The sequence below is a fragment of the Ornithorhynchus anatinus genome, chromosome 1 (assembly GCF_004115215.2).
Source record: "Ornithorhynchus anatinus isolate Pmale09 chromosome 1, mOrnAna1.pri.v4, whole genome shotgun sequence".
NCBI lineage: Eukaryota > Metazoa > Chordata > Mammalia > Monotremata > Ornithorhynchidae > Ornithorhynchus > Ornithorhynchus anatinus.
In genome coordinates this window covers 97,553,454-97,614,401 of record NC_041728.1, presented here as the reverse complement: position 1 = coordinate 97,614,401, position 60,948 = coordinate 97,553,454, and the positions used below count along the sequence as shown (strand labels likewise).

Below are 60,948 nucleotides of genomic sequence, written 5' to 3'. Positions count from 1 at the left end.
ATACTCATCTTTGTAGATACCGGACCCTCCCCCCCGGCCCCGCCAAAGAGAAGATGGTTTACAAAGTTGATTTTGAAATCGTATTTGCTGGAGGAAATTAATCAGAATTTTAACAGTGAATTTCTAGACAATTTCATCGACGAGCAAGAGTACGTTAAAATGTAATCCGGGCTTTTTTATGAGTAGTTATGGTCGCTTGATGCAGATTTCATTTTATTTATACCTCCTAAGCCAAATTGCACGGACCCGTTTTGTAGCGGCTATTCACTATTCAACTTGCTATTACATAAAACCCCACTGTGTTGCGAATCCAGTTTAATTTTTATTTTTAAGGCTCCTCTCTCTCGTGCTTTTGAAAAATACACTTCCCGCTTTGTTGTGAGAGACCCTTTGGGGGAGAGGAATTTTCTTTCTTGGGGAAAGCACCGAAGCTACTTGTTTGAAACCCTGATTCCGAGTAACACATTTTTTTCCCCATATATAAAAAGTAAAAATTGAGCTTTTTATCTACCTCCCCCAAGAGGTTCAATCTACCCACTTCGGAAAGGCATTTGAATAAAACGAACGGCAAAAATTAATTTGCATCTGAATTTGAAGGTTTAAAACCTCAAATACTGAAAAGGTGATCGATCTCTGTTGGGGTTAAAACCCATAATTTGTTTGATAATTTATAATCACACATTGTTCATGTTATTCCTTTTTATTTTCATTAATTAAATAACACGGTTATTTTTTTTTAAAAAAAACTTTCTTTGAATATATTTACTCCAGTAATGACTTCTTTAAATCCTTTTATAAGTCGAGCTCCCGTGGCAAACATCTATACATGCTAGTGTAAAAAAAATTCCCCCAAATATACAGAAGAAAACAGAAATAATAAACACTTGACTTCTTAGATCAAAGTATTTCAAGTTCTCTGAGGTTCTATTTAAAAAGCAAATGGAAGCGAAATGAACAGAAATCGGTATATTAAAGGGTAAGTACGGTTTTTGTTCAATAAACCAGAGCGGCGATACCGGTGAGCTGCCCCTACTAATTTTTAAAAGCATTAGAAACCTCTGAGATTTATCATGATTTATATTCCGATCACAAATGGAGAAGCAAAGCACTTCATTCTAATCATCTATTCTTCCTGGATTTGTTTCTCAAAATAAACTAGATTGGCGGGCCGATATCGCCTTTTTGAATTTTGACTGAACCGCCATAATTTTGAAAGGATGAATCCTACTTATCAGGGTATTCGAATCCAGAAAAATCCTACACCTCGGAAAGGAGAAAAATCAGCAGTGTTTCTGCCAAGTATCTGTTTCGCTCTGTCTGATTTCAGCAGATCAGTATTACCTTCATCCACAAAAGCAATTTACGCTCTTTCTCGGTCAACCCTCTAGGAGAGGTTTTTTTTGTTTTTTGTTTTTTTGTTTTTTGTCAGGAAACACATCGGGATTTACTAAATAATCCTAAAAAAAGTTTTGTGGTTCAATCCGAGCCTCGAAGTTCAAAAGCTACTCGGTGAAAATATCATCAACAGGTACGACCAGTCTTTCCACAATGTTATTGTTGATTCTCGTCGCTTCTCCATTGCCCAAATGGAAATAACTCCTCTCAGACGACGTCGTCCGCCTCATCGACCTTGAGTCACAATTCAATTTACTTTCAATCAACTAATAATGAAATTGCACTTAAGGGGCACCCTTATAAAATTAATTCTTCCGCGATAAGTTGCACTTCAAAAGGTGTATTGTTCAAGCTCGATCGGGCTTAAAGACAGATGCGCCGTCCGAAGAGGTTTTCGGGCTACCCTAAGCCTTCTGCTCCGGGATTGTCCGTGCTGCGGCCAGTCGATGGGGATCCCCTGGAATCTGGTTGCTTTGGGGAGCGTCTTTTCCCTCCAAGGGACGAACGGATCAACGGAGTCGGCAGGCCGTGGTATCAAGCAGTCACCCCGATGATTAAATCGTCCCGTTCCTCGGAGTTGGCGGTCTTTGATTCCTCGGAGCCACGAAGTTGGGAGTATCCCTGGCTCTCCCCGCCAGGTCTCCTCCGTTGTGTGTGTGTGTGTGTTTGTGGGGTTGTGTATGGGGGGGTGTAAGGGGGTGCACGGGGGGGGGGTCTCCTCGTGCTTCATGCAGTCGGGGGGCCGAGGGCGTCCACTGAACGACCCCCACCGTCTCGGCTGTAGCTTCTGTTCAACCGGTGCCCGGTCGGTTTATCCTCCAGTCGCCCCCCAAAAAGTGGGGGGATGGAGGGAGGCTAGGAGAGAGGGAGGGGACGATGAGGGGACAAGGAGGGGACAAGGAGGGTCCGCCCGGGCGCCCAGGAAGGACCGCTCAACAGGTGAAGAGCCGGGCCGGGACCCCCAAAGGAGGGTGGGCCGGGACCCCCAGAAGGAGGCGGGTCGCGACCCCCTAAAGGAGGCGGGTCGGGACCCCCAAAGGAGGCGGGCCGGGACCCCCAGAAGGAGGCGGGCTGGGATCCCTACAAGGAGGGTGGGCCGGGACCCCCAGAAGAAGGAGGCAGGCCGGGACCCCCAAAAGATGGGCCAGGATCCCCAAGAGGAGGCGGGCCGGGACCCCTAAAAGAGGCGGGCCGGGACCCCCAGAAGGAGGCGGGCCGGGACCCCCAAAAGGAGGCGGGCCGGGACCCCTAAGAGAGGCGGGCCGGGACCCCCAAAAGGAGGCGGGCCGGGACCCCTAAGAGAGGCGGGCCGGGACCCCTAAAAGGAGACGGGCCGGGACCCCCAGGAGGAGGCGGTCCGAGCCCCCCCGAAGGAGGCCAGGCGTCGTCGTTACCACGTCCTGCCATAGAGCAGGTTGGGGTTGCCCAGGCCGCCGCTGTAGTCGACGGCGGCGGCGGCGTCCATCTGGGCCAGGCCGGCGACTTGTCCGTGCAGGGCCGGGGGGCTGCTGGCGGGCAGCTCGTCCAGCTGGGTGGGGTGCTGATGGACAGCGCCGCCGGCCGCCGACACGCTGGGGGGCCGCGGGGCCGGGGGGCCGGGGGTCGGCGGGCACGGCTTCCCGTCCTTCACCAGCACGGGCACCGCCACCCGGCGCGGAGACGGAGGCTGCGGCGGCGGCGGCGGCGGCGGCGGCGGCGGAGGAGGAGGAGGAGGAGGAGCAGCAGCAGCAGCAGCAGGAGCAGCAGGCTGGGCCGCCGCCGCCGCCGCCGCCGGGCACGGGCCCCCGCCGTCCTGCTGCAGCTGCTGGGTGACCTTGTCCTTGGCCTGCCGCTTCATCTTGTAGCGGTGGTTCTGGAACCAGATCTTCACCTGCGTGGGCGTGAGGTGGATGAGGCCGGCCAGGTGCTCCCTCTCGGGCGCCGACAGGTACCGCTGCTGCTTGAACCGGCGCTCCAGCTCGTAGACCTGCGCCTGGCTGAACAGCACCCGCCGCTTCCTCCGCGGCGCCGCCTGCAAGGGCCCCAGCGACTTGGCCGCCTCCGCCATGCCCGTCAGGGGGCCCACGGCCGGCATGTTGAGGCCCGGGGACGGGCCCATGAACCTGGAGACTGAGGGAGCGGGGCACGGGGGGGGAGTGAGAGGGACGGGGACCCCCCACCCCACCCCACCCCACCCCACCCCACCCCATCCCGGACGCCGACACACACCGACGTCGCCACGGGGCCCGTTTCGCCGCCCCCGTGCCCTCGGGGCCTCAGCGGGCGCGCGCAAGGCCTTTCCCGCCAAATCTCGACGGCCTCGCGCGGCCGCCCGCGCCCTCCTCCTCCCTCGCGCCACCGCCCCCCCGACGGGCGCGCGGATGGGCGGCCGCGCAGGCGCCCTCCTCCTCCACCTCGGCCCGCGCGCTGCCGCCCGAAGGACGGGCGCGCGGACTGGCGGCCGCGCAGGCGCCCTCCTCCATGGCCCGCGCGCCGCCGCCCCCCCCCGACGGGCGCGCGGACGGGCGGCGGCGCAGGCGCCCTCTTCCTCCTCTTCGGCCCGCGCGCCGCCGCCCGACGGACGGGCGCGCGGACGGGCGGCCGCGCAGGCGCCCTCCTCCTCCTTTGCCCGCGCGCCGCCGCCCTCCCCCCCCGACGGGCGCGCGGACGGGCGGCCGCGCAGGCGCCCTCCTCCTCCTCCTGGGTCCGCGCGCCGCCGCCCTCCCCCCGACGGGCGCGCGGACGGGCGGGCATGCGGACGGGCGGCCGCGCAGGCGCCCTCCTCCTCCTCGGCCCGCGCGCCGCCGCCCGCGTTCGCGCGCCCCGCCCGCGGCCGCGCGCCCCGGGCCGCTCACTTGTGGAGTAGCGGGGGTCGGCGTTGGCCCCGTACCAGCCGGGGGCGGCGGCCGCGCCGGTCCTGACGCCGTCCGGGTAGGCGGGCAGGTCGCCGACGTTGCCGAGCCCCCCGTTGCAGTAGCCGCCCACGGGGCCCGGCGGGAACTGCGAGACGCCCGGCGGCATGTGGTAGCTGGCGGCCGCCGCCGCCGCCGCCGCCGCCACCACCGCGCTGTGGCCCGCCATGACGTGAGGCGGCTGCATCCCCGCCGCCGGCGACGAGCCCGCGGGCGGCGGGGGCCGGTAGGCCGCCCCCAGGGGGGAGCCGAGCCCGGGCGGCGCGCCGTCCATGGCGCCGAACTTCTTGAAGCTCTCCTCGATGGGGCTGAGGATGTCGGACACGGAGAAGGGCGTCGTGTGCTTGGGGCTCAACGACATGGCGCGGCGGGCGGGCGGGCGGGCAGGTAAAGGGGACGGCGGGGCGGGGGGTGGGGGGTGGGGAGGGGAGAGGGAGGGAGGGAGGGAGGGAGGGAGGGGGCGGCCGGAAGGGGAGATGCGCGCGCCGGGGGGAGGGGGAGGGGGGACGGAGGGGAGCAAGCCCTGTGCGCGAGGCGCCTGTGCGCGAGGCGCCTGTGCGCGAGGCGCCTGTGCGCGAGGCGCCTGTGCGCGAGGCGCCTGTGCGCGAGGGCGCCCCTCCGACGGGCGCGAGGGCGGCCGGGGCGCGAGGCCGGGCGCGAGGGCGAGGCGGGGCGCGCGGACGGGGCGCGAGGGAGGGGAGGGGCGCCGCGCGCGCGGGCCCGCGCGCTCGCCCGCCCGCCCGCCCGCGCGCGCGCCAGGACCGGCCGCCGCTGCCCCGCTGATGGTCCGCGGCGGCGCTTCCCCCCTCCGGCTCTCTGATCTCCAGTCGACTTCAGCCCTGGCGCCGGGTTTACGACAGACGCGGGGGGGCGGAGCAACATCCGAAAGGAGCCAACAATGGTCACATCGGCATCCTTCTTTTTTTTTTTTTTTTTCTTCTTCTCTCCCATAATGGAAGCAAAAAAAAAAAAAGGGGGGGGCAGTTTGGTTTTCCCTGATTTCCCCGTCCCCCTCCACACTGGCACACCCCGCCCACCTCCCGGCTCCGTTGGTTCTTCCGCCGGCCGCGGGGTCCTCCGACCTCCCCCCCCCCCCCCCCCAGGGTGGCACCCGCCCCGCACAAGCCCCCCGTGGGATCGTCCTCCGCCCTGCTACAGCTGGAGGATTTATGCGCCTCTAGACCCTTAAGCATCCTTTCGGGGGGGGGACCCAAACGGGCCCTTCCAAATTAGCTCCAAGGATCAAAATCCAGAGAGGAGCGAGTACACACTCCGGCACACACACACTCTGAACCCAGACACACTCAGAACCCATTTATGCGCCTCTAGACCCTTAAGCATCCTTTCCGGGGGGCCCAAACGGGCCCTTCCAAATTAGCTCCGAGGATCAAAATCTAGAGAGGAGCGAGTACACACACCGGCACACACAGGCGCACACACACTCTGAACCCAGACACACTCAGAACCCATGAATGCGCCTCTAGACCCTTAAGCATCCTTTCGGCGGGGGGGGACCCAAACGGGCCCTTCCAAATAAGCTCCGAGGATCAAAATCCAAGAGAGGAGCGAGTACACACACCGGCACACACGCACTCAGAACCCAGACACACACACACACTCTGAACCCATTTATGCGCCTCTAGACCCTTAAGCATCCTTTTGGGGGGACCCAAACGGGGACTTCCAAATTTGCTCCAAGGATCAAAATCCAAGAGAGGAACGAGTACACACACAGGCGCACACACACTCTGAACCCAGCCACACTCAGAACTCATGTATGCTCCTCTAGACCCTTAAGCATCCTTTCCGGGGGACCCAAACGGGCACTTCCAAATTAGCTCCAAGGATCAAAATCCAGAGAGGAGCGAGTACACACACCGGCACACACACACACTGAACCCAGGCACACACACACTCTGAACCCTTACACACTCAGAACCCAATTTGTAACTATTCCGCTCTGACTTTGCAGCGGCGTGGGGGAGAGAATATCCATATTTAATATCCATATTTACGTAAACGTTTCCACTTTCTTACACTCCGGAGTCTTGCCGTGCGGGACGGATTTTACATCGCTCTCGGTGGTGGTGGTACTTTTTTTTTTTAGTATTATACATCACTTGCGGACGAGCAAATGCAGCATGCCCAAGAGGAAAAAAAAAATCCAACAAACGCGAAGTACTACAAAGTTGAAATGCCTTCTAAATCTTTAGGTTCGGGTCTCGGAAAAGTGAGATCAAAGTGTGAGAGGATGGGGGCGGGGGGAGGGAAGAGGAAAACTGCTTACCTCGGAAAACAGAAAAGCCCGGAAAAACTATTGACAATTCTTCCAGGACATTGGTGTGTGCCTCATCCGCTCAGAAGGAATTTACAGCCTGCGGACTCTGGGAACCTGACTCACACAGCTCAAGACTGTAGAAAGAGTAAGGCAGAAGAAGTGTGCTACAGAGTACTGAAAATATTTGAAACATCTTCAGGTTCTAAAATAATGACGGTGCTTAGGAAAATATTTCTCGTAGAGTTGTGATGCTGAAGATAATGCGGGAGAATGCCACTTTTAGGAAAAGACTGGGGGAAAAGGAAAGAGAGAGGAGACATGCAAATCTAAAGGAGAAACTTTCTCGGAAAAGGGAGAAGGGGCGAAGTGAAAGTTGGCTGTTTTGTTTAACCCGGCCGGGCGAATCCAGAAGGCGTCGAGTTTCACCTATGCCTAAACCGATTATATTCCCAGCCCCCTGGAATAAAATGAATTGAGAAGGCTGTCCTTGATGCTCTCATCGGAATTTTTCCTTTACAGTTAAGCAACTCACATCTTTTCACGTGCCACTCAAAGGTCGCTCCCAGAGAGAGAGAGAGAAGGTGTCGTGCCTTGAAAAAGCCAATACGGTAGCACGGTCTTTTAAGAGGAAGAAACCCCAAGCCGTCAAATATGTGTACATTTAAGTTATTTGCGTAGGAAAGCGCAACTTGTTGCTACGGTTTTAATATTTTGCTCCTTTTCCAGGGCTTCCGGAACCTCAGAGCGGTGTCTTCTTTAGCTGCATCGCCCTGCCTAACTGCTTCTCTGCTTCCACACAAAGAAGGTGCAGAGTTCCTACTTGGGTCTCTCTGAACTAGTCTGCGTCTTATTAGTCTTCGATCTGAATCGCGTTTCAAGACACTAGGTTTCTTTTTTTTCCTTTTCAAGCGTTTGCAGTTAACCCTTTGGCGCCCCAAACTTACCCGCAAACTCCAGCTTCCAAAGTAGCGACCATTGTACGGTATTGTAAAATCTAGAGAAATAAAAAATCACCGGCAAGCAGTCTCATTATTTTTCTCTTCTCAAGTATCTTTCTCGGGCATAAAAGCCCCGGGTACGCCTTCACCTTTCAAGTTCTAGGCGCGTAGATCCTCCTCCAGAGGAAAACAAGGCAGTGATTTCGGTGATCTTACCTCGCGTAGTGCGTGGGGTTAGCATCCATTGAAATCAGCAGAGCGGTTTAAAGCGAATTCTGACCGCATACAGTTGTGCTGAGTCCTTAGATTTTGCGTATCGCTGAAATTGAGAAATCACGGAGGCGGCGTCGCCAGGCTTGTTTATGACCTCTTTCTGAATAAAGAGACGAAAAAGAAGAATGCTTGAGTTTTAACTCGTGCTCGAATAAGAATGAAATACCAGCTGTCTAGTTAATTAGGGATCGATATGCTGGCCCTGCTGCGAAAGCCCATTCGCATCTAGCAGGCTTCATCCACAACTGCACTTTATCCTTCCCGTTGCCCTTCGAATTGAAAGTACACTTTCGGTCTGCTTATAAACTTGGTGCTCTTAACAGCTCTCCCCTTCAAGTTGTATTTGGTATTTTAATAGTTACCACAAGATGAGCAATTTTTTTTGGGGGGGGGGGGGAGTTACTCGGAACTGGATGGACTTCAGTCACCATTCCCTCCATCCTCAGACTCATTGTGGGTTTTAATTATTAGAATATTTCCGATTTCCTTCTGGGTGAATCTCGGAGATGGAGCTGATAAGGGTATTAGGTTTAGGCTATGTATCTGTATATATAGCTATACGTTCAATTTTAGGGTTATCGTGGAACACCGCGCATCTGAGTTAGTACACACCGAGGAGTGGCGTATACACTCGGAGTAGTACGTACATTCCATATATAGTACATGGCCAAGCACTCTCCGTTCCCATTGACGTTAAAGGAATCGTATTAGTGCAACTTTTATTCTTTAAAACTTATTCTTGGGTGGCTGCTGCCCCAAAGCCCTTCCTAGGTCATGCCCAGGAGGAAAAAAAAAAAGAAAAACCTTAAGGTTTTTCGAAGCTGCCCACGAGGCCCTACGACAAACAGTTTAAAGCCTATTCGTCGCCTTCGATTTTAATGGACAGCCGCGTCCGAAGGGCTTGGGCGCATTTGAAATCTTTTCGCCTCCTTTGATCCTTGATGTTAAACGGGAAGCTTTTCTCACGGGTTAATTGTTGGATGATCATTCAGCTCCCACAAAGACTTCATTTCCCCGGGCTTGTTGACCGAGAGGAGCCTAGGTCCCCGGGGGTTGGGACTCTGAATGGCGTTTGCGGCCGGAGGCAAAGGCCCGCCACCGGACAAGAGCCCCGCAACCTCCCTGCCGTCTGTCTCGTCTGGAGGGGCGACCGAGGAATCTGCTCTCGGATTTGAAGTGGCAACCTTCTCCTCCCTCAAGGCCCTGTTTGCAAAGGACGCGTCTATAAACCTGCCGGCAGAGACGGGCTTCCACCCTCCAGATGCGGTTTGCCACAAGCTGCGGCGCAGCTCGGCCGACGCGCTCGGGTCCTCGTGTTGTAGAAAATGCCTTTAAAAGATCGGCCAAGGAATGAATGGGTGCGCCTCCCGAAATCTTACCTGCGAAAGAGAGATAGTCAGGGGCCTGGGATTTTAGAGCACCACGACTCCCTCCCTTAGGCAGTGTGCCAAGGTCAGCTCTGGGCTCGAGGGTGCCACGCCCAACTGAAGAAGTCCATAAAATTGGGAATGGTCACCGCCTTTCAGTTTCCAGTATTCCAACGACTCCTGAAATCTGGTTCTCTCGCTTCCTTTTGGAAACTTCTGGTTGTTTCCCCCCTTCCGATGAGCAGTTTTTGAGTTGCTGCCGGATGAATCTTCCGTGATTTATTACCCCCCCTATGTATGCCCAGTTTTCTGATTGTTCTGGTCTAAAAGGAATCCCTTTTTGGTGAATTGATATGACTGATTTGCAAAATGTGGCTCTAGTACAAGCGCAGAAAACAGGGTAATCAAATAAAAACGCCTTAAAAGATCGGTCTCTTCCTTTTCCTATTCTCGGATGGAATTCTTTTATTATTTCCATATTCATTCTAATAGAAGGGACCGTAGAATCTATTCGATACGCACCAACAGCTAAAAATGCAGGCTCTCTATAATCGCATTAAAGCTATGAGCTCGTCTCTAGACTGTGAGCTCGTTATGGGCAGGGAATGTGTTCGATGTTACAGTGTACTCTCCCGAGCGCTTAGTACAGTGCTTTGCGCACAGTCAGCGCTCAATAAATACGATCAATAATCAGAATTAATAATAAAGCGGTTCTAGGTTATAAAGCTGGTTTTCCAATCAGATTCATCAATCTGAAAATCATATATGTATGTCCATGTGTATATGGGCATGTATATACGCACGTGTGTCATTGTTCATAAATAGCGCATCATTGCCAAAGGTACACAAAGGTCCTTGTCGCTTCCCCTGTGATGCCTCCTCCTCCTCCTCCCTCCAGGTCCATCAAGTTTTTACGCTTGCTCTGATGATACGATTGGTTTTACAGACCTGAAAGGGCAAGGAGAAACACCTCCCCAGAATCAGACCACAGAACTGACCACAGAGACAAAATGGAAGGACAATTAACCTGAGTCTGGAAATGAACGGGAACAAGAAAGTCATTTAAAAAAACACAAAACACCCACCCACACACAACCTCTTCAAAAGTGAACCATAGAAAGATAATTCTGGGAAAACGATGCCAATGTTCAAATGTAATTTCAATTCCTAAAAAGAATGCATTTAATAAAATTCTGCTGTTTACAAGAAAGAGTTTTCTTGGAATGTCATGGAAATTGATTTGATAGTTTATTGAGGTTGCCCAAATGATGCTTTTTAAGGAAAAAAATTAAATGGTCTTAGTGCAAAAGCAGACTGAATCGATCATTCTGGTATCAAGAAAAACTTATTAATTTTTAAAGCAAAACTCTTGATCCTCATCCTAACCCCAAGTTTCTACTAATCTAAGGCATTTCAGCAAATTCATTTTTTTTTAAAAAAAAAAACCTGTCCATTTTCTTCAAATGTCCCAATAACATACTTTGCGTGGTAGGAAACAAATATTGTTAAATATTTATTTTTATATAACTTTAGATTTGCAAAATGCTTAATTATTGATTTACCATCACAACTTTTCCATGAGTGTGGATCACCAATACTCAATCAATCAATCAATGTTATTCACTGAGCACTTACTTGGTGCAGAACACTGTACTAAGCGCTTGGGAGAGTGCAATTAAATAGTGATTGGTAGAAATGTTCCCTACCCACATGAGAGTTTCATAAATCATTTCATTAAGTAAATGGATGATTGGGTGGGATTGTTCATCAAATGAAAAACAGACACATTTTACACAAAATCACAATTCTATTAATAATCAATTTTGTCAATTTATTTAGTTTCTTTAATTACTTGATCTAATGAAAACTAGATTTGTAGGGTGAAAAACATGGTATTTCATTGATTTAGGTTAGTCTTTTGACAGATGATGATTCTCTCTAAATGGGTACTAAAAGTTTCAAACAGGTGCCAGCATTTGAAACACAGTAAAGCAGCGCCTTAAAACATGAAAAACCATCTGTCCAATATCATTTCATTTCATAAATCCTCTACATTATAGATTGAATTCATCAAGTAGATGTGTCCTTGGCCAATTTTAAACAGTTTTTCACTAATTCCATTGTTTGTCAGAAAAACAGCTTAGGTTGAGATTCATGTTTATTAATGAACTCTCTTTCCTTAGAGTGGTCAAGTCCATTAAAACAAACAAGCAGAATATAAACAAACTAATGGGATCAGAACTGGAATTCAAAATCAAATGGGAGATTCAGTAATAAAATAAAGAAGACTTGGAACACCTTTCATTCAGTACAGTCTTAAACCACAGAAACCTGTGAAGTAGAGTACAATAGAAAATTGTGAGTTTTCTTGAAAGAAAAAATGACGTGACTATAGTCTACATTGAAATCCGCTTGCTCTGAAAAGCCGGTTGATGATATTTGAATGTAAAAGCACTTAGATTTTGTCACAAGTATGGGATTCTGCTCAAAGAGTGATTGAAACAAGTACTTGAACATACTTGAAAATGTTGAAATAAAGAGATTGGAAAGTTCATTAAAAACTTCAGTATTTATACATTTAATGAGTTATTGCACCTTCTTGGATTCAAAATTAGCAAAATATTTTGTACTTCAGAATGTAGGACTGGGAGTCCCCAGTAGGAAAAATCCTTTTTACTTCTGGAAAAAAAAAAAAAAAGAAACAAAAAACAAAATATTAACTGGTACTTTAGAATGCTTATTTTATGGAACAGTGAAACAGAAACAAGCAAGTTTGAGAAGTAATTGCTTGAGAAATTATGGTTTTTATTTAATTATGAAATCATGTTGCTCAGCTTCTTTTAAATTGTCTTTAAAACATGTTTTTGAAGAGATCTCGATTATTTATAAAAACAGAAATGAAGGATAACAGTGGAAGAATCTAGCATCTGTCTAGATACGTTTTCACCAGTATCAGTGTTTACTCAAGAAAATATATTCGTTGTAAATTTTGTTCTTTATTTTCATAAATTTTGGGGGGTCGGGGGGAAGTTGTGTTGATGTGTGAGAAGAAATGATACGTTTTTGAGTCAATAGTTGAAGACAATAAAAAAGAAACACAAGATAACAGAGGTCGATTATTTGCCCCTGAGCTAAACTGGGAAGTCACATTTCAGTTACTTGTTTTTTTAAATACTTGTTCAATATATCTTAGGGGAAATCCTAAATGGAGATCATTACTAGAGTAAAAACATTGCTCCCTAGGTCAGTCCAGTCTCTGGATAATGGAAGAACTATTTTTGTGTGCACACGGGTAATATCAGTATATTTCAATGTTTTATATGCTTAACACAGTAAATATATTGATACATTGAAAGATGTTAGTGATACCAAAAAAAAAGCGAGTCTGATACTGAATTTTGCTTTTCTCGGTCTATTCTAGTACAACATATATGATCGTTTCTGAGGCAATGCTCTTAAATGCAATAGCTCATCTTGAATAATCAGTGATGGTGTGTATATGATTACCTGAGTTACCACTGTGAACACCATTGATGGGATTCAGCTCTTAGGAACAATTTTCAGAGATTAAAAGGGTATTGGAAATGGAACCTTAGGAATTGCTTTCTAAAGTCAGTGGAGGATTGAAAAGAAATCTGGGGTTCCCAGTGCTCTCTGAAATCATTTGCTCATAAAATCTAGGTTTAGTCATTGCAAGTGTTGTTTAAGGGCCTTGCTCATGGGCAAAAAAATAAAAATAAAAAAATGTGGCATCTAGAAATTTGTCATGGATCTTTAATGTATGAGTCCGGGTGCCAATTGCGTGCCCATTTCAAAAGAAAATGCAGAAGTTGGAAAAAATGCATTTCCTCATGTGGACGATATTTTGATGAATGAATCTTTGCTCACTGAAATCAAATACTGCATTCAAGCCTCTTTTATGCCTAGGAAAGAACTGATGACAAGTTCACAAATGGGGCTTCCTGGACATCTTTCATAACTTGGCTGCATTTCCATTTTTTTTTGTAGGTTGGAAGCATTTCACCGTAGCAACCTCTTCCTTGATTTTTTCCCCCATTAGAAAGAATAAAACATTTTAGATATTACAGAAAAATATATAAAAATAATTTTATTATGAAATAAGGATTCAAATAGGCTTCTAGTTGTGAAACAGCATTGTCTAGGAAAAAGAGGACATATTTGGAAGTCAGGAAACCTATTTCTAGGCTAGACTCTACCACTGGCCTCTGGTGCGACCATCAACCAATCAATCAATGGTATTTATGGAGTGCTTATTGTGTGCAGAACACTGCACTAAATGCTTCTGAGAGTACAATACAACACAATTGGTGGACACATTCCCAGCCCACAAGCAGCTTGAAGTCTAGAAAGGGAGACCTAGATTAAAATAAATTACAGATATATAAGTAAGTGCCGTGGGGCTGAGGGAGGGGTGAAGGGGAACAGTTCCAAGAGCATAGGTGATGAGGAAGGGAGAGGGAGTAGGGAAAATGAGGATTTAGTCAGGGAAGGGCCTCTTGGAGATGTGATTTTAGTAAAACAAGGCCCAACTTCTCTGGAACTCAGTTTTTTTTAATCTGTAAAATGGGGTTAATGAAAGCTGCCTCCTCTCCACCTCGCAGAGTTGTTACAAGGTTAAAATTAGATAACTAATGTGAAAGCACTGGAAAAATTGTTAAATCCTTTTCTAACTCAATGTGAGTGAGACTCTGATTTCATAAAATCAAACCGCAAAAAGTTGAGGGCAAAATGCAGTGTATTTAGTTGCCTAAAATCCAGTCGATTTAACCTAAGTGGAAAGTTAAATGGTCTTTCACTAATTTTACAATAGTATTGAAGGTCAATCCAGTAATTCCAATTAAAAACAAACCTCCTCATCTTTTAAAATGCCACTACTTTTGATCATAAATTCGAATGCTATTAGCCTCCCCATTTCCTAATAAGCCGCACCTCTCCCTATGTCCTGCTTCATGCTGTCTGCTTCTGCTAAACACCCCTCCCTGCCATCCCTTCTATTCGCTTTACCTAATCCCACATCTGATCTATCGATCAATCAAACTTTGGCATTTATTGAGTGCTTGCAGATTCGTCAAGTGGAATGCCACCCATCTGGAATGCACCTGTTTTCATCAAAATTATATCCCGTTCTTTTTTTTACAGTTGCTTAAAACTCATTTCCAGAAAACTTTCCTGAACCTCACCCAGTTCGAGTCACAGCAATCACTCTCTGGCCCATTGAATTTGAATTGAATTCAGATCACTGGTACCGTATATTGAATTGAAATGAAAAAGTTTAATCTGAGGAATGAAGAAAAGATAAAATCCTCAGTAATTGTTTAAGGCCTGTGTATTTTCAAGTCTGACAGTAAGCATTTGTCAAATGTTTTCAAAATGTTCTATTGTTATTAAAGAGCCTATGTCTATAGTCCTAAAATGACTAAGGTATTTTGGCAGTTATCTGCATGATTTTGAACATTTTTATGACCTCTCTGAGGGCACTTTGTATATTCTTTATAGGAGCTGTGTTGAATGCAGAAATGATGTGACTGGTTTCAAGTAGCTGCAAGAGGCAGTCACAGAGAAAGTGTCATTGGTAAAATTGCTCCCGCTTTGAAAATCATCTCACTCCCTAAAAATGATGAGCTGAATCTAAAGGCTAGTTATGAGATGTAGAACATTAAATCTGGCTCACTGGCAGAGGTAAAACCTGTTTATGAACATGCTTATTTGAACTTGTTTGAAATGGGTTACTGATCTCAGTTCAGTCTTTATTAAACATGGGTTCATATTGGAAATTCTTAACTGCATAACCCCATTCAATCTCCATCCTTGTATCCATCTGTGAACAACAACAAAAAATAGATTGTACAATTTTTTACACCAGCTCACATGCTTCATGCTTCTCAAGTTAACCGATCGCTGTACCCTCTTCTCAGCTCTTCTCATTGTCATCTTCTTGCTCATAATAACAATAATAATAATGTTGGTATTTGTTAAGTGCTTACTATATGCCAAGCACTGTTCATTCAATAGTATTTATTGAGCGCTTACTATGTGCGGAGCACTGTACTAAGCACTTGGAATGTACTATTCAGCAACAGTTAGAGACAATCCCTGCCCAATGACGGGCTCACAGTCTAAATGACTCGCTGTTCTAAGTGCTGGGGTAGATACAGGGTAATCATGTTGTCCCACGTGAGGCTCACAGTCTTAATCCCCATTTTACAGATGAGGTAACTGAGGCATCGAGAAGCGAATTGACTTGCCCAAAGTCACACAGCTGACAGGTGGTGGAGCTGGGATTAGAACCCATGACCCCTGACTCCTATGCCCGTAGTCTTTCCACTGAGCCACACTGCTCATGCCCTCCCTTTTGCCTGGATGGAACTCACTCTCTCTTCACATCCAGCAGACCACTGCTCTCCCTATCTTCAAAATCACTACTCCTCCAGGAGGCCTTCCCTGATTAACTTTTCATTTCCCCACCGTATCTTTCCAACCGCCACTTCAGCACTTCTGCATCATCTAATCACTTGGGTACTTCCCCCATCCCCATTTATACTCTACTGCTTCCCTTTAGCAGTAATTTATTTTAGTGACTGTCTCCCCTGCTAAAGTGTAAATTTCTTGAGAACAAGGATTATGTCTACTAATTCTATTGTACTCTCCCAAGCATACGGCAGATGCTCAATAAATGTTATTGATTGATTGAACTTTCCTATATTGCATGTTGTGATTTATTATTTTTTTCTACTTCAGGACCATTTGCCTTGGATTTTTCACTAAAAAACTATTAAGCTAGATTCTTCCATTGTAGTAGTTATTCCCTGGGAGTAAGTTTGACCTCTAGATTACAAGCTCACCCTCAAATAATAATAATAATGTTGGTATTTGTTAAGCACTTACTATGTGCCGAGCACTGTTCTAAGCGCTGGGGTAGATACAGAGTAATCAAGTTGTCCCACGTGAGGCTCACAGTTAATCCCCATTTGACAGATGAGGTAACTGAGGCACAGAGAAGTGAAGTGACTTGCCCAGAGTCACACAGCTGACAAGTGGCAGAGCCAGGAGTCCAACTCATGACCTCTGACTCCGAAGCCCAGGCTCTTTCCACTGAGCCACGCTGCTTCTGTGACCCTCTAGATCGTAAGCTTGTTGTGGGCAGGGAATGTGTATGCTTACTGTGATATTGTACTCTCCCTAGCATTTAGCACAGTGCTCTGCACACAGTAAGCGATCAATAAATACAACTGAATGAATGACCATTCTTGATGAAGCATTAACTTTTGTGGATCACTGCGATGAAATTTAATGTTCTCTTTAGGATTACTAAGACTTCAGTTTAGAATCCAGATGAATAATGGCGTTATATGACACAGTGACAACATATCATTATCAATGTGGTAACATTGCTTACATCATTATTCTCCTACCACTCCACATTGTCTCTTTAAGACATGGTATCTGGAGCCAAATGGTAAGGGAGGAGGTAGTCAGTCATTCATTCATTCAATCCTATTTATTGAGTGCTTACTGTGCACCGAACACTGTACTAACTGCTTGAGAGAGTACAATATTACAATAAACAGACACATTCCCTGCCCACAACAAGCTCACAGTCTCAGAATACTTAACCACCATTCTCCCTAGCTTCAAAGCCCTCCTAAATCCACACCTCTTCTAAGAGACTTTCCCTAAGCCTTCATTTCCCCTATTCACTCTTTCTTCTGAGTCGTTTAGGAACTTGGATCAATCAGGACCCCTTAAACACCCCATCCCCAGCTCCACAGTACTTATGTACACATCCTCATACTCTCCCATTTTCCCTACCTTACTTTATTTTGTCTCTCTCTTTGACTAGGCTGTAAACTCACTATGGTCAGTAGTCATAGTAGGAGGAGGAGGGGGAGGAAGTACTCTCCCAAGCACTAGTATAGTGTTCTGCACACAGTAAGTGCTCAATAAATGTGATTGATTGAATGATTAATTGTTGTAGTAGTAGTTATAGTAATAATATTTATTAAATGCTCACTGGGTGCAGAACACTGTACTGTGCTCTGGGAGAAAATAGAAAGGTGGGAATTTTCCACAACCCTCACAATCTTGGGTCTGTCAATTCTGTTGCATTTTACTCTCCCAAGGTTTACGTTCAGTACTCTGCACACAGTGAGCATTGATTGTTCGATTGAATGACTGCTGTGTTCTTGGGAGCTGTGGATTCTGCTGCAACTTCTGGTAGTGTCCCAAATTGGAATTATGGGTATTAGGAAACCTAGATTTGGGCTCTCATAGTCTAACAACATTTCCTTCAAGGTTGTAACTGGTACCCTAGTTCTTAGAGTGTTCTCAAGCAACAGCTGGCTTAGGAGTTTTCTTATAATTGAGGCTGTTTCTAGCAACCCCCCAAGAGTTGCAAAACATCTTTTTATTCCTCCCAGTGTTCCCTGGTGGCTGACAAAAATTCAGAAAGGGATTTAGAACTTTGGCAGGCACCACCTTCCATCCATCCATCCACCCATCCATCTACCCATCCATCCATCAAAGTTTGCTTCTTGGGCAGTCTATACCAGGGTTTTAGGACCCTCCAAGAAATAAAGTTCATTAAGGACAAATAGCCAAAATGAACTGAACTCAAAATAATAATATATTTATTTCACTGAATATGAAAACAAAAATGTATGAATCAATCCTAATCCAAAGACATTAAGGATATTGGCATCTTGATATTTAGCCTGCAAACTCATAAACTCACAAAAATCTAATGAAGCATAAATAATATTTTAGGTTTTGGGGTTTTTTTGGGGGGGTGCTTGTCTTCAAAGTACCTAATGAATAATTGTCATTTCTTATCTTGAGAGATGTTGCTATTCTTTTCCCTGACTTCTTGCAGAAAATTTCAATGAGTTCAGTGTTTGCTCTATCTTAATCTGCATTCTTCACCTGCTGCTCACCAGAATACATTCCATGTGTCCTCCTGAGGGAAACTTCTCACTGTTTCTCAGTCTCAATTGTCCTGCCTCAGCCCCTTATTCATGCCTGGAATTCTCTTCCTTTTCAAACCCACTAGATCACAGCTCTCCAAAGCCTTTTTGAAATTCCAGTTCCTCCTGGAGGCTTTCCCCTATTAATTTTCTTCTCTCTAGATGGTTATCCAATCAGCTACCACCTGTACATTCACACCCTCCTTTAAATTCCTGTAAACCCACAGTAAGTCTACAGCCTAGTCAAAGAGACAGACAAAATAAATTAAGGTAGGGAAAATGGTAGAGTATGAGGATATGTACATAAGTACTGTGGAGCTGGGTGTGGGGTGTTTAAGGGGTCCTAATTGATGCAAGTTCATAAATGACTCTACACCTGTACATTCACACCCTCCTGTAAGTTCTCATATGCATTTTGTTGTTACTTACCCTACATTAAAGCTTTTATTTATTCACATATCGACATTTCCTTGAGCATGGGTTTTGGAGTCAGAGGTCATGGGTTCAAATCCCGGCTCGGCCATTTGTCAGCTGTGTGACTTTGGGCAAGTCACTTAACTTCTCGGTGCCTCAGTTACCTCATCTGTAAAATGGGGATTAAGACTGTGAGCCCCACGTGGGACAACCTGATTCCCTTGTGTCTACCCCAGCGCATAGAACAGTGCTCAGCACATAGTAAGCGCTTAACAAATACCAACATTATTATTATTATTACTTTCCTCTCTAACTGTAAATAATATTTTTTCTGCATCTCCAGTTAGAATGTAAATTCCATAAGGGCAGGGATTGAGTCTTTTACTTCTGCTATACTCTCCCAGTGCTCTTCGTACAATGCTCTGAATGTCAAAGGGGTTCAATAAATACTATATTGATTTTTCTTTGGAATAATTAGATATAGAACTTAATTTATAAAAAATGATTGACTCAAAATCATTAATCATGGGTATTTATTGAGCGCTTACTATGGGCAGAACATTGTATTAAACACTTGGGAGAGTACAGTACAACACAGATGGTAGAACATTTCCTGCCCATAATGAGCTTACAGTATCTAACATTCTTAACTGGTTTTAAAATACCTGTATAAAGTGAAACAGCATTCTTGTTACAGTAAGCGTCAATACATGCCATTGATTGAATTGTCACTGTCATCATCATCATCATCGTCATCATCATCATCATCAGCAACAACATTACTTATTGAGTGCTTACTATGTGCAGAGCACCGTAACAAGAACTTGGGAGGGTACAGTATCACACAGTTGGTACACATGTTCATTGCCTACAACAAGCTTACAGTCTGGAGGGAGAAATAAACATTTATACGAATAGGTAATTAATAATAAATAATTTAAAGATATGTACGTAAGTGCTGTGGGGTTGAGGGTGGGGAAAATATCAAATACCCAAAGGTCACAGATCTAAGTGACCAGAATGAAAAGACAATATCTGCTATATGAGTGCCAAAATTACAGAATAGGTAAAATTCCAGGAGTGAAAGTGAGTTGTCATCTTGATTTCTTAATTTGTTCACGTGAATTTAGGTTTAGTAACTAATAACTGAGGAGTTTTTCTGTCTAGTGGAAATTTACCACTTAAAATTTGAGTTAAGAAATTCTCTTCCTTTGTGAAACTTTTAAGATTTTAGTATCTTTCAGGGAAATAAAGGGATTTGAGAAATGATTATGTATGCACACCAAAATTGACACTACATATTATAAATCACCCTTGCCTTCCTGAGGTTGAAATTGTCCTACCTTCTGCCTTAAACAATCATTAGTGTGCTTTGTATTGATTTATTACTTTTAGAACAGGCAAGTAAGTAAGCCAGCCTAGGAACTGATGTTTGAAACCCTCCCCTTAAATGCCCTCATTCATTCAATTGCAAGGAAATTGCCCTGCAGCAAGCATCTAGAAGGTATGAACCAAAGACCTCTGTGGTGTGACCACTTGCATTGATTTTGCAATAAATTGATTCTGCAATAAGAGCTTTATTGTTGGTTCCAACAGGAAAGGGAAAGACCTTAGATGTGGATTTGTTTTTTGATCTTTGGGAGCATGATAGTTCTTTTGTGGTGCTCATGAATGTTGAATTCTGAACCACATTTGATCTTTCTTAAAAAGTCACTCTTAGGAGCCAAGAAATATCACTTTGGGGACAATAGTGGTCAGAGTTCTGAACGTTATAGCCCAGTGTTATACAGTTGTCAACCTGAGATCTGTCGTTTAAATGCAAAGTAAGCAAATCAGAGGGTCAGGCCCATGGTCCATCCAGGACAGTATTCTTGAAGGAAATGTATAATGCCCTCTTTGATGTCAAAATTTTGTACCTCTTTTTTCTTGAATTCCTGACCTAGATCAGGTTCTCCAAATTTGGGTTTGTGGGACATTTGAGGCAAATCAGGTTGGAAATCATAGATTTTGTATACCCCTTTTCTCCCATCTTTCCTCATTCTTCCTGGGATTCCATGTATCTTCACTCATTTCTGCATTATATATATTTGGTGAAGTGCTCTGAGGCATTGAATCACAAAATGATATGCTAGAAGAGGCCTCAAAAGGTTTCTAGGGTGTCTCTGTGCAACCTTGAAATAATTTTGGTTGTTGTCTCTTGACTGTAAGCTCATTGTAAGCAGGGAAAGTGACGGTTACACTGTTATGTTGAACTCTTCCAAGCACTTAGTACAGTGCCCTGCATACAATAAATGCTCAATAAATACGATTGATTGATTGTCTTCCAGAGCCTGTCTGAGTTTTCCCTTTTATGTCTCAATGCAGGGGTATTCTAGTAGAGGTTGGGTAAAGAGGAAAGGTGTCTTTAAGATTCCTAAATGCTAGACTTCTATCTGCACACCAGTATTTTATTACAGTGCTTGCTCTATTAAGCTTGTAGTTTACAGGATCCTTTCCAACCACACTCCACCATTCCTGGTCCACCCCATCTTGCATTTGTGCAGTTCATTTCCCCCCCACGGTGAATTCCTTTGCATTTTTACTGTTAAAGTTGATCCTGTTCATATCTTTCCAGTTATTTACATGGGAAAGGTCATTTTAAATTTTACTCCATGAACCTACTCCATCCAACTTTTGACTGCAAATTCAATTAGGCAAATCAATCCATCAACTGCACTTGCTATGAGCGGAGCACTGAATTGAGCACTTGGGAGGGTGCAGTATAACAGAGCTGGTAGCCATGTTCTCTGTCCATTAAATGCCTAAGCCTGAATATGGATTCCTGTGGAATTTCATTTGATTTGCCTATACCCTTTCATTGAATTAACAGTTAGTTCTGAGACCCATGAGGAACAGGGGCTGTGATGGATAATTACTTTTTATCTGCCACTTAGTTCAGTACGTGGCACTTAACAAATATGACAAATGCTATTATTACTATCTGAGAAAGATTGTCCAGTTGTTAAATAGGTGTCCTTCCCTACCTACGTTCTTCACCTGGATGGGGCCCTGAGGCAAACTCTAAGAGCAACTACTGGTTTTCATGTTCCACTGTAGAAGGGCTAACGTGAGCTGCCTCAATACATAAAATGTAGTGTCCACCCCTATCAATTGGTACTTCTAAGGATATTCCAGTTGTAAAATGGGGATTAAGACTGAAGGAAGGGAGAGTAATTTTCTGTTGGATATGGAGAGGACATTTCAGGCCAGAAGCAGGGCATGGGCAAGAGGACAGTGGTGAGCTAGATGAGATCAAGTTTCAGTGGGTAGGTTGGCATTAGAGAAGCGAAATGTGTGGGCTGGGTTGTAATAGGAGAGCAGCAAGTTGAGGTGGGAGGGGGCGAAGTAATTAAGTGCTTTAAAGTTAGTCAGTCAATCATATTTTAATGAGTACTTACTGTGTGCAGAGGACTGTACAAAGTGATTAGGAGAGTACAATATAACAGTATACCCACACATTTCCTGCCCACAACAAGCTTACAGTCTAGCTGATGGTAAGGCTGATGATAAGAAGTCTCTATTTAATGTGAAGGTGTATGGACAACCACTGGAGATTCTTGAGGAGTAGGGAAACATGGATTGAACGTTTTTGTGAAAAAATAATCTGGGCATCAGAATGAGGTATGGATTGGAGTGGGGAAAGATGAGAGGCAGGGAGGTCAACAAGGAGGCTGATGCAGTAATCAAGACAAGGTAAGATTAACATGGTAGCAGTTTGAATGGAAAGGAAAGGGTAGATTTTAGCAATGTTGTGAAGGTTGAACTAAGGATTTAGTGATAGACTGAATATGTGGGTTGAATGAGAGAGATGAGTCCAGGATAATACCATTTTACGGTCTTTCGAGATGGGAAAATGGTGGGGCTGTCTGCAGTGATGGGAAAATCACGGCAAGGACAGGGTTTGGGTGGGAAGATAAGGAATCTGCTTTGGACAATTTTAGTTTGAGGTGTCTGTGGGACATCCAAGTAGAGATGTCTTGAAGGCAGGAGGAAATAGGAGACTGCAGAAAAGAAGATCAGGGCTGGAGATGTAGCTATGGGAATCACCCACATAGGAGTGAGCAAGTTTGTTCTCCAAGAGAAGGGATGTAGATGGAGAATAGAAGTGGACCTAGAACTGAACCTTGAGGGACTCCCACAGTTAGAGATTAACTGTTAGAGGATGAGAGGCAGAGGAGAAGCCTCTGCAAGAGACTGAGTATGAGTGGCTAGAGAGATAGAAGGAGAACCAGGAGAAGACAGTGTCAGTGAAGCTGAGGTTGGATAATGTTTCCAGGAGAAGGGGGTTGTCGACAGTGTTGAAGGCAGGTGAGAGGTTGAGGAGGAGTAAGATGGAGTAGAGGCCATTGGATTTGACAAGAAGGAGACAATTTGTGACCTTTGACAGAGTGATTCCTGTGGAGTGAAGAGGACTAAAGTCAGATTGGAGGGAGTCAAGGAGAGAACTCAGGGAGAGGAACTTAAAACAGCAGGTGTAGACAAGTTGCTCAAGGAGTTTAGAAAGGAATGGTAGGAGGGAGATGGGCCCATAACTAGAGGGAGCTGTGGTGTCAAGGAAAAGTTTTTTAGAATAGTGGAGACAAGCTGTATTGTACTCTCCCAAGCAGTTAGTAGAGTGCCTTGCACACAGTAAGCACTCAGTAAATACGATTGAGTGAATTGAATGAATGAATGAAAGGGCATGTTTGAAGGCAGTGGGGAGGAAGCCACTGGAGAATAAACAGTTAAAGATGGCAGTCAGGGAGGAAATAAGGAAGGGGGCAAGTGTTTTGATAAGGTGCAGAGGGATGGGGTCAGATACACAGGTGAAGGAACTGGATTTCGAGAGAAGGTGGGAGATCTCTTCTTGAGATACTGCTGGGGAAGATGGGAGAGTTAGAGAAGGGCAGGACGAGGGAATGACTGGAGAGGAGCAGGGGAGATTTTGAGGAGATCACGCCTGATAGTTTCAATTTCCTCAATCAAGTAGATGGCCAGGTAACTAAGGGCAAGAAATGGAAGAGCCGGGGGGTGGGGTTTGAGGATGGAGTTAAATGTCTGGACAACTGCTAAGGGCAATGGGCATGGATGTCAATAAGGATAGAGAAACAGGCAGAGAGGACAGAGTTAAAGCACACCAGGATAGACTCAAAGTGGACAAGGTTGGCCTGATATCTAGATTTCTTCCAGCAGTCTTCTGCAACTTGTGCATAGGAGCGAAGGAAGCCAACTGGAGGTGATTCAGGCTGTGGTTTAGTGGTATGAGATTGATGAAGGGATAGGGGAGTGAGTGAGTTGAGTTCAGCAGAGACAGTGGGTTGATGGCATCAATTTGGTCTTCAAGGGAGGGTAGTTTGGGTATGGTCTTCAAGGGAGGGTAGTTTGGGTATGGAGGCTAAATGGGGCATGATGATGAGAAAAATGGTTGAGGTTAAAAGATTGGAGGTCTCTGTGGGAGAACTGGACGGATTTGTGGGTGGAAGAATGTGGAAGAAAAGGCAAGTGAGGAGGCCGAGGTCAGATAGAGGGATTTCAGATTTGGTGAGGGTAGAGATTGCACAGACTAAAGATGAGATCGAATATGTATCCAAGTTAGTTGAGTGGGCGAGCACTCTCCACTTAACTTTTTGCTCACTACTGACAACGCCTCCAGTCTCCCCATCTCTCAGGCATTAGCATTATACTCAAGTCCTCCCTGTCTTTCAATTTCCACATTCATTACATCACCAAATCCTGTTTGTTTTTCCTCCATATCCCCTGCCTAGCACTCATGCATATATCTTGTAAGTACTAATTCAAGTACATATCCTCTTTCCTGCCTTCCCCCTATTTTAGTGACTGTCTTCTGCACTAAACTCTATGCTTTTTGAGGGCAGGGGTTATATATACTAATTCGATTGTACTTTCTCAAGAGCCTCATACAGCGCTCTGCACATGCTCAATAAATACTATTAATTTTGTGACCTACTCAGCCAGGTCTCTTCCCAATCAGATCTGGAAACTCCAGGGTAGCACAATAGGGCATTTGTTCTTTTTTCTTGTCTTATGCTGTTGAGTCATCTCTAACTCATAAAGACTTTATGGACCCAACTCTCCCAAAATGCCCCATTCTCCATCTGCAGTCATTCTGCTAGTGCATCCATAGTGTTTTCCTGGTAAAAATACAGAAGAATTTTACCATTGCCTTCTTCCATGCAGTAAACTTGAGTCTCTGTCCTCACCTCTCTCCCATGCTGCTGCTGTCCAGCACAAGTGAGTTTTGACTTGTAGCAGATTGCTTTCCACTCTCTAGCCACTGCCCAAGCTAGGAATGGAATGGGTATGATTCTGCTCGACTCTCCCTCCCGTAGCCAAGACTGGTAGAATACTGGAAACTCTCCAGGTGTGATCTTGAGAGGAGTTGTGGAGTTGTTCCTTTTACCAAGGGATAAAGCATCATCCTTAACACAGTGATTACTGAAGTGCATTGTCAGCTGCTAAACTCTGTACTAGACCATAGGGAATATATGATGAAAAAGCATAGACAGTCTCTACCTTCCTAGAGCACATAGTCGAAAATGAGGGAAACGCAAAAAGTATAAAAAAGTAGCAAAAAATCTACATCTGCAATCCATCAATCAATCATATTTATTGAGCACTTATTGTATGCAGAACACTGTACTAAGCACTTGGGAGAGTATAACAGAGTTGGTAATCACATTCCCTGCCCAAAAGGAGAATCTGCAGATTGAGTAAAGTCCATAATTGCCCAGTAATAATGACAAGGACACTCAGAAACAGCTCAACAGTTTACCCCTCCTCTTGGGTCTGCCCTTGGCACCCAATGTTTTGACTTTGGCCTTAATCTCTGAAGATGTTTGCTGCTCCTCCTTCGCTGTATGATTTTCCTGTGTTCAGAACGTCATTATAGGGGAGAGATGAAATATTCCCTCATGAGTTCTTCCTTATCCTAGAAAAATCAACAATGCAAATCCTTGATTTCAAGGCCCAACAAAATGGAGAAAATCACCAAGCAGAAGGCAGGATGCAGGACCCCTGCAGAAAGAGAAAAGACAACAGGGAAAGTCAGAAGCTAGAGGCAGAGACACACCTGATCACAGGACAGATGGGAGCTGACTCGGGTTTTCAACTTGATGGAAGAGCTGTCTGTCAAGTCTGCTTTCACAAGGGCCACCTGGGCCCCTTCAAGAACTGTCTTGGGAGGAATTACATGGTCCACTAGAATCACTCCAACCAGGACTGTCTTGCTCTCAACCCTCAGTCAAGGATTTTGGTGCTCTCTGAAACAGTGTTGTGATCAAGACCTCCAAGGATCCTTCAGAAAGCATTTGATGCAGGGAAATGGGGCAAGTTGATAAAGATGGCGATAACAGTGGGTCTGAAGTGGAACTTAAACCAACTGTTCAGATGCTCTGAAAAGCAGCTGACCACAATTAAGTACTTAATCAGGAAAAGAGCTGCAATTTTCTGAGGCTCAAAGTGGAAAAATCAAGATGTGCAGATGCAGAGTTACAAAGGGGGATGTCTCTATGGGCCCTGAGACCCACAGCTACTTAAATGGGATAAATTGGGCTGCTGAGACTCAGAATGGTGGAGTCACTGGGGGCTTGGTGACCGGCTCTTCCCATCTGCATGGCTGCTTCCTGTTCCTTTTGCTTTGTGGTTCCTGCCTTCCACTTTTGAAATTTAGCTTGAACTCTGCCAACAGCTTTGTCCAGGATTTCCTTGGATTTGGTTGATTTTTTTTTTTTTGCCTCCAGTTTTCTCAGCAGTGGTTTTTTTTTTTTTCATGCCGGCCAGACAGAGAACAACATCAGGACCGAAACCTTAATTCTAATCCCTACTCCTGCAGGCTGTTTCAGAACCCCTAATAGGTCAGCTACCCACAGTTCCTTCCCTGATTGCATTGTTTGTCTGGATGAAAAAGAGCAGAGGGAGGAGGGAGAAGCAGGAGAATGTGTCTGTTTATTGTTATACTGTTCTCTCCCGTATACAGTGCTCTGCACCCAATAAGTCCTCAATAAATTCAATTGAATGAATGAATGAATGAATGAATGCCTGAGTGCCCAGAGCTGTTTGTTCTCTACTCAAGAGGTCCTGACTGGCCTAAGAAACACCCCTGGATTGGTAGGGGAGGAGAAAGGAGGCTGCAAGGCACAGGCAATGTGTCTCCAGGACCTGTCCACTGTCCCAGTGGATTGCCTAGGTGTTAAGGCAGGACGGTTCTGAGGAACTAAACCTCACCCATCTGTGCTTTCAGCTTTTTCAACCCTCAATGAGCTTTCATTCTGGATACCTAGTTCCTGGATACATCTGCTCAGGTGCCCTGGGATGGATTGCTCTTCCTTCTCTGTTGGTACCAGGACTCCAGGGCCTCCAGAACACATTTTAAACTACTAATAAAGGGCTCCTGCCTCAGAGGCCAAATGGCCATGGCCATTCATTCATTCATTCACTCATTCAATTGTATTTATTGAGCACTTACTGTGAGCAGAGTACTGTACTAAGGGCTTGGGAGAGTACGATACAACAGTAAACAGACACATTCCCTGCCCACAAGAAGCTTACAGGCCAGAGGTGGGGAGACAGACATCAATACAAATAAATAGATTATAGATATGGAAATAAGTGCTTTCCCCTTCTCAGGGTCACACCTGGAGAGTTTCCAGTAGTCTATCAGTCTCGATTATGGGAGGGAGAGTCAAGCAGAGCCCTACCCATTCCATTCCTAGCTTGCGCAGTGGCTAGCGAGTGGAAGGCAATCTGCTACAAGTCAAAACTCACCCAGCCTGGGCAGCAGTGGCATGGAAGAGAGTCGAGGGCAGAGACTCAAGTTTACTGCACAGAAGGAGGTGATGGTAAACCCCTTCGTTATTTTTACAAAGAAAACTTTATGGATCCACTACCAGAATGATTGTAGATGGAGGAGGGGCATTCTGGGATAGATGTGTCCATGTCATCTCTATGGGTTGGAGATGACAGCATAAGACAAGACAAGACATAGGTGCTTTGGGGCTGGGAGTGGAGAAGAGCAAAGGGAGCAAGTCTGGATGATGCAGAAGGGAATGGGAGATGAGGAAAGGTGGGGTTTAGTCTGGGGAAGGCCACTTGGAGGAGATGTGCCTTCAATAAGGCTTTGAAGGCAGGGAGAGTAATGGTCTGTCAGATTTGAGGAGGGAGGGAGTTCCAAGCCAGAAGCAAGACATGGACTAGGGGTTGGCAGTGAGATAGGTGAGATCGAGGCACAGTGAGAAAGCTAGCACCAGAGGAGCTGGGTTGTAGAAGAGTAGTAAGAGGAGGCCACTGCCCGCCTGGAAGAGGTGGCCATTGGATTCAGCTATCCGGCCTCACCAGTACCCCGAAGTGGCATTTCTATCTGGTTTGAGGTGGGCTACCCTTTGGTGGAAGAGGGACTTTACCCAGTGATAGAGCCCCTAATTCTTCCAACAGGGATCTTGCTTTGGCTCCTGGGCTCATAGCCTGGTGTCCCCAACCCACTGCTGTGGGTACTTGGAGAGTCTGTTTCCCTTTCCCTCTGCAGTTTATCAGGGAGCACACTGTTTCTGCTGCTGTTACTGCTGCCTCTGCCACTGTCTCTTCTACTGCCTTCACTTCCATCACCACTGCCACCACCACCACTACTGTTGCAACCTGCAAAGGTCCTCAGACATGAGAGCACAGGTCTGGGAGTCAGAAGGACCTGGGTTCTAATCCCGGCTCCGCCACGTGTCTGCTGTGTGACCTTGGGCAAGTCACCTAACTTCTCTGGGTCTCAGCTACCTCATCTGTAAAATGGAGATCAAAAGTGTGAGCCCCACGAGGGACAGGGATTATGTTCAACCTGATTAACTTCTATCTACCCCAGCGCTTAGAGCAGTGCTAAGCACATAGTATTATTATTAATTATTATGAACAGATTTACAAATTGGAGGTGGTCAAGAGTGAGAAAGCCATACCATCCTGCTTCCCTCCCTGTCTCTGAGAAGAGTAAGGAAGGGCACTGGGCAAATGGCGAGAGTGAGGTGGTCAAGATAGTTACTCCTGCCTTTCTACTTTCCCACTAAGTGTCCAACATAAGAAACCAGCTGGAGGTGCTCATGAGAAGAGGAGGCATCAGGCAGGATTGAGCAGCAGTGAGACTTCAGGTAGGGACATGGTTAGAGAAACTGGAGTTGTGACAGGGCCTACAACATGGCCTAGTGGCCATGGGTTCTAATCCCAGATCCTCCATTTGTCTGCTCTGTGACCTTGGGCAAATCACTTTGCTTCTCTGTGCCTTAGTTTCCTCATCTTCAAAATGGAGATTGAGACCCACATGGGACAGGGACTGTGTCCAACCTGATTTGCTTGTATTCACCCTTGTGCTTAGTACAGTGCCTGGCACAAAGTAAGTGCTTAACAAATACCATAATGATGATGAACTCCATCCTCCTTGAGTCTGATGATGCCAATTATCTCTGTCCAGAGCCACCTTCCTCGATAGATGCCTCCTGTAGGACTCCCTCTGGGGCCATAGAAGTTAGAGCTTGGAAAGGAGCAAATGGACCATTTATCAGTTCAATGGCAGCAAAGGAGGGACAGGGAACCCCAAGAGCCCCACTTGTAGCTAAAATGCTCAAGACTAAGGGCAGTCTTAAAACCCAACATCAAATCTTCCTTGCACCCACCGCCTAATGGATGAGTTAGAGTTGGAGCTCCTAAAATGCACATGGATTATAAGAAAGTGATCTTAACACAGTGCCATTACTTTGCCCTGGACTCAGTGAAATCAATCATCTGCTGCTAGAGCCTTTTTTATGGTATTTGTAAAGTGCTCACTCTGTAACACACACTGTTCTAAGTGCTGGGGTAGATACAAGTTAATGATGATGGATACAGTCCCTATCCCACATGGGGGGCACAATCAGATATGAGGAAGAACAAGTATTGAATCCCCATTTTGCAGGGGAGGAAACTGAGGCACAGAGAGAAGTTAAGAGTCTTGCCTAAGATTATAAAGCAGACAAGTGGCAGATATGGAATTAGAATCCAGGACCTCTGGTTCCCAGGTTTGGTTCCCAGGTCCCAGCTTCCTTCCAAACTTTGGCATAGTAGATAGAGCATGGGCCTGGGCATCAGAAGGTAATGGGTTTTAATCCCGGCTCCACCACTTATCTGCTGTGACCTTGGGCAAGTCACTTCACTTCTCTGTGCTTCAGGTCCCTCATCTGTAAAATGGGGATTGAGACTGTGAGCCCCACGTGGGACAGGGACTTTCTCCAATCCAGTTTGCTTGTATCCACCCCAGCGCTTTGTACAGTGCCTGGCATATAGTAAGTGCTTAACAAATGCCATCATCATTATTATTATTAATAAAGAGGGCTTATATTTTTCACTGAGACCTGACCCACACCCACAGGCTCTACAGTGGACCTGAACCAAACCCACATAGAAATACTAGTTACCCTACCTGCAACCTTGCTGTAAATTCCTTCGGGTTGGGTGGGTTAAATCACAGCTTCACAAGTCTTTTATCTACCACCTGAGACCTCCTGTTTTCTTGCACCAGAAAACAGCTGGAGATTTGAAACCTGAAGATCCTGCTTAAAGACACCCTGCAGGTCTGGTGCTGATCCATGTGTGGCCTATGGCCATGTCTACACTGGACTTAAGGCTGGAGACATCCCCTTATGGACCCTGAGTCCATTTTCCCTAGGGGATAATTGAAATGGAAGACATTTGTTGGAATGGCCTCGGCGGGCCAATGAATCAAATAATTTCTTCTTTCTGTTTCCAGTTTGGGTGCAAAATCTTGCACAAATTCCAGAGAGCATTCTCACCTAATCAAGGGCTGCTGGGACCAGCCAGCAGACATCCATCTTGCAGAGAACAGTAGTGGCAGTTGATGTCCATGCCTCATTCTGGGTAACCTGTAGTCTAGGGAAAATGGTCACTTCCTCTCCCTGGAAGTTTCCCCTTGAATTGGGGGATCTATTCCAGCATCCCAAAGGTCTGGTTTCCAAGGGCTCAGAAGGGTTTCGAGGAAGGCAGTGAGGAAAGGTGGCTCAGGTGAGTCATGCCATCTTCCAGGGTCAGTTGAGCCATGCCGTCTTCCAGGCAAACAGCCCAGAGGGGTGAGAAATCCAGCCCCAGAATGGGTTAGCCTTCTCCGGGAATCTTGGCTCTCACCAAACTTGACCTAAAGTTTAGCCAAAGATGGCTACTTTCATTTGCTGATAGAGATTCTTCTGAGAATTGATAATGACCTTAGGCAAGATAACTTCAGCTCCCAGGGTCTTAAGTCATCTTAAATAAAGAATTCTTCTCCCCCACCCCCTTTTCTGAAGGGGCTCATGCAAGCACTGATGAATTATATTTTGTTGAATTCTCAGGACCCTCTGATGAAAGTGCCATCTGAAATAAAAAGTATCATTATTTTATTGCCTCCTTAGTCTCTAACAACTCTTTTGGGACTAAAAGTGCATATTTTCTACCAAAATGTTATTTGCAAATCTATATTCCATAATACAACAATAGAAACATTCCTATATTCAACACTGGAAATATTTGAAAAACATATTTACAATGCCTTTAGAATGCAACTAAGAAAATCTTCCATAAAAAGTCCAAATCCAGAAGAAAATGAATCACCTTGAAACAAATTCATTTTTTGATTTTCTTCGTAATGCAATCTTATAATATAAAACATGGGACCCACAAAATTGCCTTTTCACCTGATACTCGGCACTAAGGAAGACTTTTATTCTTCAGTGGCTTAACAGTCACGGAGCCAAGTGAGCTCAGTTGAATCTCAGCTGATCCACCGAGGAATACGTGTACTGTATATACATAATCTAGGTGTGATGTTTTTTGAAAGCAGAGTCATTGTCAGGAACATCTCTGCATCAAGAGGAAAACAGTATGGACAAAACAAAGCTTCTGGACATGTGCTGCTGACTCAATGGGAAGATGCAGGGACACTAAACTGGAAAAACATTCAAAGGGCAATGGCTCACTTTAAAGCACCACATCTCCTCCTGGAAGCTGTTCCTGACTAATTTCTCATTTTCCTGCCCTACTGCATCACTCGTGCATTGGAGTCTCTACCCCATATGCACTTAGGTTGCCACCCAATCCCTTCCCCCACAGCAGTTGTTTCCCCTACCTGAAATTTTTTTTAATGGCATTTGTTAAGCTCTTACTATGTGTCAGGCCCTGTTCTAAGTGCTAGGGTAGATTCAAAGTAATCAGGTTGGACAGTCCATATTGATTCACTCATTCATTCATTCGTATTTATTGAAGTCTTACTGTGTGCAAAGCACTATACTAAGCACTTGGGAAAGACAATAGAACAAGAAATCATATCCCACAGTCTTAATCTCCATTTTACAAATGAGATAACTGAGGCACAGAGAAGTTAAGTGACTTGCCCAAAGTGGCACAGCAGGCAATGGCAGACCGTGATTAGGTCCTCCAGGTTCCCAGGCCCGTGCTGTATCCACTAGGCCAGCTGCTTCTCTTATTTATCTATTCATCTTATTGTAATTTATTTTAGTGCCTGTCTCCCCCTAAATCTGTGGTAATTATTGAACACTTACTATGTGCGAACATCGTACTAAGCGCCTGGGAAAGTATAATACAATAGAGTTGGTAGATATGATTCCTGACTACAAGGACTTCATAATCTAGAGGGAGAGACAGATAAAAAATACATTACATATAGGGGAAATATCCGAATATAAGGTTATGGAGATAGCTGTGTATTAGGGGTGCTTATTAAGTGCTTAACTGGAACAGATTCTGCATAGGTTTTGAAGAAGGTAGGGCAAATATGGGAAATGAAGGCTTAGGGAAAGGTTTTTGGGAAGAAATGTGATTTGGGGAAGCTTTGAAGACAGGGGAGAGTGGTGGTCTGTCAGATATAAATGGAGAGGAAGTTCCAAACCAGAGGGAGGATGTGGGCAAGAGGTCAGTGACAGACGAGATCAAGGTACAGTAAATAGGTTGGTGTTAGGGGAGTGAGATGCACTGGCTGGTTTATTATAGATCAGTGAGGTTCTAATCCTGGCTCTGCCACTTGTCTGCTGTGTGACCTGGGACAAGCCACTTTACTTCTCTGGACCTCGGTGACCTCATCTGTAAAATGGGGATTAAGAATGTGAGCTCCACGTGGGACAACCTGATTACTTTGTATCTATCCCAGCGCTTAGAACAATGCTTGGTACATAGTAAACACTTAACCAGTACCATAATTGTTATTATTATTAATAGGTTAAAAATGAGTGAGGCTCAGTCTCATAGACAATGAGGGTGAATCGTAATAGTGGTGGTTTGGATGCCTATCTTGATGACAATGTTATTGTTAGAGGAGATCTGCCAATTAATTCTTGTCTGTAAGGCAACGAATTCTTGCTTCAAGCCTCACAATTAATTCTCCATTTCATTGGCCTAATATCAGGGCGACGTGACAAACTTGCATTCTCCTTTGCTTGTTGACAGCTCTGTCTCCCTGGTCCCAGTTGAATCCCCAAGCTCATTTGAGCTTCAACCAATCAACCTACTTCACTGAACCTTCTGTCTTGATCTTTTTCTTTGCTGCTTGATTTTTAACTCTTTTTAAGCACAAATTAAAACTTTATTCACAATTTTTGAAATTGGGAAAGATAGCATTTTGAAAATTGGCATTCATTCACCATAAGTCTGGTTTCAAGAGAACTACAAGCTTTAGACCTGTTCTAAGGACTTCTGTATCATATGCCTAAGCTCCAGGCAGAAACTATGAATCATCCTAAACATCTGGGTGACCTGAAGGGCAAGGAACCTGACCATTCTTTTTCTATTAAAATGGAGGGGTTACTGAATACGGATTCTTTTCGCACTGCCTTGGCTCAGAATTCAAGTACAAGGTAAAATGAGGGGAATCCTCTACCTTCTGAGAAGTCTTGTTCTCTTACCAAGGTCAAATGAGTTGAAACAAACTTCTTTAGGGTTCACTGACCTGACAAAGACAACTGCATCCTTTCCCTCAAGGTACAAGGTGACACAGCAAATCAGGAAGTGAGTATTTGTGTTACACTATAATGGGATGGGAAAAGAGGCGCGGGAGAGGGAAGCCTGTTTAAATGAGGGGGAAATTTGACCTTCCGGCCCACTTTTCTGCTTGTCAGTCAGTCGTATTTATTGAGCACTTACTGTGTACAGAACACTGTAATAAGCATTTGAGAGAGTACAATATGAGAACAGATCAGATACATTCCCTGCTCACAGTTAGCTTATATTCTAGAGGGGGAGGCAGACAGTAATATAAATAAATAAATTACAGATATGTATGTAAGTGCTGTGGACTGGGAGGGGGGATAAATAAAGGGAGCAAGTCAGAGTGGTGCAGAAGGGAGTTGAAGAAAAGGGAAAGAGGGCTTAGGGAAGGTATCTTGGAGGACAGGAAGCCTAGGAAGGGGACATACTAGTGCAGTCTTATCTCTAGATATTAGAAGAAAACGTTGCTTACTAAACTGCACCTTTCTTCTGCCAAAGCTCTCTGGATGTGAACCAGCAAAGGAGAAGGGGTCACCACCATTTAATGCAGGGGCAGATTTGGATTCCCAAAAGGAAGCCGCATGGCCTAATGGATGGAGCATGGGCCTGGGAGTCAGAGGATCTGGGTTCTAATCCCAACTTCACCACTTGCCTGCTTTGTGACTTTGGGTGATTCACTTAACTTTTCTATGCCTCAGTTTCCTCAACTGCAAAATGTCCTCCTGTTCCCCTCCTATTTAGTCTGTAAGCCTCGTGTCTGACTTAATTAACTTGCATCTACCCCAGCACTTAGAACAGTGCTTGACATAAAGTAAGCACTTAACAAATACTGTAAAAAAAGAGATAGAGAGGGATGATCTCTTTTCTGAATTTGCTATCTGAATTTGCTGGAGTCTTTCCCTATTCGGGGAATATGAAATATTAAGAAAAACATGTTGGGAACCCTAAAAAACATTTCTAGCTGGACCTGCTCTGAATTGCAGCTGGATGTTGGATGCTACTAAGCCTCTCTAGATTGCTGAGTCTATTTTCAAAGGATTTCTCTATCTTGTCTGGGGTTGTGAAAGCCAAACAAAGGAGTGTTTCAATTAAAAATGTACACGGCACCTGACTGCTCCAGCAGTAGGTCACAGTACTGTAGTCCACAATACTTGCTGACACTAAAGTTTATATTTATTGGCTTGATTTTTTTGTCGTTGTTCACTTTAAGACTGGGCTACTAGAAGTCCTTAGCTATTCACTTGCAACCAGCCCTTGGCTTCTCTTCTACAGACGATAATGACACTTGGTTGCTATTGACCCCAGCTGGATATGTACCGATCCTTTAGCTGTAAAAAGGCTCTGCGGCCCATTAATAATCTCTTGAGCCAACCAACTCCTCAACACTTAGAACTCTGAAGGGTTTACAAGGTGGATTGGTCTTTTCTTAGACAGAATATAATTGCAACAACACCCAAGAACCCATTCTGCACATATTAGAGGCAGAATTTCAATGCGATCGGCCAAGTAAGGTCTGATCCCAGTCTCAGCGTGGCCTTTCTGAGGAGCTCTTGCAAGCCTGCTGTGTCACTGGTGGTCGATGATCGCTTTGAGCTCCGCTCTCATTTTGAAATCAAGAGGAGAAACTGGATTGAAAGTAGTGTTCCTTTTAAGACTGCCCTTGGCAGAAGACACAAATTAGGGTTTCTGTGGTAACCACTGCAACCACATCAACATCAAAAGGCATTTTTTTAAAAAAAAAATACCTGGTGAACAGCAAAATGGCTAAGTGGAAATCTCCATGTATTGATAGAATCGAGCTAATAATAATAATAGTATTCTTAAATGGTATTATTCAAAGCCCTACTGAAGGCTCATCTCCAGGAGGCCTTCGCAGACTAAGCCCCCCTTTTCCTTTGCTGCCCCTTCCCTCCCCATCACCCTGACTCACTCCCTTTTCTCTACTCCCCTCCCTGTCCCACAGCACTTATGTATATATGTAAATATCTATAATTCTATTTATTTATATTGATGTCTGTTTCCTTGTTTTGATGTCTGTCTCCCCCCTTCTAGTCGGTAAGCCTACTGTGGGGAGGAATTGTCACTATTTATTGCTGAAATGTACTTCCCAAGCACTTAGTACAGTGCTCTGCACAAAGTAAGCACTCAATAAATACAATTGAATGAATGAATATTTACTAAGTGCTTACTATATGCAAGGCACTGTACTAAGTCCTGGGGTGGACACAAGCAAATCAGGTTGAACACAGTCCCTGTCCTACATGGGGTTCACAGTCTCAATCCCCATTTTATGGATGGGGTAACTGAGGCACAGGGAAGTAAAGCGACTTCCCCAAGGTCACACATCAGACAAATGGAGGAGCCAGGATTAGAACCCATGACCTTCTGATTCCCAGGCCTTTGCTTTATCCAGCATGCCAAGCTGAGAGTGGTCTTAGAGAAGTTTCTGACAAGGCCAAGAAACTGTTCACCCTCTAAATCCCTTTCTTTGATCCTGCAGGGATGGAGGAATGTTTCCCTCTTCTTTATGCTGGTTATTTAAGATTGGACCTCAAACCTTCGCCTTTTCGTCTTGTGGCCAGGCCTGGATCCAAGTTCACTTATGGTGGTCAAGATGGACTAGCACCATGGCAGCTGGGCTTTCTGATCTCTAAAGGGGGTTGTGGGGTGGGGGCCAGGGGGAACCGCTACCAATGAGAAAGGATAGGTCAAGTCTCCCAGATGGGGAAAACATAAAAACCTCGTTTCCCTACTCTTGCATTAGAGATTTCTTCTTCTTCTGTGGTTCATTCTGCTGGCCGAGATCCCAAAAACCATGAGTTTTTCCTACCCTGGAATCCCCTCTGTTCTCCCTCATCATCCTTTACTCCAGATCTATTCATTCAGACTTTTGTTTCAAATTTGAATGCTTAGCCCGGTCAATCCTGGCTTCGCCATAATACTGTCTTCACCCTAATCATCATCTTCTGTGTTATTTTTCCTATGTGAGGATGGATGGGTTCCTTTTATGCTTTGAATTCTCAAAAGCTTCTTTTCCCAAAAGAGGGGCCTATTTCAAAAGCTTGGGATTTTCAAGACAATGTCAAGCTATAGTAAATAGTTTTTAAGAGGCTTCACGTTTGTAAGGGACAAATTAAGCAAGCTTCTCTAATATGGAGACAACATCTGTTCCCCAAAGTCAGCATTGATGAAACACGGAATTCTCTTTTGTGGTTGATTTTTATCCAGCTGGACCTATCTATATACAAGGTTCTACTGAAGAAGGCAGCACACTGATCTGCCAGTTTACAGTCACTCAAACACAGAATGGAGCCCTAAAGGAAATCTTTCCCTTATCTTTAGTAATCTGAATCTCCAAGAAATTCCTTCTATCTGCCCTTCAAAAATAATCTTCAGACTGGATAGGGCTCATCTCAGGCCGGGCCCCTATACCTCACTGCACCCCTAAACCGTCTGTGGCTGGTGGTAGTTTAGCTTGAGTCAAGAGGCCTCAGTCTAGTCTTCCATAGGCTCAGCTGACAATCAGAGGTGGTACTTCCTGAAGACTTTTGCCAAGATCCACTGGGGTGTTAAATAAGGTAATTAGACTCTAGGGATTCAAGATGGGGGAAGGAGGTACAGAGAGGCAGAGAGACAAAGACACAACTGGGTGGAAGAGAGAGAGGATGAGAGAGCAAAGCTAGAATGATATGTTTCCAGCTCACCAAGTAATGGCAGGAAGGGATTGTTCAACTGGTCCCGGAGGAGGAAAAGAGAGAAGAGAAGGAGAAAGACGAGAAGCAGGAGGAAGGGGACAGGGAATGTGTCTGTTACATTGTTATACTGTAGTCTCCCCAGTGCATAGTACAGTGCTCTGCACACAGTAAGTGCCCAATAAATATGACTGACTGACTGACTGATTTGATTCTGGTTTACTACTGAACGTTTTTCTCCCAAGGTAGCTTGGTGTTTACTTCCCATTACAGGAGAAACCTCTTCGATCATAACCTGCAGATATTATTGCCCATTCTCCTTGACATCTCTGCCAGTTTTATGCATCCAAACCTCACCAACTCCTCCAGAGGGCTGGCTATCAGGCAAACCTTCTGAAAGGAAGCTTCCATTAGAGGAAAAGGTGGAATTTGCAGCCCTAATCTCTTAATGCAGTGACATGGTTTGACCACGGGATATATCCGGAATATAGCCGGATGCTAGAATACTAATGAACTATGCAAATACTCATTCAAACGAAGGATGTAAGCATACAAATGCTAGTTGCCATAGTACCTCTCTAAACAGCTGTAATTAATGTAAAATACGTCTTACCAGCTGAACCTTGGGATATGCTTAATTGTCCAGAGTGGTTTAATCTTCAGCTCTCCTCATTGCAGAAGGATTACGTGTCTTTTGTGAACTCAGTGGAGAATTAAAAGTAAATTTGCTTAAAATGATAGCCCAGTTTAGGGTGGTAGCTCATGTGCATAACGGAGGAATCATAAACACTAGCTAGTGCTACAAAATGTCAGCTGAATCTGTCCTGTAGAGTAGGTGGGATGGGCCGATGATGATCTCTTTCTGGTGGACATTCTCACCCCTGGGATGGACAGCACTGTGAGGACTTCAGAGGGGAGTGAAGGACCCAGTGAAATGCCTTTTGGAGCTGGGCAGGGGCTGAGGACTCAGCTAGGCCCCAACCTGGCATTAACGGTGCCCTCAGAGAACGTCCTCCCATCTCATATCTGACAGACAATTGCTTTCCCCCTCTTCAAAGTCTTATTGAAGACACATCTCCTCATCCAAGGGGCCTTCCCTGACTAAGCCCTCCTTGCCTCTTCTCCCACACCTTTCTGCATCGCCCTGACTTGCTCCTTTTATTCATCCTCCCTCCCAACCCCACAGTACTTACGTACTCTTTAATTTATTTATTTTTAATAATGTCTGTCTCCCCCACTAGACTATAAGCTCATTGTGGGCAGGGAATGTGTCTATTCATTGTTGTATGTATTCTCCCAAGTGCTTAGTACAGTGGTTGGCACACAGTGAGCGCTCAATAAATATGATTGAATGAATAAATATGATTGACTGACTGACTCAGAGAACCAGCCTAGTGCCATCAAATTTAAACAGATAACAGAAGGAACATCATCTTTATCATCACTGACAATGTTTATTGAATGTCTGTGAGATGTAGAAAGATGCAGTAAAAGACAAAGACCCTGCTCTCAAGGATCTTATAGTCAGTCTAATGTAGGTGACAAGCATAAATCAATAAATTCCCAATAATTAAAATGTCAATCAGTAGTATTTATTATTTACTCTGTGCAGAGCACTGCACTATGTACTTAGGAGAGTTCAGTAGAATTAGTAGTTCTGATCCCTTCCCAAGAAGCAGCATGGCATTATGAGAAGCAGTACGGTATAGTGAATAGAGCACGGGCCTGGGAGTCATAAGGTCATGGGTTCTAATCTTGGATCCATCGCTGACCTTGGGAAAGTCACTTCACTTCACTTCTCTGTGCCTTAGTTACCTGATTTGTAAAATGGGGATTGAGACTGTGAGCCTCAGAGACTGTGAGTCTCACGTGGGACAGGGATTTTGTTTCCAACCTGATTTGCTTGTATCCACCCCAGTGTTTAGTACTCTATCTGGCACATAGTATGCACTTAAACAATATTGCGATTAATATTACCAAGGAGTTTATGATCTAGCAATGAACAAATAGTTTCAATCAGGAATTTTTTTTGTGTTTGTGTTTAAAGACACCCAACTCTATCTCCAGCACCACTAAAACTAAATGTAGAACCAGGTCTCTTTCTATCCCTTGGTCATCTTGTTGGGAGAAGTTGGGAGAGGCATTGTTTTCTCTCTCCTCTTACAACTTCCTGTTGCAAGGTGAGTGAAGCCATTGATCCCTGCTCCCTACCCTAAGAAACTTAGGAGTCTTTTTTTACTCTTTCCATATGCAATTCACCACAAATCCTATGCCATTTTTGTGAGGAGTCACATTACCCAAGTGAGACTCATCTCCTGTAGCCTGGACAGGATTTAGGATAAAAAAAAGAGAAAGAATGGGTATTCCCCAAGGTTTTCCTGCCTGCCCTGCTTGCATCTAAGGTTCCCTTAGTCCTTGGGGTTCCAGTGTTTCAGCATTCCAAGCCTTTTGCCAATATTGGCATTGTTTTCAGAATCACTCACAGTTACTTGGAACTGTGTTATGCCTCAGAAATAGCATCAGGAAACTTGAAACATGGGAAATGCTAGAGAGTTAAATATGATGAATTTGCCTTGGGTGAAATGTGCTACTTACATTTGGAAAACAGGGACAGAGCCTCAGGAACTCTGTACACTTAATGGTTTCTTAATCTTCAGACTGACTTTCATTCATTCATTTATTCAATCAATCATATTTATTAAGTACTTACTGTGTGCAAAGCACTATACTAAGTGCTTGGGAAGGTACTATACAACAATAAACAATGACATTCCCTGCCCATGAAGAGTTTACAGTCTGGGGCTTGTGGTGGGGCGGTGGCGGGGAGGAGACAGATATCAATACAAATAAATGAAATAACAGACATGTACATAAATGCTGTGGGGCTGGGAGAGGGGAAGAGCAAAGGACAAGTCAGGGAGATGTAAAAGAGAGTGGGAGATGAGAAAAGTGGGGCTTAGTCTGGGAAGGCCTCTTGGAGGAGATGTGCCTTCAATAAGGCTTTGAATGGAGGGAAAGTAATTTTCTGTCAGATTTGAGGAGGGACGTTGTTCCAGGCCAGAGGCATGTTGTAGGTCAGGGGTCGGTGGTGAGATGGGTGAGATGGAGGCACAGTTAGAAGGTTAGCACAAGGGGAGCAAAGTGTGTGGCATGGGTGATAGAATGAGAAAAGCGAGGTGAGATACGAGAAGGAGGGGTTTTTGATACAGTGGTGGATAGGCAACCACTGGAGATTTTTGGCTTGATTTTGACTTATCTTCCCTCCAAGACTCAGGCCTTGACTATCAAACCTTGAGGCTCAGGGACCCTATCTATATCTAATCCTTGTAATTCTTTCCCAACATTCTTTCCCAGTAAGCCCTTAATAAATACTAGGACCTGGGGTCTTCAACCTTTTATAAAAACTGTATCCTTGTGGCCTTAAGATTTCACCTAAAGTCCCTCACTCTTTCACACCAATTTTCCCTTCCTTCACTGCTGGCTGTCCAGCCAGTCACCATCCACAGAAGAATGACGACTCATTGCAAGTGGAGCCAAGAAAACACAGCAGCAGCAGCAGCAGCAGCAGCAGCAGCAGCAGCAGCCAGAGCAAGTAAAAAGAGAAAGTGCTCCTGATGCCACCACCTCTCCAGATTTCATCCTTCTAGGGCTGTGGGTTCGCTTCTTGCTATCCCCCGGCAGAGGTGCCAGCTTTGGGAACCCTGTGGTTGAGGGGGAATTAGGAGCAACTTACCTTCTTAATTGCTTTGCCTGCTCCTACTTCATTTCCTCCTGACTTCCTGGAGTCTTTGTCATGGAGCCCAGCAAGAAACAGCCACGATGGTATCTTGAAGAGCCATAGCCCAGGGGGACATGTAACCTGACTGTAGACCTTCGATTCCTGCAATTCCCTCCTCCCCATCCTTCTCGCCTCAAAGTGGCCCAGCCTACGCTCTATGACAAAAAGTAATCTTGGCTTCACTTCACCTAATGAAAGCCTACCGATCCTCTCTTCCCACACCTTTAAAGTCAAAATCCATATGTTCTAATACTGTGATCTTCCTTAGGGCTACTCTGGATCCCTTGGCCTCTATCTGTCTTCACTCTCTATTTCAAGCCCTTTTCCATTCTGCCCTGTACCTTCCTGTGGAATCATGTTTTCTCTCTCTAAATCCAAGTGCCATTTTCTAAGTGATAGCCTTTCTCTCTGTCCTTCCCTTTTCCTATCCCCCCTCACAATGGGCCAGTCATCACAGCCCCACAGATCTCTTAAAACCCAATCTCCTCATCCTCTGTCATTATCCCCATTTGAAAAGCAAAGTGGCCTAGTGGAAAGAGCACAGGGCCAGGAGTAGGAGACCTGGCTTCTAACCCAGTTTTGCCACTTGCCTTTTGTGTGACCTTCGTCAGATCACTTAACTGGTCCATGCCTCAGTTTCCTCCTCTGTAAAATGGGGATTAAATATCTATACTCCCTCCCTCCTAGAGTGGGAGATGATTCATTCAATAGTATTTATTGAGCGCTTACTATGTGCAGAGCACTGTATTAAGTGCTTGGAATGAACAAGTCTGCAACAGATAGAGACAATCCCTGCCCACTGACGGTCTTACAGTCTAATTGGGGGAGTCAGACAGACAAAAACTATCCCAGCAGTTAGTAAGTGCTTGGCACCTAGTGAGTATTTCACTAATACAATGGTAATTATGATTCTGATTATGATCCAAACTCCAACCAAACTGCTACCATATTAATCCAAGCACTTTTCCTACCCTGCCTTGATTACTCTACCAGCCTCCTCACTGACCTCCTTCCCTCCTGCTTCTCCCCATTTCATTCTGTACTTCACTCTGTTGCCTGGATTATTTTTCTATTAAAAATCTCAGTCTTTGTTTCCCCATTCCTCAAGAAACTCCAGTGGTAACCCATCCATCTCCACATCAAACAGAAACTCCTTTCCATTGACTCAATCACCTTGCTTCTTCCAACCTCACCTCACTATTCTGCTACTACAACCCAGAGCTCACACTTCTCTCCTCTAATGCAAACCTGTCTTTGTACCTCAATCTTATCTATCTCACCGTTGACTTCTCTCCCATGTACTGCCTTTGGCTTGGAACACCCTCCCTTTTCATATCCGGCAGACAATTCCTCTCCCCACCTTCAAAGCCTTATTGAAGGCACACCTCCAAGAGGCCTTCCCTGACTAAGCCCCTTTTTCCTTTTCTTCCACTACCTTCTGCACCATTCTGACTTGCTCCCTTTATTCTTCCTCCCCTCAGCCCTACAGCATTTATGTACACATCCATAATTTATGTTTATTTATATTAATATCTGTCTCCCCTTCTAGCCCATTGTGGGCAGGGAATGTGTCTGTTATGGTGTTACAATGCACTGTCCCAAGCACTTAATACAGTGCTCTGCACACAGTAAGCACTCTACAAATATGATTGATTGATTAATTGATGATTACTGGAGTCAGCCAGCCAAACCCTTCCACCAGGCAGCTCTTCTATTGGGCCCCACAGGCTGTTTCCATATTTGTTCTTGGCTGGACCTATAAGCAGTTGGGTCATTATCATTGTCTAATCAGTTCAATTTGATTCAATTCAATCATATTTATTAAGGGTTTACTGTGTGCAGAGCACTGTACTAAGTGCTTGGGATTGTTTGAAAAGAGAAGGGACAGAGTCTGTAGGACTTAATTGGCCCAGCTGTAGCCCAGTTCTTGGTGCACAATAAAAAATATCATTGAATGATAATGTGCTATATGGATGCATGGTAGTAATGGGCACACATGTGCCCATATACATACATCCATTAATACAAGAGAACATCCTTATGTGTGCATACCCATGTGACCATGCACACACACAGGCACATGCTTATTTATATTCACACATTCCTGGATGTGTGCATATCCACTCTTACCCCCACTCATTCCTGCACACACTCACCCACCCAAACACAGTCCTGTTGTTCCCTACGCACTCAAACACAAGTCCACATGAGTGCACATGCACACACACACACACACACACGGCACTTCCTCTCCCTGCCTATAAATCCTCAGTTCCCAGTTGTTAGAGGGAATAGAAAAGATTCTTGCTTCCTCTTCTGCCCCCTCTAGTCCCTCATGACCCCACGAGAGGTTGAAGGGCAAGGAAACTTCACCACCACCCTTTTGCCCTTTCTCTAGGATTGCTGCTCCAGGCTAAGCAAAGAGCAATGAGTTGCATGGGTCGGGGGCATAGAGGAGATTATTATTGCAGATCTCTATTTATGCTCCTGTGTGTTTATGTACAAGCATGTGTGCATGTGGCCAACATGATCGGGTTGTAACTTCGGCCTTACATGCTCCCCCAGGAGTGTGACATGTTTCATCCCAACGGCACAACAGAGGTGAACTCAGCCCTGCTGGAAGACCCAGAAGTTTGTTGTGTTTCATGTGATTTCTCTTGAGTGAGAGCTGTCAGCAGGTATGTCTGCTTGGGCAGTTTCCTGTCAACACAGTGAATTTTGTTTCCCTAGGAATCTCAGAAGTGGTCCACCTTTGACCTGTTCAGTTAGCTAGTCCCATCTACTCCAAAGTACCCAATCTCATCCCCTCCCCTCCTTCTCTGGAGTTCCTGAACCTTTCACCTTTCCTGTCCTCCCTCCCCCCACTCCAAATTTGCCCTCTGTCCTTCCCAGCCCTCTCCACCTCATTTAACCCCCACCTCACACTCTGCAGCCTTCCAAAAGGGACCTCTCTGCTCTAGTGCTTCTGTGTCTGGCCACCTCTGCAGTGGCTGTGGACAGAGAGAAATGAAAAAAAAGAGGGGGTGCAGGGTAGAGCCTCAGACTTTCCCCCCTGCCCCTCCCCCTGCTGCCTCTGTCTGCTTTCCCCTCAATCCCACCCCAGTCTGACCCAGGGAGGTGTGCACCACCTGTCAGAGAAGCGACCTGGGTGAGGTGGGGTTTGGTGGAGGCGGCAGTAAGAGGAGTGAGGTTCCCAATATAGCAGCCCTGTGGGAAGAGTTGAACAGCTATCTTGGCTCAGTGGAAAGAGCCTGGGCTTCGGAGTCAGGGGTCATGAGTTCAACTCCCGGCTCTGCCACTTGTCAGCTGTGTGACTGTGGGCAAGTCACTTCACTTCTGGAGAAGCAGCGTGGCGCAGTGGAAAGAGCATGGGCTTTGGAGTCAGGGCTCATGAGTTCGAATCTCAGCTCTGCCACTTGTCAGCTGTGTGACTGTGGGCAAGTCACTTAACTTCTCTGTGCCTCAGTTCCCTCATCTGTAAAATGGGGATTAAGACCGTGAGCCCCACGTGGGACAACCTGATTCCCCTGTGTTTACCCCAGCGCTTAGAACAGTGCTCTGCACATAGTAAGCGCTTAACAAATACCAACATTATTATTATTAAGAGTGTTGGGATGAAGGAGTTCAGAGCGTAGGGAAGGGGGAACAAAGAAGTTGAAAGCAGCAGGTACTACAGAGGGCTTGGATCGGCGGTAGAGAAAGGAGTCACTTTCCTGGTAGATTTGCAAAAGCAGTGACTCGAATGATACTCACTTTGAGAGGAAGTGATGTGGAACCACCGGGGCCAGGACTGAGCAGTTCAAGAAGTGGATTCAGATGTGACATCCTGCAACTTTCCATAAGACTCCCCTGACATACACACACCCCTCATTGTCCCTTCCCCTGATTTTTTTTTCCTCTTTGTCGCTTCTGTAATCCCACCCCTCAAGCAGCCTGGGTTTGGAAGCCCTGCCCTTCATGGGTTTAACAGCAGCAGCAATGCTAGTAAGGGTGGGGACTCCTTCGAACACAAGATTCGTTCACCAGTCGGAGGAACCAATCCGACGGTGGGGGCGGGTACACCACAAGGGAGTTAGATTTGCAAACCAGTGTTTTGGGTTTTTTTGGTGGAATCTGAATATCAAATGATAATACATTTCAATTTCAAGGGAATCGACAACCTCGAAAACCACCAGGCCGAACTCTCCCAACCATTTAGTACAGTAAGCGCACATAGTAAGTGCTCAATAAATACCATTGATTGATGGATTGATTGATTGATTGATATACTGGTGGCAGCAATTCTCTCAGAGAAGCAGCATGGTGTAGTGGATAGAGCATGGGCCTGGGAGTCAGAAGGTCATGGGTTCTAATCACGGCTCCATCACTGGTCTGCTGTATGACCTTGGGCAAGGCACTTCACTTCTTTGTGCCTCAGTTACCTCATCTATAAAATGGGGATTGAGACTGTGAGCCCCATGTGGGACTTGGGCTGTGTCCAACCTGAATAGCTTATATCAACCCCAGCACTTAGTACAGTGCCTGGCAAATAGTAAGCACTTAACAAATACCATAATTACTATCATTATTATTATGGATGAGAATGACTTTTCTCTCTGTGTGGGTTATGTTGGTATTTGGTATTTGTTAAGCACTTACTATGTGCCAAGCACTGTTCTAAGCGCTGGGGTAGACACAGGGGAATCAGATTGTCCCACGTGGGGCTCACAGTCTTCATCCCCATTTTACAGATGAGGTAACTGAGGCACCGAGAAGTTAAGTGACTTGCCCAAAGTCACACAGCTGATAAGTGGCAGAGCTGGGATTCAAACCCATGACCTCTGACTCCAAAGCCCGTGCTCTTTCCACTGAGCCACGCTGCTTCTCTGTGTCAACTCACAGAGCTGTTTGGAAACTATCCAGATCCAGGGCAGCTTGAGCAAGCATTTACAGACAGAGAGGAAGGAGGAAAGGTTCAGGGTCCCAGTTCATTGTTCTCACTGCTGTCTTCTTGGAGATCCCGGGCTTGGGAGTCAGAGGTCATGGGTTCTAATCCCAGCTCTGCCACTTGTCAGCTGTGTGACTTTGGGCAAGTCACTTAACTTCTCTGTGCTTCAGTTACCTCATCTGTAAAATGGGCGTTGAGACTGTGAGACCCATGTGGGACAACCTGATTACCTTGTATCCCCCCCAGTGCTTAGACCAGTGCTTGGCACATGGTAAGTGCTTAACAAATGCAGTTATTATTATTATTATTATTATTATTCTCTACATTTACTAGTAGTTATTGAGTGCCTACTGTGTGCTGAGTCCCAAACTTGGAACTTACTTTGTGCACCACAATGTACTGAGGTCTCCTATTGGGGAAGGGAAGGGTTCAGGACTCAGAACACCTGGATTCTAATCCCACCTCTGCCACTTGTCTGCTGTGTGACCTTGGGCAATTCACGTAACTCATCTGTACCTCAGTTTCCTCAACTGTAAAATGGTGTTTCAATCCCTGTTCTAATAATAATAATAATATGGTATTTGTTAAGCACTTATTCTGTGCCAAGCACTGTTCTAAGCACCGATTAGGACCAAAGTAATCAGGCTGTCCCATGTGGAGCTCTCAGTCTTCATCCCCATTTTACAGATGAGGTAACTGAGGCACAGAGAAATGAAGTGACTTGCCCAAGGTCGCACAGCAGACAAGTGGTGGAGCTGGGACTAGAATGCACATCCTCTGACTCTCAGGCCCATGTTCTATCCACTAAGCCCTGCTGCATCTCCATCCTAGTTAGACTGTGAGCCCCATGCGGAATAAGGACTGTATCTGACCTGATTACATTGTAACTAACAGTGCTTGACAAATAGTAAGCTCTTAATAATTACCATTTTTTTAAAGTGTCACTGATGGAGGAGTTTCCCAGTTGAGAGATCTCAGACAGTGCAGAGAGCTACTAGCTGATACCAAACTTCACAGTGATGTAGGTGGCATTAATCACCTGTAAGCTGACCTGCAGCCTCACCAGAGTAATCAAACGTGCATGGGGGCAAAGGTGACCCTATTTATTTTGTTAATGAATTGTACATTGCCTTGATTCTATTTAGTTGCCATTGTTTTTACGAGATGTTCTTCCCCTTGACTCTATTTATTGCCATTGTTCTCGTCTGTCCGTCTCCCCCGATTAGACCGTAAGCCCGTCAAACGGCAGGGACTGTCTCTAACTGTTGCCGACTTGTTCATTCCAAGCGCTTAGTACAGTGCTCTGCACATAGTAAGCGCTCAATAAATACTATTGAATGAATGAATGAAAGGTGATGAGTTTTATGTAGCAAGAGATTCATTTGAAAGGCTGCACCAAGCTTATGTAACACTCAAGAGCACACTAAGGAAGGGAAGTGATCAACATCACCCCGCCCTCTGGGCAATGCTCCCATGAATCGCAGGAGATAACGCTGGGCACCCAGGTGCCAGACCAGGGCGGGGAGTGTCTTTGGGTGTTTGGGTGTCTGTGGGTATAGGCCTTTCTGGCAGAGAAGCCTCTTTTGACAGGGTTTCTGCTGGGGGGCCCAGACAATGTCTCCATTGCCATCAGATAAGCAGAGATAGGAAGGAGCCGGGAGATCTGATCCTGCCCAGTACCGCCAAGCCATTGGCATCACTTGAGAATGGGGAACAGGGAGAGGTGTCACTTGGGATTCTGGCTAAAAGACCACTAACACCTCCTGTTTGCAGGGAACTCTACGAGAAGCAGTATGGTCTAGTGGATAGATCAAGGGCTTGGGAGTCAGAAAGACTTGAGTTCTAATCCCTATGTGGGACAGGGACTATATTCAACCCAATTACATTGTATCTAGCCCAGCACTAAGTACCGTGTTTGGTACATAGTAAGAGCTTAACACTTTACTGGGCTCTTACCGTATATAAAACACTATACTGGGTGCCTCCTGAATGCAGAACCTCTATAGTAGGCAAAGCACCATATTGGGCACCTACTATAAAATGGAGATTGAGACTGTGAGCCCCACATGGGATAGGAACTGTGTCCAAACCGATTTGCTTGTAGCCACCCCTGCGCTTAGTACAGTGCCTGGCACATAGTTAGCACTTAATAAATTTAATAATGAATAAATACCATTACTGGGTGCAAAACACTGTACTCAGTGTGAATTTTCATTCATTCAATCAATCAATGGTATCTATTGAGCGCTTACTATGTGCAAAGCGCTGTACTAAAGTGATCGAGAGAGTACAATACAACAGAGTTGGTAGACATGTTCCTGCCCACAAAAAGCTTACGGTCTAGAGGGGAAGTGAAGTGAAGGGAAATGATCAATGTCTCAGTGCAGAGCACTGTGCTGAGTGCTTGGATGAGTATAATAAAAGAAGAAGCCCCCGTCTATCTCCCGGGAACTTACACTCTAATGGAATTTGAGGCATTCCTTGCAGGAGGGAATTCTTCTCTGGCTGTTTCTAATAATGGGGGCATTCCAAAAAGCCTAGCTTGCTCTCCACAGGGCAAAATTCTGGGGCAGGTCCCCCACTCCAGCCCTCTATGCTCTAAGACTTTGCATTGTTATAGCCTCAACTTAAAGACCCCTTGAAAGAAGCATCTTGCTATCCTCTCTGTCCTTTCTGTGGACATCTATGTTGGTCTTGTTGGTCTCCATCCCAGCTCGGCTGACAGATATTAGCCTTTCTTCCTCTTCCTGGCCTCACTGGCCGGGAGCAGCTGGAAGCTCCCACTCAGACTTTGTCTTTTAGGGTCTCGGGCCTACAAGCTCCCAAACATTTCGGTGCTGTCCCTCACAGGGCACTGCCATTTTAGCTACAATAATAATTATATTTGTTAAGTGCTTTCTATATATTGAGCACTGTGCTAAGTGTGGGGTAGATACAGAAGTAGCATGGCTCAGTGGAAAGAGCACGGGCTTGGGAGTCAGAGGTCATGGGTTCGAATACCGGCTCTGCCACTTGTCAGCTATGTGACTGTGGGCAAGTCACTTCTCTTCTCTTTGCCTCAGTTACCTCATCTGTAAAATGGGGACTAAGACTGTGAGCCTCATGTAGGACAACCTGATTACCCTGTATACCCCAGCGCTTAGAACAGTGCTCTGCACATAGTAAGCTTTTAACAAATACCAACATTATTATTATTATTACAGAATAATCAGGTCTGACACAGTCTCTGTCCCACCTGGGAATCACAGTCTAAATGGGATGGAGAATAGTATTGAGTCCCCATTATACAGGTGAGAAAACTTGAGGGAGAGGGAAGTTAAATGACTTGCTCAAGAGACAAGAACAGGCAAGTGGCCAAGCCGGGATTAGAACCCAAGTGCTCTGACTCCCAGATTCATGATCTTTCCACCAGGCCACTTTGCTCTTGAGGGAAAAAGCTTTTGCTCATGCATTAATCTCTACCAACTCTCATGAGAGTGGTTGATGAAAATGGAAAGCTCCTTCCTGTAGACTACAAGTTCCTCGTGAGTAGGAAATGTGTCTACCAACTCTGTTATATTATACTCTTCCAAGCGCTTAGTACGGGGCTCTGCACACCCTAAGTGCTCAATAAATATCATTTATTAATTAAGCCACTCCACAGATCACCATTGGGAATCCTCGCCCCTGGGAAAATTGGGCTCAACAACTTCCATTCATTCATTCATTCAATTGTATTCATTAAGCACTTACTGTTTGCAGAGTACTATATTAAACACTTGGGAAAATAGAATACAAAAAATAATTAGTGATATTCCCTGCCTACAAAAAAGCTTACCATCTAAAGGGGGGAAGAAAGATATTAACAATACAAACAAATGAAATACCAAATACGTACATAAGTGCTGTGGGGCTGCTGGTGGGGAAGAGCAAAAGAAGCAAGTCAGGGAGATGCAAAAGGGAGTGGGAGATGAGGAACAGTGGGGCTTAGTCTGGGAAGGCCTCTTGGAGGAGGGAGATATGCCTTCAATAAGGCTTTGAAGGTGTGGAGAGTAATTGTCAGATTTGAGGAGGGAGGGCATTTTGGTCCAGAGGCAGGATGTGGGCTAGGGGTCAACAATGAGACAGGCGAGATGGAGGCACAGTGGTTAGCAGGTTAGAAGGTTAGCACTAGAGGAGCGAAATGTGCAGGCTGGATTGTGGAAGGAGAGAAGTGAGGTGAGGTAGGAGGGGGCAAGGTGTTGGAGTGCTTTAAAGCCAATGGTGAAGAGTTTTTGTTTGATATGGAGGTGGATGGGCAAACACTCAAAGCTATCTCTGTAAGGTATGGGGGTTTAGGCTAGAGTAAATCAGGTTGTCAGTCTAAACCCTGCCCATAGAGGCCTGGTCTTCACTGGTCTTTCTGGCCCAAGGCCCTCCTTCTGCTCTTAAAGCTTCCTACCTCTACCCCAAGCCATCCTTCCTCATATCAGCTAACACTGTCTGAGATGCTCATGGCTGAGGAAGCAATGAGAAGTAGTGAGACAGTGGAAAGAGAACAGGACTGGGAGTAGAGGGGACCAGTTTTAATCTCAGCTCTGCCACTTGCCTGCTGTATGACTGTGGGTAAGTCATTTAACTTCTCTGTCCCTCATTGTCTTCATCTGTAAATTGGGAATTAAATTCCTGTTCTCTCTCCCCTTTGGACACCAAACCCCTTAGGACAGAGACTGTATCTGAACTGATTGTATTGTATTAATTCATTCATTCAATCGTAATAATTGAATGCTTACTGTGTGCAGAGCACTGTACTAAGCCCTTGGGAGAGAACAGTATAACAATAAACAGACACATTCCCTTCCCACAATGAGCTTACCGTCTAGAGGGGGAGTCAGATATTAATATAAAAAAATTACAGATATGTACATCTGAACATAAAATAAATTAGTCTAGTGGACAGAGCACGGGCCTGGGTGAGTCACTTTACTTCTCTGTGCCGCAGTTACCTCTTCTGTAAAATGGGGATTAAGACTGAAAGCCCAGTGTGAAACAGGGACTGTGTCCAACCTAATTACCTTGTATCTTCCCCAGAGCGTAGTACAGTGCCTGGCACATAGTAAGTGCTTAACAAATACCATAATTATCATTATTATTATTATTACAGATATGTACAGGTATGTGTATCTACCTTAGCACTCAGCACATTGCTTGGCACATTGAAGGACTTAAGAATTATCACAATTAATATCATTATTATTGTTGGTTGTTATTATTAACCCTGGGAGTGGTGAGTTTGAATCCTGAACCCACCCTAGGGGCCCTCTCTGGAATGTCATTTGCTGGGCATTTGCTGGACCTAATTGGTCAGAAACCTCATCCTTGTATCAAGCCCAGCGCTTAGAACAGTACTTTGCACATAGTAAGTGCTTAACAAATACCATTATTATTATTAGCTTACGTGGAAGAGGCTGCGGAGAGCCTTCTTGCTCTGAGATGCACTGATCACTGAGGATGGGAATAGATGGTTTCCCCCTCTAGACTGCGAACTCATTGTGGGCAGGAATGTGTCCATTTGTTGTTATATTGTATTCTCCCAAGAGCTTAGTACAGTGCTCTGCACACCGTAAGCCCTCAATAAATATGATTGAATGAATGAATGAGGAAAAGGGGTCTTAGTCTGGGAAGGCCTCTTGGAGGAGGTGAGCCTTCAGTAGGGGTTTGAAGGGGGAAAGTGTGATTGTTTGACAGATGTGAGGAAGGAGGACATTCCAGGCCAGAGGTAGGATGTGGGCCAGGGGTCGACAGGAGAAAATGAGGCACAGTGAGGAAGTTAGCGGCAGAGGAGCAGAGTGCAGGTTGGGCTGGAGTAGGAGAGAAGGGAGGTGAGGTAGGAAGGGGCAAGGCGATGGAGAGCTCTGAAGCCAATAGAGAGGAGTTTTTGTTTGATACAGAGGTTGATAGGCAGCCACTGAAGATTTTTGAGGAAGGAGGTGCTATGCTCATAACATTTCTGTAGAAAGATAACCTGGCAGCAGAGTGAAGTACGAACTGAGAGTGGAGAGACAGGAGGTTGGGAGGTCAGAAAGAAGGCTGATGCAGCAATCCAGTCGGGATAGGATGAGTGACTGTACTAACGGGGTAGCAGTGTGAATGGAGAGGAAAAGATGGATCTTGGCAATGTTGTGAAGGTGAGACAGGCAGGCTTTGGTGACAGATTGGATATATGGGGTGAATAAGTGACTGGAGTCAAGGATGACACCAAGGTTGTGGGCTTGTGAAATGGGAAGGATGGTTGTGCCTTCCACAGTTACGGGAAAGTCAGGAAGAGGACAGGGTTTTGGAAGGAAGAAATATGAAGAACTCTGTCTTGGACAGGTTGAGTTTTAGGTGGTGGAAGGACATCCAGGTGGGGATGTCCTGAAGGCTGGAGGAGATGTGAGCCTGGAGGGAGGAGAGCGAACAGAGGAGGAGATGCAGATTTGGGTTTCTTCTTCTCCCACTTCCTTTGCATCGCCCTTAAACTTGGATTTGCTCCCTTTATGTACCCCTGCCTCAGCTCCACAGCACTTATGTGCATATCCATAATTTGGTTTTATTTATATTAATGTCTGTCTCCCCCTCTAGACTGTAAGCTCACTGTGGGCCGGGAATGTGTCTACCAGCTCCTTTATATTGTTATACTGCACTCTCCTAAGTGCTCTGCACAAAGTAAGCACTCGATAAATATGGAGTACATCGCTGTAATTTTATCTGTATCGATGTCTGTCTTCCCCTCTCTAGACTCTAAGCTCATTGTGGCCAAGGAATGTAACTATTTATTGTTGTATTGTACTTTCCCGAGCATTTAGTACAGTGCTCTGCACACAGTAAGTGCTCCATAAATACAACTGAATAATGAATGAATTATTGATTCTTTGCAGAACACTGGACTAAATGCTTGGGAGAGATCCTTCCCCAAACTCTGCACTGCAGGGGAAACCAGCATATACCATTCTTCATTTCGCTGGAGCCTCCAGGAACGGCATTGCAGTCCATTATGCAGCCGGCTCTGCCACCCGGGAGCCTCACCCTCCAGGCACCCAGGACTCATTCCTCTCTCTGTGCCAGCGAGTGATAAGGTGCCCCCTCTGGGGGCTTAATAGATTCATCCAAGGCCGGAGCTGGAACATCAGAAAGGGCTTCAATCTTCCGCTAAGGTGCCGGAGACGACTGCCAGGGCTCTGCACAGAAACAGCCATTATCTAGGCCACTGTAGCTTCGCCTCATATTCTTCCTCACATCTTTCCAAAGCCATTAACCACCTTGTAGGGGTTTGCAGGACAGAAATATTAATAGACCCAACATTTCTGATTTTTCGATCTTCCCTCTGAAGGAGAAAACACTCCAGGATGAGCTTATGATCCAGTAAAACTTCCTTGTTAACGAATAGTTGCAGTGGGTTGAGGGGGGACTTTGTCATTTGGGAGGTCTCTGAATGGAAGCTTTTAAAGACTTTTCCCAGGACCCCTCATAGTTGCCTTGAGCCCGTTTCCTGATCTGAGCAGCAGGCTGCTAAATAAACCATGTTCCAAATGCTGATTATACTGTGAATTCCTAATTTATATTTTCTTGGTGAGATGGAAGATAGGTAGTCTCCTAAATAGCTCTCTTTCCCTGGAAGCATTCCTTGTTTGATGGAATCCTTCTTAATAGCATCATCAGACCCCCTTAACACTGCTTTGTATGTCAGTTCATTTGTTTTATTGTTTATTTGTTGTTTACTTTTGTTTTTACCGTTTGTGGCCATTTTTTAATTGTCTGTTACTGTTTCGATCAATCAATCAATAGCATTTATCAAGCACCTGCTGAGTGCAAAGCACTGTACTAAGCTCGGGAGAGTATGATATAAACAAGATACTCATTCCCTTCCCTCAAGGAGTTTACAATTTAATGGATGTAATGTATTCAATTTGTGTTTGTCTCCCCTAGGGGGGAGGGACTATATAGGTGACCAGGACGACATACTGGCCATAGAAGGTACCAAGGACAGTGCTCTGCACACAGCAGGAGCTCAATATAGTGCTCTGAACACAGTATAGTGACTGTATGACTACAGATACAAGTCTGATTTTCTTGTCTCTCTCTCAGCCCTTAGCACCGTGTTCGGCACAAGTAAGTGCTTAGCAAATACAGTAATTAGTCACAGTTCTTTGCAGCCAGCGGGTATCAGGTTAGGATCCTGAAATTATTAGCCACACAGTACTGTGTTCTGCACCCAGAGGGCACTCAGTAAATACTGATAATGATCCCGTCTGCTTCTTCATAGCCTTGGGGAAGCAGCATGGCTTAATGGATAGAGCACTGGTTTGGGAGTCAGAAGTACCTGGGTTCTAATCCTGGCTCTCCACTTGTCTGCTGTGTGACCTGGGCAAATCACTTCACTTCTCTGGGCCTGTGGATTAAGGCTGTGAGCCCCATTAAGCACTTAATTACCATCATAATTATTCTTAAAGTTTGGGATCAGATTTCCAGTCCAACTGTGTGATCTCTGCTAGACAGTAAATTCCCCCTCTAGACTGTAAACTCATTGTAGGCAAAGAATACGTCTACCAAGTCTGTTACACTGCACTCTCTCAAGGGCAAAGTACAGTGTTCTGCACACAGTAAGTGCTCAGTAAATATTATTGATTAAATGATTGATTGATTGTCTGGCCCTGGATAGTTCTTTGCAATGTCAGTGGATCACAGTAGCATTTGGAGACAAGCCAGCCCGTTACCATTGATGATGATTCATTCAGTAGCATTTACTGAGCACTTACTCTGTGCAGAGCACTGTACTAAGCGCTTGGAATGTACAAATCGGCAACAGATAGACAATCCCTGCCCAGTGACAGACTTACAGTCTAATGATGATGATAATGATTTTCTGGTAATCCAGAAGGAGGTTTGTTGAGCAACTGATTCTCCTGGGTGAAGTAATCTCGGTGTGCAGGGGAGAGGGGTGACCCAGGTCTCTCACCCGCACCCTGACCCCAACCCGCATAGACTCCAGGTATTGGGGTGTCAGTCAATCAATCATATTTATTGAGCACTTACTGTGTGCAGAGTACTGAACTAAGCACCTGGGAGAGTATGATAGAACATTATAACAATATAAATACGATTGACTGACTGACTGATTCCCCTCCCAGGATTACACCTGGAGAGTTTCCAGTACTCTACCAGTCTTGGCTATAGGTGGGAGAGTCTAGCAGAGGCCTACCCATTCCATATCTAGCTTGGGCAGTGGCTAGCTAGTGGAAGGCAATCTGCTACAAGTCAAAACTCAACTGTGCTGGACAGCAGCGGCACAGAAGAGAATCGAGGGTGGAGACTCAAGTTGACTGCATGGAAGGAGGCAATGATAAACCACTTCTGTATTTTTACCGAGGAAATTCTTTGGAGATGTAACCAGAACGTTGGCAGATGGAGGTGGGGCATTCTGGGATGTATGTGTCCTTAGAGTCGTTATGGGGCGGAGAAGACTCGACAGTATAAGACAAGACTGAATGATTGGGGTGGAGCAGTCAGATGCAGACTGATGCAGATGCAGGTTGCTGGGGCAGAGAAGCAGCATGGCTCAGTGGAAAGAGCCTGGGTTTAGGAGTCAGAGGTCATTGGTTCTAATCCCAGCTCTGCCCCCAGTTCACTGTGTGGGCAAGTCACTTTACTTTGCGGTGCCTCAGTTACCTCATCTGTAAAATGGGGATTAAGACTGTGAGCCTCACGTGGGACAACCTGATTACCCTGTATCTACCCCAGCGCTTAGAACAGTGCTCTGCACATAGTAAGTGCTTGACAAATACCAACATCATTATTATTGTTATTACTTGGGAGAGGTGATGGACCACTCAGAGAATGGTTGGGGTGTGGAGGCTGATCCTTGCTGGCTGGTGAAGCATAAATCACTGAAAGCAGGTGGAATCCTGAAGAAATGAAAGATGTTAGAAGCCCGACTGCCTTCAGGCTAGCCATCTTTGTACATTCCAAGCACTTAGTACAGTGCTCTGCACATAGTAAGTGCTCAATAAATACTATTGAATGAAGTAGGTGTAGGTCCCCAAGCACCAATGACAAAAATAGGAAAAACAGGAAAAGTGCCTAGATATTCTGGCAAGAAAAGCTAGAGCTTTGCAGGCCTGGAGCTGAAGAGTAGGCAATTCCCACCAGAGACTTGACCTGGAAAACCTGGAAAGACCAGACCAACCAGCAGGGATGAATAGTGGCTGCTGGCTGAAGAAGGAATTCCTGGGATCCAGGCATCAGGTTCTTGTCAGACTCACTGGCATGACAGAAAAAGACAAGATCTTCTCATTATGAATCACTCTCCATGGGCCAGCAACAGTCATTGGGATGATGATGATTATGGTATTTTTAAGTGCTTTCTGTGTGACAAGCTCTGTTCTAAGCAGTGGGGTGGATACAAGTTAATCAGGTCAGACACAGTCCCAGTACTACTCTCCCCAGAATGTAGTCAGAGCTACGGAAAGGGAAATGTAAGAATACTCCTAGGTTGGAACCACAACTGTCTGGCAGAAGACTCTTTCCCTCACATCTGGCTCAGAGCACTCAAAAGGACCAAAAACTTTAGTCCTGCAGGTTACTCACCCAATTAGGTTCTAATAGGAAAATGGATAAGGACAACTAATAATAATAATTGTGGTGCTGGTTAAGTGCTTACAAAGCACTGTACTAAGAACTGGAAGAGTAGGATCATCAGGTCCCAGCCGGCTAAGGACCCTGAACCTAGGAACAAAGTGTCCAGAAAGCCCTTGTTAACATTCCCCCACAGCTTAAAAAAGACCAATCCAGAGCCAGGGAGGAATGGCACTTCGTTATTTCCCCTCATCTTGTATATTGGCTCACTTGTAGTGTCTCATTCATTCATTCATTCAATCGTATTTATCCCCAGCTCCCACTCTTTACTCCTCCCAAACTCAACTTCTGACTGTGCCCTCCCAACTCTCCTGCTTCTGACCCCTAGCTCACATTATTCCTCCAGCCTGTAACTTCCCTTCTCCCCAAACCACAGTTCTTCCCATTTTCAAAGCCCTCCTAAAATCCCACCTCCTTCAGGGAGACTTCCCTGATTAATTCACATCATACTAGTCATATTAATTTTAAGAACTTTACATTTTAGTTATATTCTCATCACTAATGATCATAGGTATATTTTAATCTGTATTTTCTTCTGTACTTTCAATTATTCGATTGCTCCATCCCCTTTCATATATTTACAATACTACCTGTTTTATCTTTATGTACTCAATAAATAACATTTATTGATTGATTAATTCACATCATTCTAGTCATATTAATTTTAAGAACTTTACATTTTAGTTATATTCTCATCACTAATGATCATAGGTATATTTTAATCTGTATTTTCTTCTGTACTTTCAATTATTCGATTGCTCCATCCCCTTTCATATATTTACAATACTACCTGTTTTATCTTTATGTACTCAATAAATAACATTTATTGATTGATTAATTCACATCATTCTAGTCATATTAATTTTAAGAACTTTACATTTTAGTTATATTCTCATCACTAATGATCATAGGTATATTTTAATCTGTATTTTCTTCTGTACTTTCAATTATTCGATTGCTCCATCCCCTTTCATATATTTACAATACTACCTGTTTTATCTTTATGTACTCAATAAATAACATTTATTGATTGATTGATTCAAAGCTATAAAGAGCAGGGTCATCAGGAAGCTGATGATTCAGTCATAGCAATACTTAATAGTGATTGTGGTATTTATAAAGTTTTATAAAGTGCTTACTATGTGCCAAACCTTGGGATAGGTACACGATAATCAGGTCCCACATGGGGCCCACAATCTAACTAGGAGGGAGAAGAGGTATTGAATTCCCTTTTTGCAGATGAGGGAACTGAGGCCCAGTGACTTGCCCAAGGTCACGAGTAGATAAGGGATTAGAAGCAGGGATTAGAACACAGGTCCTCTGACTCCCAGGCCCATGCTTGTTCCACTAGACCACTCTGCTTCTTTAGTCATCTAGTCATGCTGCTTCTAGTCATTCCTGGAAGATACTGAAAGAAGGCTGAGCCCTTTCTCTCAGGACCAGGCTCTGAAGAAATGTCCAGGACTGTCTGCCCTGGGTGGAGAGACAAGATGATGAAGGCTAGGGGGGGTGTCTGGGACAGGGATTGGGTCCAACCTGATTATCTCATCTCTACCCCAGGGGTTAGAACAGTGCTTGCCACATAATCAGCCCTTAACAAATACCATTATCATCATTATTAATAATATTTGGGGTCAGATTTCCAGTCCATCTGTATGATCCCCACTAAATGGTATGTACTCCCTCTAGAGTGTAAACTCAGTGTGGGCAGGGAACACACCTACCAACTTTGTGGCATTGCACTCTCCCAAGAGTTTAGTATAGTGCTCTGCACACAGTAAGTGCTGAATAAATACTACTGATTGATGAAATGACTGGCTACTGCTATAACCTCCTTACTGACCTCCTTGCCTCCTACCTCTCACCACTCCTTTCCACTCTGCTGCCCGGATTATTTTTCTGAAAATCATTCAGTTCATATCTCTCTAATCCTCAAGAACTTCTAATAACTGCCTGCCAACCTCTGCATCAAATAGAAATGCCTCACCATCAACTTTAAATTACTCAGTCAGCTCCCTCCCTCTTACTTTACTTCACTGATCTCCAGCTACAACCCCATCCACACGTTTCCTTCCTCTAATACCAACCTCCTCACAGTACCGCGACCTGATCTTTCTTGTCAATCAATAGAGAAGCAGCTTGGTCTAGTGGAAAGAGCCCGGATGTGGGAGTCAGAGGACCTGGGTTCTAAATTCACCTCTGCCCTTGTCTATTATGTGACCTTGGGTGATTCACTTAACTTCTCTGTGTCTCAGTTACCTTATCTGTCAAGTGGGGATTAAACCTTTGAACCCCATGTGGGTCACTGTCTGTGTCCAACCCAATTATCTTGTGTCTACCCCAGTGCATAGCAGTGTGCCTGGCACATACTAAGTGCTTAGCAAATACCATTTAAAAAAGGTATTTATAGAGTACTTACTTTATGCAGAATACCATCTTAATCACTTGAGAGAGTACAGTGCAAAACTGTTGAAAACACATTCCCTATTCACCAGGAGCTGACCCCTTGCCCACATTCTCCCTCTGGCCTGGAACTCCTTCCCTATTAACATCAAGCAGACCTCCACTCTCTCCATCTTTGAAGTTTTAATAAAATCCTATCTCTTTCAAGAAGCCTTCTCTGACTAAGCCTGAACTTCCCTTATTTGACCTCCCTTATGCATCACTTCCCCTATCTGCCCTCTCTTCATAGTCAACTATACACGCTGGTCTGTATCCCTGAAGAAGTTTGCTTTTCACCTCAACCCCATGGCACTTATTACATAGCCATCTGTAATGTATTTTACTTTCTGTCTCCCTCTCTAGTGTGAATGTGGGCAGGGATGCTGTCTACCAACTCTGTTATATCGAGCTCACCCAAGCACTTAGTTCAGTCTTCTGCACACAACAAGCACTTAATAAATACCAGTGATTGATTGGCAACACTACTTGCAGAGTCTGGACTAGACCCCAGGTCTCCTGAGTACTAGAGCCTAACTCTTTCCACTGAACCAATAGCGGGGTTGTTATCAAAATGCCAAGAGTGACAAAAGGCAAGCTAGGTATATAAAGCTTCTGCCTCTAGCCTGGAACGCCCTCCCTCCTCATATCCGACAAACAATTACTCTTCCATGCTTCAAAGCCTTACTGAAGGCACATCTCCTTCAAGAGGCCTTCCCTGACTAAGACTTCCTTGTCTCTTCTCCTACTCCCTTCTGTGTACCCTGACTTGCTCCCTGTATTTTTCCCCGGTCCCAGCCCCACAGCCCTCACGTACATATCTGTAATTTATTTATTTATATTATTGTCTGTCTCCCCCTCTAATCTCACTATGGGCAGGGAATGTGTCTATTTATTGTTGTATTGTACTCTCCCAAGCGCTCAGTACAGTACTCTGAACAGAGTAAGCGCTCTATAAATATGATTGACTGACTGAAAGAGGCGAACCTGCTGACATTTTAGAAACTTATGCTCAAGGGGATTTGGCTGTCAATTTGGGGAGCTCGCTGCCTGTTTGAGGGGATGTCACTCTGTTGTTCGAGTCTGCAGCTCGTGCAGCATGGGTCTCTGCCAGACAGCAAATAAACCATGCCAACTGTTGGTCATTGGTCAGAGGGTCCTTCACACCCCCAGAAGGCATCCATTACAGTACTCTGCGCAAAGTAGGCACTTGCTTGACCGCCCCTACTCCTGAGCCAGTTAAGAGTGCTGAGCTCTTGATTCAAAACTAACAGTTGCTCATTTCCATGTTGCCTATAATTGAGGTATCAATCACTGATTCCCAGAGGCCCAGAAATCCCTCCAGCCCCTGCTCCCTCCCTCCTGATGACCTTTGTCCAATTCCCATTGCTTGAGTTTGGTTCTGCCCAGCCTGGGAAAGTTCTTGTTGGACTCTAGGCATGCACAGCTTTAACCATCGGTTGTATCGTCTCCAACATTTCCATTGTCCAGTCTATCAGCCCCCAGTCCATTTGTTTAGTGTTGATCAATCAGTGTGAGCCAGGAGGATGCTAATTTTGGCCCAGACTGAGTTCTGAGCAGAGCAGCATAGCATAAGTGAAAACAGCATGGGACTGGCGGTCAGGAGAAACAGCATGGCCTAGTGGTGGGAAGGTGGCTTGAAGCAGCCTGGTCTAATGAAAAGAACATGAGGCTGTAGGTCAGAGGACCTGGGTTCTAATCTCGGATCCTCTATGTAATTGCTTTGTAACCTTGAACAAGTCACTTAAATTCTCTGTGCCTCGGTTCCCTCTTCTGCAAAATGGGGCTTCAGTCCTTCTTTTCCCTTCTCCTCAGACTTCTCCATTCTCCAAGACTCCTTAAACTCCTTGGACCTGATTATCTTGTATATACCCCAGTGCTTAGTACAG

At 45.2% G+C, this 60,948-nt stretch overlaps 1 protein-coding gene, 1 long non-coding RNA gene and 3 other non-coding genes across 5 annotated transcripts; 3 read left to right on the top strand and 2 right to left on the bottom strand.

Annotated features, from left to right (window-relative positions):
• Positions 1–2,713: 2,713 nt before the first annotated feature.
• NKX2-4 (NK2 homeobox 4) lies at positions 2,714–4,664 on the bottom strand. The gene is made up of 3 exons (XM_039912466.1): positions 4,230–4,664; positions 3,178–3,504; positions 2,714–3,081 (listed from the first exon to the last, which is right to left on the bottom strand). Exons 1-3 carry the CDS (start codon positions 4,645–4,647, stop codon positions 2,786–2,788), a joined length of 1,041 nt encoding a protein of 346 aa, XP_039768400.1. The 5' UTR covers positions 4,648–4,664; the 3' UTR covers positions 2,714–2,785.
• A 1,880-nt stretch (positions 4,665–6,544) lies between these two features.
• On the top strand, positions 6,545–7,588 carry LOC114809039. Its single transcript, XR_003756803.2, has 2 exons — positions 6,545–6,709; positions 7,291–7,588. It is a non-coding gene; the product is annotated as an uncharacterized LOC114809039 (long non-coding RNA).
• Positions 7,589–24,817: 17,229 nt separating this feature from the next.
• Positions 24,818–24,955, bottom strand: LOC114816252. The gene has a single exon (XR_003764016.1). It is a non-coding gene; the product is annotated as a small nucleolar RNA SNORA7 (small nucleolar RNA).
• Positions 24,956–27,191: 2,236 nt separating this feature from the next.
• Positions 27,192–27,329, top strand: LOC114817277. The gene has a single exon (XR_003765134.1). It is a non-coding gene; the product is annotated as a small nucleolar RNA SNORA7 (small nucleolar RNA).
• A 27,756-nt stretch (positions 27,330–55,085) lies between these two features.
• Positions 55,086–55,223, top strand: LOC114816925. Its single transcript, XR_003764736.1, has one exon. It is a non-coding gene; the product is annotated as a small nucleolar RNA SNORA7 (small nucleolar RNA).
• The last annotated feature ends 5,725 nt before the right edge of the window (positions 55,224–60,948 follow it).

Excerpts from the sequence above, each read along its gene's own strand:
- NKX2-4 (XM_039912466.1), bottom strand. The coding sequence starts at position 4,647 with ATGTCGTTGAGCCCCAAGCACACGACGCCCTTCTCCGTGTCCGACATC. Across the intron at positions 3,505-4,229 it reads CGACCCCCGCTACTCCACAA|TCTCCAGGTTCATGGGCCCG; the intron begins GTGAGCGGCCCG and ends CCGCTCCCTCAG. Across the intron at positions 3,082-3,177 it reads GCTGCAGCAGGACGGCGGGG|CGCCGCCGCCGCCGCCGCAG; the intron begins GCCCGTGCCCGG and ends CGCCGCCGCCGC.